Source organism: Hemiscyllium ocellatum, chromosome 44 (genome assembly GCF_020745735.1).
Source record: "Hemiscyllium ocellatum isolate sHemOce1 chromosome 44, sHemOce1.pat.X.cur, whole genome shotgun sequence".
Taxonomy (NCBI): Eukaryota; Metazoa; Chordata; class Chondrichthyes; order Orectolobiformes; family Hemiscylliidae; genus Hemiscyllium; species Hemiscyllium ocellatum.
In genome coordinates, this window is record NC_083444.1 from 9,799,880 (window position 1) to 9,856,670 (window position 56,791).

A 56,791-nucleotide genomic window follows, 5' to 3' on the forward strand; every position below is an offset into this window, starting at 1 on the left:
GGCGGGTCGGTGTGGACTTGTTGGGCCGAAGGGCCTGTTTCCACACTGTAATGTAATCTAATCTAATCAAAAAAAATCTAAAAAGTGACTCGGTGTCGGTTTGGGATCTTCCTGTGTAGTGATTTGGTGAGGCGTCACCACGGTAATGGCAGCCCAGGTCCTCCAGCCAATTCCCAGCATTATGTCTCTGTCAGACCTTCCCAACCAGGGCCTGGGGGCTATCCCACACAGGCCATCCTGTCGATAGCCTCTGCCTGTGGGGAAGGCCCAGGTGGATTTTGGGCCTCCCTCTGTCTCTCCAGGGAGCGAGCTCCTGGTTTGGAGCCAGTCCACTACTTTTTTCTTCTCCCTTCACACCCTCACCCCAGCCTTTCAGAATCCTTCCTTTTTCTTTCTCTTTCCTTTTCTCTGTCCGTCCGTCCATCCACCGTGCCACCACTTGGGTGTCATCTGCAAATCACCCTCAGCATTCACCTCCAGATCCTTGTGGCACACTGCTGGTCACAAGCCTCCAGGCTGAAAAGCAACCCTCCAGCACCACCCTCTGTCTCCTTCCTTTGAGCCGAGTTTAAACCCCTCCTGAGCATAACCCTTTGTACCCCACACCAGCCAGACTGCTACTCTAAGCAGTTACGTGTCAGCTTCAGAGATAAATGTTTGAGGTTGTCAGAGTCCATCTCAAATGTTGAGTGGACCTAAGACCTCCCCCTGTATTTTGTTTTGATTTTTTTTTGCCAATGCTGAGGATTCCAGACAATCCTTCTCAATCCTAGATCTCCTTAAAAAAAAACGCTTCTTTTTTATTCAAGGGAGATGCTCCATTACCCCTCTCTCTTTTCTTTTCCCAGCCAAGTTGGTGATTTTTGTAAATTATTTTTGCTATATATTTTTGGGTTCCCTATATCCTTATAGTTTATCATCGTCATTTTATGTGAAAATGGATACACCGTATTTGCTTAATGAGTCTTTATCTGTCTGTTTTCATTTACATACCCCCTCTGTTGCTTTTCTGAGCTTTCCCTGTTTTGCTGAGTTTCCAAGTTATTTTGGCTAAATGACCTCTTTTTTTTCTTTCAGGTTTTCTGGTCTATCATGATTGCATTCTGCCGGGTGCATTATTTGATCGTGCTATACACCAAAGTAGACTTCTCCAATTTCAAATTAAAAGTCTGTCTACTTTCCATAATTTCTTGCCCATCAGCCAACCCGTGGGATCGAGAGTGGTGCTGGAAAAGCACAGCAGGCCAGGCAGCATCTGAGGAGCAGGAGAATCGACGTTTTGGGCAAAACGCCTTGTTTTGGGCAAAGGCCCTTCGTTGATTCTCCTGCTCCTTTGGCTGCTGCTGCCTGACCTGCTGTGCTTTTCCAGCACCACTCTCTCTCGACTGAGCTGTGGTCCTCACTTTCACCTCACCCCGTAGAGCATCGGAGGCTGAGGGGTGACTTTTTTTTTTAAAGAGGCTCACAAAATCATGAGGGGCATGGATAGGATGAATAGACAGTCTTTTCCCTGAGGTGGGGGGAGTCCAGAACTAGAGGGCATAGGTTTAGGGTGAGAGGGGCAAGTGTGAGACCTAAAGGACAACTTTTTCATGCAGGGGGTGGTGCGTGTATGGAATGAGCTGCCAGAGGAAGTGGCGGAGGCTGGTACAATTGGACCATTTAAGAGGCATTTGGATGGGTATATGAATAGGGAGGGTTTGGAGGGATATGGGCCGGGTGCTGGCAGGTGGGACTAGATTGGGTTCAGATATCTGGTTGGCATGGACCGAAGGGTCTGTTTCTGTGCTGTACATCTCTGACAGATCTGATCACTGTTATACCAAAGAAACTTAATGGTGATATGTTTTTGTACCAGAAGTAATATGTGGGTATCTAAACATGGACTGGTTGGGTAGAAGGGTCTGTGCTATATGGCCCTATGCTGTAAGGGCTGTCTGTTGCCTCACTCAGACAGTCTTGCTGGTTTGAAGTGAATGTTCTGTTGTACACTTTGTAGCTTTTCTCCTTTATCACTCGTGGTACAGATTGTAAGAGAAGGGAGGCCATGTCTGAGATGCTCAGCCTTGCAAATGGAGTCACAGGTAGATAGGATAGTGAAGGAGGTGTTTGGTATGCTTTCCTCTTGTTGGTCTGAGTACAGGAGTGGGGCAGTCATGTTGCAGCTGTACAGGACATTGGTTAGGCCACTGTTGGAATATTGTGTGCAATTCTAGTCTCCTTCCTATTGGAAAGATGTTCTGAAACTTGAAAGGGTTCAGAAAAGATTTACAAGGATGTTGCCAGGGTTGGAGGATCTGAGCTACAGGCAGAGGCTGAACAGGCTGGGGCTGTTTTCCCTGGAGCGTCCGAGGCTGAGGGGTGACCTTTATAGAAGTTTACAAAATTTGAGGGGCATGGATAGGATAAATAGTCTTTTCCCTGAGGTGGGGGAGTCCAGAACCAGAGGGCATAGGTTTCGGGTGAGAGAGGAAAGGTTTATAAAGAAAAGACTAAGGGGTAACACTTTCACACAGAGGGTGGTACGTGTATGGAATGAGCTGCCAGAGGAAGTGGTGGAGGCTGGTATAATTGCAACATTTAAGAGGCATCCGGATGGCTATATGAATAGGAAGGGTTTGGAGGGATATGGGCCGAGTGCTGGCAGGTGGGACTAGATTGGGTTGGGCCGAAGGGTTTGTTTCCATGCTGTACATCTGTGACGGAGGCCAAAGCTGGAGTACTGTGCACACTTCTGCACCCCTACCCTACAGGAAGGATGGGATTGCACTGGGTAGGGGGGTGCAGAGTAGATCAGCCGGGGACAGGGTGTTTCAGCGACTGAGCGAGGCTGGGTAAGCTCAGGTTGTTTTCTTCAGAGCAGGGAAGGCCGAGGTGGATAGGAAATGGTTCCCTGCACTCGAGAGGTCGCTGTTTAAAGTGAGGGGACAGGAGAGTTAGGTGAGGAAATCTGTATTCACCCAGAGGTTAGAAAGCTCTGCCTACCAGGCTAATACAGATAGGGAACCTTCTTGGGGAGGGGGAAATAAAGTACTTGGATGAGCATTTAATGTCAACTGTGGGCCCAGTGGAAATGGGCTAGCACAGACTCTGTGGGTCAAAGGGCCTTTTTATGCATACTCTATGTGCAGGTTAGGATGGATTGGCCACACTAAATAGCCACATAGGCATGCGCAAGCTAGGTGGTTAGGCCATGGGGAGGGGTTATTAGGATAGGGGTGGGGGTTGGTGGGTGGGATGCCCTTCAGAGGGACAGTTGGCCTGCTTTCACCCTCTAGCAGTTCTGTATCCCCTGACAAATTGCCCTTTTTTTTCCCTCAGTGCAGCACCCCCCCCTTGTTGGAAACACTGCCATCTCCCCATGAGCCAGGGTTTGGTCTGTCCAAGTTTACCCACTTACTGGTGTTTCCAAAAGCAGCCTCTTCCCCCTGAGCTCCTAATATCCACTGGACTGACCACCAGTTTCCCAGTGGGAGCTTGCTGTGTGCATTTCCCAATTTCAAAGAGGGGGCATCTCTACTTAACTCACAATGTTGAGGGGCAGGTGAATGTTTTATTTTTGTGGCAGGTGCTATATAAATGCCCCATCTCTCATTCTTTCTCTCCAAATTTGGAGGTGCTTGCTGTTCGGTCTGTGTGCCAGCAGATGGCACCCATTCCTCTCTGTGCCACCTGACAACCACCACAACAACAACTTTGTATATTTAGATAGTATTGTTAACTTGGCAAGTTAACGAAATGAATGATCCTGGTTAAGGTCTAAGGAGCCTTTTGATCTGAGGGGCTAAGGGAAGGAATTCCACAGCTGCACCCCAGCTATAAGATGCCCCCAGTGGTATGGTGCTGAGAATGCACTGAGCTCTTTTGGAGGTGTTAGGTGAGTCAGTGGTTAGCACTGCTGCCTCACGGCACCAGGGATCCAGGTTCGATTCTAACCTCTGGCGACTGTCTGCCTGTGTGGAGTTCTCCCTGTGTCTGTGTGAGTTTCCTCTGGGTGCTCCGGTTTCCTCCCACAGTCCAAAAAAGGTGCAGGTTCATAGGGACTAGCCATGGGAAGCGCAGGCTTGGAGGGCTAGGGTGGTAGAGTGGGATGCTGTTTGGAGGGTCAGTGTGGACTCAACGGGCTGAATGCCCTGCTTTTACGCTATAGAGATTCTGCCATTGCAGAGAGGTTTTCAAATCGCAGTGAGCACTTAAAAGCAGCTCCCAATCAAGCAATGCCTTTTATTAAAAAAGAATCAATCCACTCTGGCCAATGCTGAGTCAAGACGCCAGCAGTAGGGTTTTGAACCAACTAGAGTTGGCAAGAGGAGTGCGGACGCAGGAAATATGTTTGCAGTAGTCAGGAGCAACCGTTTGCGAAGGCATTGCTACAGGCAGACTCTCTTCCTCCTCTTTACTGTCAAGCAAGAGGCCATTGTGGTCAATAACAGCAGAGGGTGGAGGTTTGGGGGGGAGGGGAAGCTCCCAACGAGATTTGAGAGTTGGGAGTAATGTTTGTGAGGTGTTTATACAGGCAGAGAGTAGAGGGATACGGGCCAATTGCAGGCAGATGGTTTCGGACATGGTGGTTAGCACAGACACACTGGGCCGAAGGGCCTGCTCCTGTGTTGTACTGTCCAAGTGCAACGTGGGTATTTGTTGAAGACAGGCAGAGCAGAAGGTAAAAACAGTCTGTAACCCAATCTAGTAGCACCCCCCCAGTTAAGGTCAGGCTTAGAAGCTAGGTTGGCCATTCAACCCCTTTAGTCTGTACTGCTCCTTCGAGGTGGTACCTGATGCCCCACTGTGCATTCAGCAGCACATGTAGAACTGAGACTCCTTTCTTAAAATGAAACTGGTGTGCTTTAAGTTTGTTCCTCTCTGTTGCTTTCCCTGCCACCATGTTTCCCCCCACAAACCAGGCAGGTACAATTCTACAGAGTGCAGGAAGGTGGGCAGTGTGGGGGCCTTTGTGCTTCAGTACTTTAAACAAAGCAGAACAGGTTTCAAAAGTGGGTTAATTATGAGGATTTTTTTTACCCTGTTAATAGGCACAGAGTATTCAGAAAGGTGGTGGTTTCTAATTTATATGCAATAGTGGTTTAACCACAGACTGATTGCGTCGATCCATGAGCCACACGTTTTTAAGGGGAAACAGACTAGTTCCACATGCAAGCAACTTGTGTAAAGAGAGATCAGCAAAGAGAGAGATTCTCTGCCCAGACGAGAGAGCCCAGGAGTAGGAGGTTTTTGGTAAATGCGGAGTTCATTTGCCTAATGCACCATAACAAGATAAGGAGGGAACCTCCTTGCTCTGTGAGGCAGCGGTGCTAACCACTGAGCCACCATACCACCCCACAATGCGAGGGGGGAAACCAGGTATTATTATCGCAAAGTTACAGGGAGACCGGCACCAGGTGAATTGCTCAGGGCGAGTGCTAGTACACAGCATGGGCTGAACGGTCTGTTTCTGCACTGCATCCTTTCGGAGATGCTGTAAGGTTCCAGGAAGGAGGGACTGCAGGTGCGGGAGGAGCAGAGTCGAGAGTGTGGCGCTGGAAAAGCGCAGCCGGTCAGGCAGCATCCGAGTCAATGTTTCGGGAATTCCTGATGAAGGGCTTATGCCTGAAACCTCGCTTCTCTTGCTCCTCGGATGCTGCCTGACCGGCTGTGCTTTTCCAGCAACACACTCTCTACTAGATTGTAGGAAGGCCCTAACTTCTCTGTATACAGACGTGTGTGTGTATGTATATAGGGATGGGGGTCACATAGCATCTGTACTGTTGCTGTGCAGAGGCTATTCTGCCTATCTGTGTCTGTGCTGGATCTCCGAAAGCTTTTCACCACTTCTGCTTACCTCCCCCCTCTCTCTGTCTCTCCTCCCTGCTGTACAGGCAGAGGGGACCAGTACATGGGCACTGAAACCACCTCTAAGCCTGGAGCAGTGATGTACCTTTTTCCTTCGCCTCTCCTCCAAAACCTGAGCACTGTTCACTACTGCTTGCCAAGTGTCCCATTCCTCTCAGAGAGTGTTCCTTCACCTCGTACTGTTGGGGTAGAGTTGGTATGACCTGACCACCATCAGGAGGTGGTTGGCAACGGTCACAGACACACCCTTCCCCCACCCCAGGGCAACCGAGGATGGCCACTAAAATGCCCTTCCAACAACAACCCTACATTGGACAAGCTGTTTTTATCAGCTCGATGCTATTGGAGCTGGTAACGGGGTATCCTCCTCCCCAGTCCCTTGTTATCCCCTCCCCCCTGCTCTCGAACAAGATCATCATGCCGCCCCTGAGCAATCTGCTAGGCCTGGGGTACAGCAAGATCCCACATTGCGATGCCAAGTCAATAGCAATGAAGTTGGGGGGGGGGGGCAAAACGCAGAAGTTGCAACAGAGGGTGTTTTGTGCATCTTGGACAGATGGCTCAGTGGTTAGCACTGCTGCCTCACAGCGCCAGGAGCCCAGGTTCAATTCCAGCCTCAGGCGACAGGCTGTGTGCATGTTCTCCCCATGTCTGCGTGTGTTTCCTCCAGGTTTCCTCCCACAGTCCAAAGCTGTGTCGGTCAGGCTGGATTGGTCATGGGATATTGTCCCATAGTGTCCAGGGATGGGCAGGTTAGGGTGGATTGGCCGTGCTAAACTGTCCCATAGTGGCCAGGGATAGGATGGGTAATTTAGCACGGCCAATCCACCCTTAGTGCTCAGGGATGGGCAGGTTAGGGTGGATTGGCTACACTAAGTTGTTCCATAGCCACAGCAGATGCAGGGTTACAAGGATAGGATGGATTCCACAGTGCCAGGATTTTGCAGTCTATCTTTAGATAAAAGAGATTCTTCTTTCTGCCCATGATGACAACCAGATGGGGTGGAGCTTAACACCATCTACAGCATTAACCCTTTCAGGTTCCTGCTGGAAGGATGTTGTGTAGGTTAGGGTCGATTGATCATGGGAAATGCAGGGTTTGAGGGATAGGGATAGGCGGGACGCTCTGTGGACCTGATGGGCCGAATGGCCTGCTTCCAACCTATCAGGATTCTAATAACAGGTGCAAGAGACAACAGAAGACAAAGAGAAGCTCCTCAGGTAAGTAAGGTGGTACTGCCCTCCCACCGCTCCTTCCTCTGCCATCCATGGGCAATCCATAACGGGGCACTCTCCAACAGTCTCCCTCTCATGCCCCATTGAGCACCACCCCAAATCGCACCCCCTCCCTGCTGACCAAACCTCACCCCCAGCGCCTGCAAAACAGGCCTACCCTGAACCAAAGCAGGTTTTCCGATGCCAGCAAGAACCCTACAATCTTGGTCTCTTCCCTCCTTTTCCCCCCCTCCCCCAACTTCCCGCACTCTTCTCTCTTCCACTCCTCTCCTGAAAAATGGGCCCAAGTCTCCTTTCCCCTCGCTCCCCCTCCCACATCGTTGGGGAATGGCGTTTGAGTCACTTGGTGTGTGTGTTGGTGGGGGGCGGGGGGGAACTGGTTGGCAGGTTACTTTCACCAACCCCTGCCCACCTTGCCAACCACACTCATGCTCTCTTGACCCAAGCTATATGTACACGGCCCACCCAGGTCCAACATCCAAGAGTGATGGTGGGCATGAGGAGAATAGGGACCCACTCCCAACAGGGGCAGTTGTTCCCATTCCCCCGTTAGAGGGATTCTGATGGACTATCAAAGTACTCACACCCCCCACAACCCCCGTCCTTCCATCCCCAAAACAAAAGGTGAAAGGAGTGAGGAACTACCACCGCGTCCTTGTTAGGAGAGCTGAAACCTCTGGAAGATCAGAGACTGAGCGGATAACATGAGGCCTGCCGTGCTGACAGTCTCCTCCCACCCACAGCTTGAGACTGGGGTTGGAAAACCGGCCTAGTAGTTGTAGGCTTTTGCAACGCCTCACCACCACCAGCTCCACTTCGCCTACCAACTCCTCCCCCCCCCCCCCCACTTCCTAGGGGGGTGTTTGGCTTTCAGTCAAAGGTCTTGCCCATCACCAGGGCCCTCATATGACTGTGGCAGGAAAGGTGACCCCTCCCCCAAGCGGGGGGGAACTGCTCAGCTTAGTCAGTCAGTCAGAGTGTATTTGCTGTCTAATGCTTTTCTTTACAATAAAAATACATAAAACATGAGAGAGCGTGAACACCACAGGGAGCCGTGACACACACACACGCACACACACTCACAGACGCAGAAATCCTAACACGAGGCATTCCAAGAGAGTATGATTCCATGCTTTCCCCTCCCCCCCAACACCATTGACTGCGCTGTCCCCTCAGCTCCGAGAGAAATCCTTCAGTTCCAATCTGTTCCCCATCCACATCTTCCACCGCTTCCAACATGGCTGGCGCCATGACCGACTCCTCACACCAAGCACCACCACCAACGGTCACAGGATCTTGTTCTCTGGAAATCGAGGCTTCGGGCCTACCTGGAAAATGGTGCTAAGAACACGGGGTTGCAGAGCTTTCCTCTGGGGTTGGCACCCGAACAAAAAAAGTTGGCATTCATCTCCTTGCCAGGGTTGAGCTACAAGGTTAAAGGTCACCAGTAGGGCATCACCAGAAGTGGCAGAATGGTTTGCATGGAGCCAAGAACAAATTGAGGTAAATTCACGCATAGTGTTTGTCCCTTTTTCTTCTCCCCTTCTCATCCCCAAACGAAAGCAGTCCAGATAAAAGCAGCACCGTCCGATTTCCTGGTTGCCATGGTTATGCTCTGTGTTTTGAAGCCTGCCAACAGGCCTCTGCTTAGGCCAGACTGAGCAATGTCACTGATGTGTAGGCGCCTGCCCTACTTTAGCCCCGTCCCGGCCTTTCAGAGGGAGGTGTTCACCTTGTTGGTACCCGCCCCGTCCTGGACCTGATGCTGCGCTGCCTGTAGGAGGCGGTACCGCTCCCTCAGGTTACGCCTACGCACGTGCTCGTTGGTGATCTCCTGCACGTTTGCACTCGGAAACCAGCCCTTCTGCCCGGTTGACAGCTTGCAGCCTTCGTACCAACCTGGGGACAGAGAGAAAAAAAAAAGGGGGGGGGGCGCAGAATAGTGAAGCAGGCCATAGGTTGCAACGATAGCCCACTGCTGAAACAAACTGCCTCACTCCCTCTCGGCTCTACCTCTGCCCCTCACCACTTTGTCTACAATCCTCTCCCGATAATTATCGCATTCCCTTTTTTAAAAAAGGGCAATTGACAAATTAAAAAAAGGTTTCCCACGCTCCCTCTGGTTGTATCTGACCCTCGTGTCTCTCAATTTAAGAACTGGCACCTTCTAGAACCTTCTGCTATACCAGTCAAATATTAGAAACTCTTTAGGGCGAGGCGGTTTGTGTTTCTTTTATATATTAAAAAACAAATCCCTGACAGGGCCCTCATTAAATATTTGAGTTAGACTCTGATAAAAGGTTTCGGCCTAAGATATCAGGCTACTGGGACATCAGAAGCTGGAAATAAAAGAATTATTTTTGTTTGCAGTTCCAAAAATGGAGCAATCCCAAATAATCCCACAAGATTTACCCCGAGGTTTAAGGAGGTTATTCTGATCTACTTCTGCACTGGCTTTTACAGTTCACTCTGTACCAACAGGGCACCCTGGTCACAGGATCATCTCACCAAAACAATACTGTCGCTCACTACCCACTGAGCAGTGATTGCATTAAAGCTAGTTCCGTCTGTAGGATCCTGACAACACCCATATGTCTTCCATACCTCACCCCCTCACCTTACTCAAACTTTGCATCTTACAAAGCAGATATTTCAGATTTATGACGAGTGTGCCAGTCTTTACAAGGTGGGGGGTCCCCGAGGGGAGGGGGGAAGTTTGTGAGTATTTACGGGGTGGGGTCCCGGGGGGGAGTGTGTCAGTATTTACAGGGGGGGGTCCTTGAGGGAAGGGGGGAGTGTTAGTATTTACAGGGGGGGTCCTTGAGGGGAAGGGGGAGTGTGTCAGTATTTACTGGGGGGGAGGGGGGGGTGGGAAGTGCATCAGTATTTACAGGGGATCCCAGGGGCAGGGGGGTGTGTGCCAGTATTTACGGGGTGGGGGGAGAGGGGAGTGTGTCAGTATTTACAGGGAGATCCCCGAGGGGAGGGGAGGGGGGGGAAGTGTGTCAGTATTTACTGGGGGTGGGGGGGGGGGGGTGGGGGAAGTGCATCAGTATTTACAGGGGATCCCAGGGGCAGGGGGGTGTGTGCCAGTATTTACGCTCCCCTCTCCCCCCACCCCGTGTCAGTATTTACAGGGAGATCCCCGAGGGGAGGGGCGAGTGTGTCAGTATTTACAGGAGGGGGTCCTTGAGGGGAAGGGGGGTGTGTGCCAGTATTTACGGGGTGGGGGGAGAGGGGAGCGTGTCAGTATTTACAGGGAGATCCCCGAGGGGAAGGCGGAGTGTGTGTCAGTATTTTCAGGAGGGTCAGGATGGTGAATATTTTCCACGAAGGGGGCGGGGGGAGGGGCGGCATGTGGGTACGTGGCTAACCGCTTGGTCATAGTGAAGCTGCCTCACCCTCTGGCGATTTCCTGGTGATGTTGATAACGTCAGCCGGCTCCAAGCTGAGTTCATCTGTCTGCTGGGCCGTGTAGGCAACCAGGCACTGGACCTGGGGACAGTCTGTATCCGAGAGAGGGAGACACACACACACACACACACACACACACACACACACAACAGGGACACAGGGACAGACAGAGGGACACACACAGAAGGGGACGCACATTAACACACAGGGACACATTGAGGGACACACGAGAAGGGGACAGACAGAGAGGGACAGACATTAACACACAGGGACACATTGAGGGACACACAGAGAAGGGGACAGACAGAGAGGGACAGACATTAACACACAGGGACACATTGAGGGACACACAGAGAAGGGGACAGACAGAGAGGGACAGACATTAACACACAGGGACACAGTGAGGGACAGACACACCGAGGGACACACAGAGACACACACAAACAGAGACACACAGAGTGAGCGACTGACAATTCCTAACAGTCCACAACTCCCGACACTAACTCCCGATTACAACACACCTCGGCTCCCAGCCCTTTCCCGCTCGCTCCCTGACCCGAGTCCTGAGCCCTTCCCTCCCCAGTAGGTTCGGAGTTGTAGCGTCGCTGGAGACAGAGCGTTTGGAGACAACGTGACCCAGTGCACAGTACGCTCTCCCAGCGGATTACCAGAAACCAGAGCAGGAGCGGACTGTTTGGCCCATCGAGCCAGCTCCGCCATTCCATACTAGCACAGAATGGTCGAGGTGTCCGATCTCGGTCTTCAACACCTGCCTGCTCCCCCATAAGATCAAACATCGATCGATTCCAGTCTCCGTGACAGAGGGTCTGAGAGTGTGTGTGTGTGTGTGTGTGTGTGTGTGTGTGTGTGTGTGTGTGTGTGTGTGTGTGTGTGTGTGTGTGTGTGTGTGTGGGGCAGAGGGGAGGGGGAGGCAGGAGAATTCCAGAGATACGCCAGCCTCCCAATTTTCTCCTCGTCGCAGTCTGGAAATAGTCAACACCTTATCCTGAGATATTCCAGCCAGTGGAGACCACCCCACCCCAGAGCCCACAATCCAATTCGCCCCATGTGGGGTGCTACGTAAATGCAAGTCAGCTCCACCCCCCCCCACCCCCTCCCCAGGTTTCACTGGGCCAGCAGGAGAAGCGACGCTGTGCAGGGAACCACAAGCGTGATCTTACCCCAGCGTTCGTAGATTTTGTCGTCGTCGGAATCTTCCAGAAGGTTCCGTTTGCCGGACATTAAGGCATCCACCCAGCGGTGCAGGTCAGACCTGAGGGTGGAAACGGGAGTTGGGGTAGAATCAGATTGAAGAGTGAGGGAGGGGAGACGGAGACAGAGACTGGTGTGTGGGGGGGGGGGGGGGGGGGGGGGAGGAAATGGAGACGGGGTGGGGGGGGGTGAAGAGGGGACAGAGTCGGGGGGAGGGGGGAGGAGATGGAGACGGCGGGGGGGGGGGGGGAGAGGAGAGGGAGAGGAGACAGAGATGGGGGGGGGGGGGAAGAGGGAGAGGAGATGGAGACGGGGGGTGGGGACGGAGGGAGGGAGGGAGACAGAGAAGACGCAGACAGACATGGGGGAAAACAGGGGGGGTGTGGGTACTCACTCGGTCGCTGTCTTCACCAGGCGCTCATTCTGCCGGCCCTGGTGGTTCTCCAGCATCACCAGCCTGAAGCAGTTGGCGAACCCAGCTCCCAGGGAGTTGGCCGGGCATTCCTGTACCTCCACCAGCGAGCGATGGGCATGGTCCACCACCTGGTACCGCTCACTGCCGGGCAGAGAGGGCACAGCTACATTACAGCAGGCAATGGGAAACTGAACCGGATGGAGCGAGGGGAGAGGGAGGGTGGAGAGTGCACGAGAGAGGGCGAGAGCGTGAGAGAGGGCGAGGGCGAGAGCGAGAGCGAGAGAGGGAGCAGGCGAGAGAGGGAGATGGCAGGAGCAAGCGCGCGAGAGAGAACGCGAGAGCATGCATGCGGAGGGAGAAGGAGCGAGGATGTTAGGGTTAGCAAATAAAAAGGAGGAAGGGAGAGGGAGGGAGTGAATGAGGAGGAAGGAAGGATAGGAGGGTTAGAGAATGGAGGAAGGAGGAGGTAATAAAAGGGGCTACCTTGAGGGAGAACCAAGAATGGGGGAGGGATGGAGGGAGGCGACGGGTGGAAGGGATGGTGTGGAGGGGAGGTAGGGACCGAGGGTGTGAGGAGAATGGGTGTGCTCCCTGGGTCTGGGGAAAGCCTCAGAGCCAAGTGGCCCTTCCCAACTAGAGTTGGGTTTACAGGGACAGGATGTTGAAGACTCAGTCAGATGTCTCTACAGCTCTCCAAGTTATCTCCAGTTTCCCTCCTGGCCAGGGGCCGCTGGAGAGCATTTCGGAGTCACTTCCAGCACAGGAGGAGGCCACTCTGCCCATTGCGTTCAATGGCAGCCTACAGAAAGAGGATGGAGACGGGGTCCGGGTGAAAGAGCGGGTCACCGCAGAGGTACTGACCTTTTCTTTGTGGTGATGAGCAGGAGGTCGTTGAAGAGGAAGAGGTAGAGAGGAGAGAGCTTGGGTTTCATTGCAAACAGGTTCCCCCGCGAGCCAATCTCCCACAATTCCCCTTGCTTCTCAAGATGGCGTTGCTGAGAGATGATGGGGATAGCCTGAAAAAAAAAATCACGACAGGGATGGCAAGGGGGAGAAAGAGAGACAGGAGTCACTGGTACACCGGCAAAATGGAACCGACAACTGCAAACACCTGCCTTCAGGTAGCGCCCAGAATCTGCCGGCTTGCGGAACAGATGCAACAAAACTGGAGGCCATTCAGCCCCGGGCAAGGAGGACTCAGGCTGTCTTCGCTATGGCACCGTCGCTCAGTAGCAGCATGCGCTGCAGCAACTCGCCATGGATCCTCAAACAGCACCTTCCAAACCCACGGGCCACTTCCACCCAGAAGGCCAAGGGGCAGCAGATACACCAGCCCACCCCCTGCAGGTTCCCCTCCGAGCCCCTCACCATCCCGACGTGGAAATATATCGCTGTTCTTTCAGTCAACGGTATTGAACAATTGTTTAAATAGGGGGAAAATGCTAGAAGAATTGCTATCTGTAACAGAACTCAGGCTATCCAACTAAAGATACTTCATAGGGCCCATATAGCTCCGGCTCGACTGGCAAAATTTAAGGCAGGAGCATCTCCAATGTGTCCCAAATGCAAAATAGAGGTGGGTACTCTTGCACATTGTCTGTGGACTTGTCAGAAAACCCGCAGATACTGGACTAAAGTGGCAAATACCCTGACAGAAATTTTAGGAACGGAAATTAGGGTGGACCCTGTATCTCTCCTTTTGGGCTTTTCGAACCTCTCATCTCTGGATATGCACGGGAAGAGACTATTTTCTATTCTCTCTTTCTGTGCAAGGAAAAATATTTTGGTGAACTGGGTGGCTGAGGGCCCCCCTGGACTTTCAAATTGGCACAGATTAATTATGGAATATATCCCCCTTGACTTCCTCACAAATATGGTGCACCGAAAGACTGAATTATTTTATAAAATATGGCAGCCCTTTTTGAATTATATAAATGCAGATATTTCGGCCATCCTAACAAGGGCTTTTATTTAGTGAAGATTTCAGACCGGGCTGCTCCGGGGCCCCTTGGGAGAGGAATCCTGCGCGAATACGGGTTTTATTATATTTGATGTTTATACATTCCGAGCATGTAAGAGACTTAGGTATACACTCTGGTTAGTTATAGGTTAGATTAGTAGAAAGTTGAGGTTTTTTTTTTCTTTCTTTTTTCGTTTCTTTTTTTCTTTTCTTTCTTTCTCTTTTCTTTGTTAAATTATGACTATTGTATATATGATTTAATTGTACATCAATGTTTGTATTTGAGAGTTTCGTTTATTTTTGTAAATTTGCAAAAATGTTAAATTTCAATAAAAATATCTACAAATAAAAAAGGGGGAAAAAAAATTGCAGCACGCTGCAGTGCAGAAGGATCTGGGAGTCCTGACGCATGAATTGTATGAAGTTGGTTTGCAGATGCAGCAAGTAATGAAGAAGGCAAATGGAATATTGTCCTCCATTGCTAAAGGGGATGGAGTTTAAAAGCAGGGAGGTTATGCTACTGCTGTAGAGGGTGTTAGTGAGGCCACACCTGGAGTACTGTGCGCAGTTTTGGTCTCCTTACTTGGGAAAGGACAGACTAGCTCTGGAGGAGGTGCAGAGTGGGTTCACTCGGTTAATTCTGGAGTTGAGGGGGTTGCCTTATGAGGAGGGATTGAGTAGATTGGAACTATATTCATTGGAATTTAGAAGAATCTTGCCGAAACATATAAAATTAGGAAGGGAGGGAGGATGTTTCCATTGGTGGGTGAAACTAGAACTAGGGGCATAGCCTCAAAGTAAGGGGGGAGCAGATTTAGGACAGAATTGAGGAGGAATTCCCTTCACCCGATAAAGGTTGTGAATGTGGAACTCCCCGCCCAGTCGAGCTCATTCGTTGAACGTTGATGGATTTTGAAATGGGAAAGGAGTTAAGGGTCAGTGTGAGCGGGCGGGTAAGGGGAGCCGGGTCCTACTGAATGACAGGGCAGGCTCGAGGGGCCAAATGGCCTATTCCTGCTCCTAACGTTCCAAATCCAGGCAGTGCCCAGGAACAACGTGGGGCTCTGATGGGACGGTGGGATAGGAAGAGTCAAGGCTTTGCTTTTTCGGAAGAGAGCAATCTTTGCGAATGTCAGGGGCTGTTCAAACACCAGCCGGCGGGCGTATGGTCTCAGAACCTTGGCCTTTAGTTACTGCACCTTCAGCTTGTCAAATTCCAACTTCTTTCCGATGTGGATCATTTCCTCCATTTGCTTCATTATCCCGACTTCTCGGTTGCATTCTTCAATTATCTGGAAAGAGACGGAAGTTGTAACCGGAAAAACACAGGGATCGGGACAGAGCTGGCCTCTGCCTGGGAGGTAGGGAGCAGAGTCCACACAGCCAGAGGGCCGGAGGAGCCCAGTCACCAGGAAAATACACACACAGCAACTCCATTACAGTCAGGGGGTATCAGGAAGATGATACCTGATTTGGGGGGGGGGGGGGTCAGGGTAGAGGGAGCTTTACTCTGTACCTAAATCCGTGCTATCCCTGTCCTGGGAGTGTTTGATGGGGGGGGAGACAGTGTAGAGGTAGCTTTACTCTATATCTAATCCTGTGCTGTTGTTGTCCTGGGAGTTTTTTTGATGGGGACATAGCGTAAAGGGAGCTTTACTCTGTACTTAACTCGTTGCTGTCCCGGTCCCTGGAAGGGTTTGATGGGAGAGGGAGTGTAGAGGGAGCTTTACTCTGTATCTAACCCCATGCTCTCCCTGTCCTGGGAGTGTTTTATGGAGGACAGTGTAGAGGGAGCTTTACTCTGTATCTAACCCTGTGCTGTCCCTAATATGATGACCATGTTTGACAGTAACTGCTGACTGTGGGCAGTGCTTTAATGGACAGGCCTTACCTTGGAAACGAGGCCTAGAGCCTTTGAGGCTGTTTCCTCATTGACAGACCCGACTTCCGATCGCTGGAGTATGTTCTGAAGGAGACAAGAGCATCTTTAGAGCCTGGATCAACACTAAAAGCAACATGGGAGCCTACATTTTGATAGCGCCAAGGCTGTGCGCTTCATGAGCTATAATCTCAGGGAACCAATCTGTGCACAGAAAAATCCTACAAACCGCAGCATGAAATAACAACAAGCTGAATCTACCCCTTTTGTTTTTTTTTCTAAAAAATATTCTTTCAGGGACGTGGGGGTCATGGGGTGAGGCAGGTCTTTGTTGACCGTTTCCAAATTATGTCCCTCCCCAATCAAAGCAGTTTGGTCAGCCATGACAGACCACTCTCCACACCCTACACCCAACCTCCACATTTCAGGGCAGCTCAGTGGTAAGGACTGCTGCCTCACAGCGCCAGGGACCCAGGCGACTGCCTGTGTGGAGTGTGCACATTCTCCCCGTGTCCGGGTGCTCCGGTTTCCTCCCACAGTCCAGGAGATGTGCAGGTTAGGGTGGATTGGCCATGAGGCCTGTGGGGTTATGGTGATAGGATGGGCCTGGGTGGGATGCTCTTCAGGCAGACTCCATGGGCTGAATGGCCAGGGTGTTGTCCTCGACTCTGGGTGGGTTACACAACCCATTAGGATCAATTTCAGCAATTCCTTGTAAGGCACACTCTTCTCCCAGCTTCCCGACCCCCACCCTTGAAGGGCCCTCTTTCTCTCTCTAACCCCCCACCCCCCTCATCCTCTGTGGTCTCTCTCTCTGTGCCCCCCTCCTCTGTTGGGGCCTCTCGCTCTCTCCCCTCCCACTCCCCACCAACCCTCTGTGGGCCCTCTCTCCCTCTCCATCCCTCCCACTGTGGGCCCTCTCCCTGCCCTCCTCCCCTCACCCATTGTGAGTCCTCTCTCCCTCTCCCCCCCCACATCCCCCATGATCTCTCTCTCTCTCTCTCTCTTCTTCCCCCTCCCCATTGTGGCCTCTCTCTTTCTCCCCCTCTCCCCCAACCCACTGTGGGCACGCTCTCTCCCCCTCTCTCTCTCTCTCTCTCCACCCCCCCCCTTCTCTCCCCACCCCTCACCAAGGCCCTCTCTCTCCCCCCCCCTCTGGGCCATTCCCCCCTCCACTGCTGATGTCCCTCCCAGTCAGAGCGCCCCTCCCCCAAGGCCCCAGGCCTACCTCGATCAGCATCTTGATGCGTGTGATTCGCTGGAAAGGGAGCAGCAGGAAGGACATGAGGGGGAGCCTCTGGCACTTGGGCTGCTCCTGAAGACGGACAACAACGGCTGCAAATTGGGAATTCTCCTCCCTGTGGGGTGAGAGAGAGGGTCACGGCAAGGGTCACAGTCAGGGACAGGGCCTATCCCCCTCACTCTCCATGGGTCTCTCTCTCTCTCTCTCTCTCTCTCAACCAACACTGTGGACCTCCTTCTCTGAGGGACAGTACAGGGCCTCCCTCCCTCACTCTCCATGGGCTCTCTCTCTCTCTCTCTCTCTCCCCTCAACCACCACCGTGGGCCCTCTCTCTCTCTCTCTCTCTCTCTCCCTCAGAGAAGGAGGTCCACAGTGTTGGTTGAGAGAGAGATGAGAGAGACAGTACAGGGCCTCCCCCCCTCACTCTCCATGGGCGCTCTCTCTCTCTCTCTCTCTTCCCCCCCGCCCCCCCCCCCTCACTCAACCACCACCGTGGGCCCTCTCTCTCTCTCTCTCGGAGGGACAGTGACAGTGACAGGGTGAGGGTTAGGGTCACGGTGAAAGTGAGGCCATCAGCCCATCGTCTCCAGCACCCCTCCAACACACACATACACACACAATCCCACCCCTCACAGACCTCTCACCTCCCCTCCCCCCCCCCCCCCCCCCCATACACACACTGACCCATTACCCTCCTACACCAACAATCCCTACGCCCCTCCCCAACTCCTCCAGGGAGAGGGAGCGCCATCGCATTCAGAACCTGCCCCTCTATCACCAACAACAACCACCAACTGCCTTCAGATGGCGACTTCGACATGGGTTTCCCCACAAGCAAACATCACCATCAGAGGAAACGAGGTGGACCAATGAGGGTGGCGATGAGGAGCCATTTCCTCACCCACAGAGCGGCGAGCCTGTGGAATTCATTACCACAGGGAAGATCCGACGCAAAAAACATCGATTGTATTCGAGAGGTGGCTGGATATAGCCCTTGGGGTGAATGGGACCAAAGCAGGATTAGGATACGGAGTTGGACGATCAGCCATGATCGTCACGAATGGCAGGGCAGGCTCAATGGGCCGAGCGGTCTGCTCCTATCCTGAGAGACAGTGATGGCCAGAGAGCTCTGTTGAAGCTGGGGGTTACAGAGAGAGAGAACTGGGACTAATTTCGGGCCTGGTGTTATTGGAGGTGATCCGAACCCACCTTGTCGTGTTAACAACAATTTAAGATGGAGGCCCACTATCACCTTTGCGAGAGGCAATAATCCCATGATTAAGAGGAGAGAGAAAAACAAACTTAGCTGAAACACAGTGAATCTCAGGGATAACAACCTGCGTAGTCAGAGACCAGAACGATATCTTACATCAGTTGGCTGTACTTCTGTTCCTGGTAGAGCTGGTTACGTACATAGTCAACATACACCTGGAAATTGTGCTGGGCGTGGAAATAAATTATGTCGCAGACGTCGTTTATCATGATACTCTCATCCATCCGCTCTTCAAGATCCTTCAGGAAACTGTTTTTAAAAAGACACAGGCAAAAATGATCTTCCTCGCAGGTTAATATTGACCTCGCCAGGTATCTGCCAGTTCAGAGGTTTCCCGCAGTTGGCTTGGGCCTACTGATCGCCATGGCGACGGGGCCTAGATTTGAGGCCTCGCTTAAGGGAGGACGGTGAGTGACAATGCTGCCCAGCACTTCCAGTTTTTTTTTAAAAATAAAAACCCATAAAAGACTGAAGCAGTCTCCAGGAAATCTTTCATGGTACCAGTTAGGCTGGTGCCGGTGGTAATGGCTTCACAGAGGGCAAGCTGCTGAGCCATCTCTCCTTGATTCGGCAAGGAAACAGGCAAGTGTTAAAGAATCACAGAACGGTTACACCATGGAGGACGGCTCTCAAGTCCTTACTTTCCTCTCTGCAAGATTAATTTACCCCGATCCCACTCTCCTTGGCTCTTTCCCTAGAACACTGCGAACATTTCCCTGACATTTAGCCAATTCCCTTTCGGAAACCCGGACTGACCCTGACCTCGCCCCTATCTGCGTGTGAGGTTTCTCCTCGCGCTCCGATGTTGGATACCCCTGGGTGAGGCCTGTGGTGACTGGGTCCACCTTAGTCGTCTGTGCCGTACCTTTCACTGACTTCTTTCACCCTGGTGATGCAGGAAAAGAGGGTCTTTTTGTCTCGTAAGATAATGGTGTCGTTCAGGTCCCTGTTGTTCATGAAGTGCTCAATGAGGACGTTCAGGCTGCGGAGGTAGGAGGCCTCGGACGTCAGCACCTCGAACATACTCTGCAACAAAGCACAGGCCACTGAGTCACTCCCTCCGAGACCGATCTAATCACCGCCCACACCTTCAGATCGGGAAGGCCAACAGCTCCGATGGGATCGTGGCTATCCTCAACTTCCTATCTCCCCCACCCCTGCAAACCTAGATTCCCTTCCCCATTAAAAACCTGCCTCAATCTTCAAACATATTTACTAACTGAGCCTCTGTGGTAAGTAATTCCATAAATTCACTGTCATTAGAAGTAGGAGCAGGAGGAGACCCATCAAGCCTGTCCTACATTCAGTAAGATCACGGCCTATTTTTTTTGTGGACTCAGCTCCACTCACCCTCACCTTTAGTTCCTTTGCTGTTCCAAAAGCTATTTATCAACATTCAACGGAGGTAGCCACAACTGGGTAGGGAATTCCACAGATTCACAACCCTTTGGGTGAAGATGTTCCTCCTCAATTCAGTCCGAAATCTGCTCCCCACCCCCCCTGTTATTTAGAGACTATGCCTCCTAGTTTTAACCACCAGTGGAAACAGCCTCGCTACTTCCATCTTATCTATTCCCTTCATGATTTTATACATTTCTATAAGATCCTCCCTCATTCTTTTAAATTCCAAATGAATATAACCCCAGTTGAAGAGAAAGTGAGGACTGCAGATGCTGGAGATCAGAGCTGAAAAATGTGTTGCTGGAAAAGCGCAGCAGGTCAGGCAGCATCCAAGGAGCAGGAGAGTCGACATTTCGGGTATGAGCCCTTCTTCAGGAGTGAGGAAAGTGCGTCCAGCAGGCTAAGATCTCCGCCCCCCCACCCCCACTCCGGCCTATCACCCTCACCTTGACCTCCTTCCACCTATCGCATTTCCAACGCCCCTCCCTCAAGTCCTTCCTCCCTACCTTTTATCTTAGCAAGCTGGACACACTCTCCTCATTCCTGAAGAAGGGCTTATGCCCGAAACGTCGAATCTCCTGCTCCTTGGATGCTGCCTGACCTGCTGCGCTTTTCCAGCAACACATTTTCAGCATATAATCCCAGTCGACTCCATCTCTCTTCATAAACCAACCACCTTAACTGTGGAATAAACCCAGTGAAACACCTCCTGCAGTGCCAGTTTCTCAAGTAAGGAGACAAAAACTGTACATAGCACTCCACTGCCGCATGACCTCCCTGCTTTTCAAATCCATCCCTTTAGCAACGAAGACCCTCAAAATAAATTCCCCCTCATCTCTGTCTTAAAAGTTTGCATCAGAAGACACCAGATAATAGTCCAACAGGTTTATATGAAATCACAAGCGCTGCTCCTGCGTTGAGATCACATCTGGTCTGACCAAGGGGAAAACAACCTTTCTAGAACAACTGTGTCAAATCCTCTAGGAATCCAAATGTTAGTCTGAACCCCAATGAGTACAGTTTGAAAATAGTTGCCTCCATTACTGTTTGGACACAGAGTAAACCCCCTCTGCTAATTTAAACCAACAACACAGAAAAGATTCATCCTGTGTAGTAATCTGTTAAAATTCGGGAAGAAAAGAATTAGCCCAAAAGTCACTATTTAAAGTAAAAATTAACACCTTTATTCTTTAAGTCTAACAGAGAATATTAACTAACAACGATTTCCAACTCCTTTAACTTAAGCCTGTCTTTTATCTCTCGCTCCCCAGAATTATTTTTTGATTTACGAGAAAAGAAAATCACGTTTCAAAACTGGTCAGCTTTGCCAAATCTCCTTCAGAGATTCTCTCCAGGTTGGTTGCAATGTTCTGTCACGCAGACTTCCTCTCGGAGAGCTCTTAAACTAGCAGACTACATCTTTTGGTAGTTCTCCCTCAACTGTTCAAAAACGTACCCCATTTCATTGGTTTTAACATTATGAAAATACTAAATTCAAACTTGATTGGAGTTTGGTATCTCGGGGCATAATTTAAACGGATTGGCTAAATTTGAATTTGTTTTTGTCGCATGGCAACCCGGCTACTGCTAGCTGTTCGACCGCAATGTTACCTTGAGAAGGGCTCATGCCCAAACGTCGACTCTCCTGCTCCTTGGATGCTGCCTGACCTGTTGCACTTTTCCAGCAACACATTTTCTACACTGTTACCTTGTTCAGAACACTTTGTGCTTTGTCAGGCAGCCCTTGCTAGCTTTTCAACTCTCTTAAAGATACAGTACACCTCTACACCTTCGTAACAACTACCTAGGAACAGTCAACACTGAAAGCACATAAATAATGGTGAATGACAAGTTTGGTTCAAGAGTGTTGGCTTTAAGAAACATCTCAAAAGAATTGGAATTAGGTTTATCAAGTGACACCACAACATGAGTACGGTGTACAACGTCTCCAACACATGCCACATTCTCAGGTACAAAGTACCTCGGTAAAAAATCTTTGTGTATGAAAGAAAAAGAGAAAATAAAGAAAAAAGTTACACTGCATTACAGATACACTTAGTATAAGTCAGGCAAGTAAGGAATAAAGCTGATGAGGTAGAAATTACAGCCCTTTCTATAAAAAGGGGAGAGACAGAGGGGTTTAAGGAGAGATTTCCAGAGGGTGGGGCCTCAGTCAATGAGAGAATAATTCAAATCGACAAGTGATGGAGAGACCAGATACCGAAATACTGCCATCCCCTTTTTTACCCCTCGTCGGTTCTGGTACCCCCGATTATTTTTATACTGGAAATGTTTCATGTAAACAGGTCACGTTGTTACCGCACCCACTCGCCAGCAGAGGCGCTGCTGCACTACTGGTGAGAAAACTGACGAGTACGGAGATTTGAGGGCTGTTGGATGAGAGGAGGCGACATAATGAGGGAGCATGGGGTGTGATGAGAATTTTTAAATCAAGGCACTGATTTAAATGGAGGCAAATACAATAGGGGCATTTAAGGGTCTTTCAGATAAGCACACAAATATGCAAGATTTAGCAGGATACGGAGCAAGGACAGGTAGAAAGGATTAGTTTAAATTTGGCGTCAGGTTCAGCACAGCATGGTGGGCTGAAGGGCCTGTTCCTGTGCTACAAAGCTAGGGGGTCAGCAGTGCAGAGTTGACCAATAAAATGCAGTCTCTATTTTAAAAGGTCAATATCTGGGCCCCTTCAGCCCATCTACCTGAACCACCTCCATCTCACCTTCCCCATGTCCCACCATAACCCCACAGCGAATGCCTCTCGCCCCCCCCCCCCAGCCATGAAGTAAATACGCCGCGCCGCCATTTTCTCACTGGTAGCACAGCAGCGCCTCTGTTGGCGAGGGGGCGCAGTTACAGCGTGACCTGTTTATATGGAACACTTCCAGTATAAAAATAACTTGAAAAAGGGATGGCAATATTTCAGATAATGAATAGAACGATAAAAATCTGCAGAAGGCAGTGTGGGAGATGAGAGACACGGGATTTTTCACATGAATGGCATCTTTTAAGGACGGTCTCAGAAACTCTAGTTTCAATTCGGCCCTCTTTAATCCCAAAATGCTTAACCTTCACTAACAAAGTAGTCATTCATCAGAATGTCACGCAAGGCCCAATAAACTGTGGATGACAGTAAATCCTTGTTGAAGAGAAATGGGTCTTCATCGCTGACCTTCAAACCTTAATCCCTGCCAATAAGCGCTGCTGTGTCCAAAAGATCTTTGATCAAATTCCCATCGTTATTAAGATCACTGACTTAAATAAAAACAAGCTTCAACAAGACGGTCGAAGGCAAGATCTTGCCTTGATATAGTGCCACCCGAGACCGTCCCGCTGAAGCACCCATCATTCCTGTGATGGAGGAAAACTGGGTGGGCCATTTTTGCACAGCCATTACCAACTCTCTCCCTTTCAGGCCCGAAAAGGGAAAATGACAAACAAATAATTGTCACGTTGCTCAGGGGCTAACTGTTGGCCCAGGGGTGGGGTGCAGGGCCGGGGGGTGGGTGGCACAGGAGAGCTTCCCAGCTCCCCCTTCGCAAAATAACGGCCATGGGATCTTACCCATCCGTCTCACCAACTGGCCCAGCTCTCGGTTTAGGCTCATCTCCGACCCCCTAACACAGGGTCAGGGAAGGGGAGCTAGACATTGTAGACGGTACAAACGATCTCAAAAGGAAATCCTGGGTGAGCTAAGGGATTAATCCAGCTATTGCTTGAAGGTTTGCTCTGTCTCAAATTAAACCGCCGGAGAAATGCTCACGAGAGGTTTGCTCAACATGGAGTACATCCTTCTGTCTCCTCAGTACTCCTGCCCTGTCTACCCTTCCTAGACCGGGAATTCCTAAGTCGGACACAGGGATATTTCCCACTTGGGATCTCCTACAGAGTTGGCATCAAGGCCTGGCAGAGGGAGGGAAATGCACCAAAGGGCTCACTCATGACGATGGCTGCCCAATTCAGTCTGGCCTCCTGGCGACAGTAGGCCCGCAGCCCTGACCCTTGGCGGCAGGAGACCTGGAGCCTGGCCTCTTGGCGAAAGTAGGCCCGCAGCCCTGACCCTTGGCGGCAGGAGACCTGGAGCCTGGCCTCCTGGCGACAGTAGGCCCGCAGCTCCGATGCTGCCACGGTAACGGAACCAGGGTCTCCTGGGGCAACTCCATCTTCATTGCTGTTCTTGGGGCAGGACCCCCTTGAGGCCAACAACACCTTACGGAAGCCCTGAAGCCGAGTTTGAACCGAAGGTAATCACTTACTTGAGTCACTTCTTTTTATTCTTAGAAGTGCCACAAAATATCTTTAAGATATATAGCGACAATCAATAACTAGATACGCATGTATTTAGACACAAATAGAAACTCGGGCACGGCCACAGAGTATTGCCGCGAGGAATCCTGTAGTCCAATAGCCAGCTAACCTCTGGTTAACCCTCACGGATTTGTGCCCGACACACTTCCCTCGGAGTGTAGGGATGTAGGCAAAGGGAGAAATTGAGGGGGAATCGGGAGGGGTAGGTAGGGAATTGGACAGGGCGGCACAATCAGATCAGCTCTTAGGATAGCAGAGAAACGGAATGGAGGTGACAAGGGGCTGAATGGTCCCCATTCCAACTCCCGTCTGTTGAATCCTGCCTTCACAGGGCTCCTAAGCTATCTCTACCCGCCCCAGAGTTGGTAGCTCAGGGTCATACGAAGGTGAGAACACAAGAACCAGGAGCAGGCCGTTCGGCCCTTCGAGCCTGCTCCGCCATTCAATAAGATGGCGGCTGATCGTTTCGTGGCCTCAGCTCCACCTGTCCCCTCGCTCTAACCCTTAATTCCTCTGTTGGTCAAAAAATATCCAACATAGCTTTAAAAGCATTTACTGAAGTAGCGGTCAACGACTTCCCTGGGAATTGCATAGATTCCCAACCCTCTGGATGAAGAAATTCCATCTCAATTCCGTCCTAAATCCGCTCCCCCTAATTTTGAGGATATGCCCTCTTTTCCCAGTTCCACCCACCAGTAGGAAACGTCCTCTCTTTTCGAACTTATCTATTCCCTTCATAATTTTATACGTTTCTATAAAGATCCTCCTCTCATTTTTCCTAAATTCCAAAGATTGGAGTCCCAGTCTCCTCGCCCATAAATCCCCTCAACTCCCGGCGTTCGAGCGAGAAGTTTTCCCCCACCTCCTCCCCAATACCCCGTGTCCCTCCCCCACTCTCGCCATCCCTCCTCACCTCCTGGAGCCTGCATTCCCGCTGGCTCAGGTCGTTCAGAATCCCGCTCTGCCGGACCGCGTTCAGGTTCTGCCACAGGGAACCCACCAGGGCCTGCAGCCTCGGAGCCTGGAGGGAGGCCGAGTCGCCGTCGGGGACCAGGGGGATGCTCTCGTAGGCGTAATCCTCGCTGGTCTTGCTGGAGTCTCGCATCAGGGTCTGCCGCTTAATCTCCTTCTTGATCACCGTCTCCCTGTACGTTTGGTACAAAGGTTCTAGAACCAAGGGGGTGGGGGGTTGGGGAATAGGAAAGTCAGGTCAAACACAGCCATAGTGGATCGTCTCAAATACCACAGCAACACGACCTTTCACCCTCCACCCTCGGGTGCGTACTGGGCGGGAAGGCCAGCGCCTGGCCCAGGCAGCACAGACTGCGCTGGCTAGGCCGTGCCCAATGCATGGAGATAGGCCGCATCCCAAAGGATATCCGCAGTGGAGGGCTCGCAGCCGGGAACAGACCCACCGGGTGTCCCCATCTGCACAAGGGACACGAAGGCGTTCGATATCGTTACGGAGCCCTGGGAAAGGCTTGCAGCTGACTGCACGAGATGGAGAAGCACCCTGAGCCGACACCTCAAAACAGGGGGAAGGAGGCCGGTGAGCACTGCAGCAGACAAGTGGGCACACAGGAAGGAGTGCAGCAGCTCTGGCAGATATAGAGTCAGAGAGATGTACAGCATGGAAACAGACCCTTCGGTCCAACCCGTCCATGCCAACCAGAAATCCCGACCCAATCTAGTCCCACCTACCAGCACCCGGCCCATATCCCTCCAAACCCTTCCTATTCCTATACCCATCCAAATGCCTTTTAAATGTTGCAATTGTACCAGCCTCCACCACTTCCTCTGGCAGCTCATTCCATACACGTACCACCCTCTGGGTGAAAAGTTGCCCCTTAGGTCTCTTTTATATCTTTCTCCCCTCACCCTAAACATATCCCCTCTAGTTCTGGACTCCCCCACCCCAGGGAAAAGACTTTGCCTAATCCATGCCCCCCTCATGATTTTATAAACCTCTATAAGGCCACCCCTCAGCCTCCGACGCTCCAGGGAAAACAGCCCCAGCCTGTTCAGCCTCTCAAACAAGATCAATGACCACATACAGATGTGACCCTTGTGACCAGGAATGTCACTCCAGTGTTGGTCCCTTCAGGGAAGCAGGAAGCTAGAGAAACACCGATATAACCCATAGTCAGCCATGACCGAGGGGGGCTTTGGATCAGTGGTGCTGGAAGAGCACAGCAGTTCAGGCAGCATCCAAGGAGCAGCAAAGTCGACGTTTCGGGCAAAAGCCCTTCATCAGGAATAAAGACAGAGAGCCTGAGGCGTGGAGAGATAAGCTAGAGGAGGGTGGGGGTGGGGAGAAAGTAGCATGGAGTACAATGGGTGAGTGGGGGAGGGGATGAAGGTGATAGGTCTGGGGGAGGGTGGAGTGGATAGGTGGAAAATGAGATAGGCAGGTCGGACAGGTCATGGGGACAGTGCTGAGCTGGAAGTTTGGAACTAGGGTGAGGTGGGGGAAGGGGAAATGAGGAAACTGGTGAAGTCCACATTGATGCCCTGGGGTTGAAGTGTTCCGAGGCGGAAGATGAGGCGTTCTTCCTCCAGGCGTCTGGTGGTGAGGGAGCGGCGGTGAAGGAGGGGCCCCACCCACCCTCGGAATCAGTGTGCCCACCCAATGTACCTCCTGCCACACATGCCCTTTGCCTTCTACCACCCCCATAAGAAAGGGGTAGACAATTTAACCCTTCGGGTTTGGTCCATGATGCTGTCAGAATATCCCTGAGGCAACTATGGCCTCAATTCCCCGTGATACTCCCCGCCCCCCTTCTCAATGACAAATCCCTCTACCTCAGTCCTGGAACATATTCAAAGCCAACCACCCCTCCTTCTCCCCACCGGGAGGGAAAACTACCGAACCTTCAAAGCCGTCCAAGAGAGAAAGATAAACATCTTCCTCAACTCCAGTGTAAAGCCTTTAGTTTGAAAGCATGTCCCCTCGTTCTTAGACTCCCCTCCCACTCACCCTCACCAGGGGCAACATCCTTCAGTCATCTACTCTGCGCTCCCCCTCACTCCCCGCCAAACCCCATCAAATTCTTAATGCTTCAATAGGATCATCTTGCGTTCTTCCAAGCTCCCACTACCCATTCTCTCACAGAGGCCTACAGCACAGAAACAGACCCTTCATACATGCTGACCAGATATCTTAAATTAATATCGTTCCATTTGCCTGCATCTGGCCCATTATCCTCCTAAACCCTTCCTATTCATCTACCCATCCACATGCCTTTTAAGTATTATAATTGTACTAGCCTCCACCATTTCCTGTGGCAGCTCATTCCATACACACACCACCCTCTGCATGAAAAAGTTGCTCGTTAGGTTCCTTTTAAACGTTTTCCCTCTCACCTATGCCCTCTAGTTCTTAACTCCCCTACTCTGGGGGAAAAAGACTTTCCCTATTTACCCTATCCATGCCTCTCATAATTTTGTAACCTCTATAAGGTCATCTCTCAGCCTCCGACGCACCAGGGAAAACAGCCCCAGCCTGTTCACCCTCTCCCTGTAGCTCAGATCCTCCAACCCTGGCAACATCCTTGTAAATCTTTTCTGAACCCTCTCAAGTTTAACAACATCCTTCTAATAGGAAGGAGACCAGAATTGCACACAATATTCCAACAGAGGCCTAACCAATGTCCTGTACAGCCACAACATGACCTCCCAACTACTGTACTCAATACTCTGACCAATAAAGGAAAGCATACCAAACACCTTCTTCACTATCCTATCTACCTGCGACTCCACTTTCAAGGAACTATGAACCTGGACTCCAAGGTCTCTTTGTTCAGCAACACTCCCTAGGACCTTACCATTAAGTGTATAAGTCCTGGCCTGATTTGTCTTTCCAAAATGCAGCACCTCGCATTTATCTGAATTAAACTCCATCTGCCACTCCTCAGCCCATTGGCCCATCTGGTCCAGATCCTGTTGTAATCTGAGGTAACCCTCTTCGCTGTCCACTACACCTCCAATTTTGGTGTCATCTGCAAACTTACTAACTGTACCTCTTATGCTCGCATCCAACTCATTTATGTAAATGACCAAAAGTAGAGGGCCCAGCACCGATCCTTGTGGCACTCCACTGGTCACAGGCCTCCAGTCTGAAAAACAACCCTCCACCACCACCCTCGGTCTTCTACCTTCGAGCCAGTTCTGCACTGAAAATGGCTGGAAAAGCTCAGCAACCGCTCTTGGAGAAAGCGCGGAGTTCATGTTTCAGGGTCCGGCGACCTTTCCTCAGACCCGATGGTGACTGCAAAATAGTTCAGTTTTATGCAGAAGGCCGGGAGGCAGGGAGGAGGGGGGAGGGGAGGCATAAGGAGTAAACAATAAGTGGTGATAAAGCCCAAAGACTGGGAAAAGAACAGTTGGACACACAAAGAAGTGGATAACACTCCTTGGAGAATAAATAGCTGCTAATGAGGACTATCAGGAGTTAACAATGGGCTGTGTGCAATAGCAGACTCTGTGATAACAAGGCCTGGCGTGGGGCAGTTGGGTAAGGATGTGGGAGATAGTGCCTCACATTACTGAACTCAATACCGAGTCTGGAACCTCCCTGGAGTACTGCCTACAGTTTTGGTCTCCCTGCCTGAGAAAGGATGTACATAGCACTGGAGGGGGTGCAGAGGAAGATCACTAGGAGTTGAGAGGGTTGGCTTATGAGGAGAGACTGGGGCTATATTCATTGAAATTTAGAAGTCAGAGTATTGAGTACAGGAGTTGGGAGGTCATGTTGCGGCTGTACAGGACATTGGTTAGGCCACTGTTGGAATATTGCGTGCAATTCTGGTCTCCTTCCTATCGGAAGGATGTTGTGAAAGCGTTCAGAAAAGATTTACAAGGATGTTGCCAGGGTTGGAGGATTTGAGCTATAGAGAGAGGCTGAACAGGCTGGGGCTGTTTTCCCTGGAGCGTCGGAGGCTGAGGGGTGACCTTACAAAATCATGAGGGACATGGATAGGATAAATAGGCAAAATGTTTTCCCTGGGGTCGAGGAGTCCAGAACTAGAGGGCATAGGTTTAGGGTGAGAGGGGAAAGGTATAAAAGAGACCTAAGGGGCAACTTTTTCACACAGAGGGTGGTATGTGTATGGAATGAGCTGCCAGAGGAAGTGGTGGAGGCTGGTACAATTGCAACATTTAAGAGGCATTTGGATGGGCATATGAATAGGAAGGGTTTGGAGGGATATGGGCTGGGTGCTGGCAGGTGGGACTAGATTGGGTTGGGATATCTGGTCGGCATGGACGGGTTGGACCAAAGGGTCTGTTTCTGTGTTGTACATCTCTATGACTAAGTATGGGGGTGAGGGGGGAAAGAAATCTTACAGAAATGTATTAAGTAATGAAGGGAATAGATAAGCTGGAAGCAGGGCAGTTGTTTCTGCTGGAGTGTGAAACTAGACCGAGAGGGCACAGTCTCAAAATAAGGGGGGAGTGGGGGAGCAGATTTGGGACAGAGTTGAGGAGCAACTTCCTTCACCCAAAGGGTTGAGAGTCTGTGGAATTCCCTGCCCAGGGAAGCAGTTGAGGCTACCTCGTTGAATGTTGATGTAGAGATTTTTTGAACATTAAAGGAATCAAGGGTGAGCGGGGTAAGTGGAGCTGTGTCCATTTAAAAGGTCAGCCATGACTTTATTGATGGGCTCCATGCACCAGACGGCCTACTCCAGCTCCTATTCTCACGACAGGCCGGGTATAGGAGGAAAAACTGGATTGGTTGGGATTATATGCGCTGGAGTATAGATGAACAAGGGGGTGGGGAATTCACCCAGAGCAGCCTGTGAAATTCTGTACCACGGAAAGCCATTGACAGCCCAACTACTGAATATTTCTAAAGGAGTTAGATACAGTTGTTTGGGGGGGGGGGTTGGAGGGGTTGTGGGCGGCACGGTGGCACAGTGGTTAGCACTGCTGCCTCACAGCGCCTGAGACCCGGGTTCAATTCCCGACTGAGGCGACTGACTGTGTGGAGTTTGCACGTTCTCCCCATGTCTGGATGGGTTTCCTCCAGGTGCTCCGGTTTCCTCCCACAGTCCAAAGATGTGCCGGTCAGGGTGAATTGGCCACGCTAAATTGCCCGTAGTGTTAGGTAAGGGGTAAATGTAGGGGTATGGGTGGGTTGCGCTTCGGCGGGTCGGTGTGGACTTGTTGGGCCGAAGGGCCTGTTTCCACACTGTAAGTCTAATCTAATCAAAGGGTGTGGGGGCAGGGCAGAGGGAGAAAGCAGGATGGGATGATCAGCCATGATCACACGGAACAGCAGCAGACCGCGCAGGCCGAATGGCCCACTGCTGCTCCTGTTCCTTTCGCGTCAGCGTGAGGGGTGACGGAGACAGATTCAACAGGGAGGCTCAAAATGGGAGCAGTACTGGAACACTGCAACGGCCCAACAGCGAGTGAGCTAGTCCCAGCACAACGGGCCAAATGGCCTGTCATTTATAAAGCCAGGAGCCGCCAGCAGTTAGATAGATATTCAATAAAATAGGGTAAAGGACAAGATAGCGAGATGTGGGGGTGGGGAGAGAGAGAGGGGGCTGACGCAGTACAATCAGGTTCAGAATGAACTCTGCGGCTGGCAGATAAATTCCAATCTTTATTAACAATTTAATAAAGATCTGTAAAATATTTTTAATCATGAAGCCTTGGTCTGGTTGACACAGGCTGGAGAAATGAGCCTCCCCATGGTGAGAGACCGTGTTACTCGGGTACAAAGGAAAGCGTGGGCAGGGGACAATTAGAAGGGAGGTGCAGACAGACACACGATCCAGAACCTTCCGTTAAAGTTCACCTTTGTTCTGTTTCTGTTTGCGGAGTCCCCTTTCAGCATCAGAGAGTTTCCAAAATGCACTCGGAGCGTCTCCCCGTCAGCACAAAGTCCTCTCTCACATCCTTCACTTTCTCAAAACAAAAAAATCATAGGATCCCGACAGTGTGGAAGCAGGCCATTCAGCCCGTTGAGTCCACACCGACCCTCTGAAGACACGCCTTAAACGTTGCCAACGTTACCTCCTTCCATCACCTCCACTGGCAGTGAGTTCCAGGCACCCACCACCCTCCGTGTGAAAACTGTCCCCCCATTTCTCCCCTAAACTTTCCCCCTCTCACCTTGAACCTGTATTCGATTGTAGTTGAGCTCTCCACCCTGGGGAAAAAGCCTCTGACTATCCATCCTATCCATACCTCTGGTTAAAAATACCCCCCACACCAGGTTATAATTCAACAGTTTTATTCGGAAGCACTAGCTTTCGGAGTGACGCTCACAACCACCTGATGAAGGAGCGTCGCTCCGAAAGCTAGTGCTTCCAATTAAACTTGTTGGACTATAACCTGGTGTTGTGTGAATTTTAACTTTGTACACCCCAGTCCAACACTGGCATCTCCAAATCATGTCTAATGTTGGAGATTATTTTATAGATCTCGATCAGGTTGCTCCTCAGCCTCTACCTTTCCAGTGAAAATAATCTGAGTTTAGCCAACCTCTCCTCATAACTAATGTCCTCCAATTCTGGTAAACCTTCTCTGTGACACAGGATCTAGAGTCATAGAGATGTACAGCATGGAAACAGACCCTTCGGTCCAACCTGTCCACGCCGACCAGATATCCCATCCCAATCTAGTCCCACCTGCCAGCACCCGGCCCATTTCCCTCCAAACCCTTCCTACTCACATACCCATCCAAATGCTTCTTAAAATGTCACAATTGTACCAGCCTCCACCACATCCTCTGGCAGCTCATTCCATACACATACCATCCTCTGCCTGAAAAAGTTGCCCCTTAGGTCTCTTTCAGTGGGCGGCACGGTGGCACAGTGGTTAGCACTGCTGCCTCACAGCGCCAGAGACCCGCGTTCAATTCCCGCCTCAGGCGACTGTGTGTGGAGTTTGCACATCCTCCCCCTGTCTGCGTGGGTTTCCTCCCACAGTCCAAAAAATGTGCAGGTCAGGGTGAATTGGCCGTGCTAAATTACCTGTAGTGTTAGCTGAAGGGGTAAATGTAGGGGAATGGGTCTGGGTGGGTTGCGCTTCAGTGGGTCGGTGTGGACTTGGGCTGAAGATTACACTAAGTAATCTAATCTAAAAAAACTAAAACTAGGAAATCTGACATGTTCTCAAAATTCCACCACCCCCGCCATCTCAGATTCTTCAGTTAATTACCTTCCTACCAGACCCCCTTGATTACTGAACTTCCCGCCAACGGAAGCGGTCTCTCCCTAACCACGGCTTGGGATTTAAAACATCCCGATTAAGTCAGGTACGTAGCTCATAGGAAGTGGAGTCACAGGTAGACGGGGGAGGAGGGAGGGGGTTAAAGGTGACGTTTGAGATGTTCGCCTCCATTGCTGGGCCCACTGGGTAGAGGGAGTTGAGATGTCACGTCACGGTGGTAGGTAGGTTTTGGAGGAATACAGGCCAGGAGCAGGCAGCTGGGACTAGTTTAGGTAAAAACAATGACTGCAGATGCTGGAAACCAGATTCTGGAGTCAAGTGGTGCTGGAAAAGCACAGCAGTTCAGGCAGCATCTGAGGAGTGTGAAGGGCTTTTGCCCGAAACGTCGATTTTCCTGCTCCTCGGATGCTGCCTGAACTGCTGTGCTTTTCCAGCACCACTCTACTCCAGAATCTGGGACTAGTTTAGTTTGGGATTATGGTCGGGATAGGCTGGTTGGGCCGAAGAGCCTGCTTCTGTGCTGAATGGCTCTACAAGTCTCCCTGTGGCTCTCTATGCTCCGCGGAGAGATATCCCAGCTTCCCCATGCTCTCTTCATGTCCCTGGTAACCCTTCGATGGACCAGATTTCACATCCTTTTCTCAAGTAGAGGTGGTCATACTTCTCCAAGCAGGGCTTCTCACAATGAGGACTGTCATTCCACAGCCACCCTGTACTGTACTGTCAGCATCTATCAACCCAAGTTCCTCAGATATCCCACACCACAATCGTTACTCAATACTTACCGCTCTCAAATTGGGATGCCCAGTTGGTTGAGTTCCAAATGCCAGTCTTTACATCACTACGATAAAAAGGAGAGACGAAACAGTCGTCATTAGCGGTCCAATCCATCTGAATTATTACACAACTCCAACGCACACCATGGTTAAAGGGAAGGCCTTCATTCACAAACTGTTGTTGACACATCACAACAGCAGATAGACAGAGTCACAGAGTCATACAGCACGGAAACAGACCCTTCAATGCCATGCCAACCAGATTTCCAAAATTAATCCTGTCCCATTTCCCAGCATTTGGCCCATATCCCTCTAAGTCCTTCCTATCCAGATATCTTTTAAATGCTATAATTGTACCAGCCTCCACCATTTCCTCCGGCAGCTCATTTCATACACACACCACCCTCTGCGTGAAAAAAGATACCTCTCAAGTCCCTTATAAGTCTTTCCCCTCCCACCTTAAACCTATGCCCTCTGGCTTTGGACTCCCCCTACCCTGGGGAAAAGGCCTTGTCTATTCATCCTATCCATGCTCCTTATGATTTTATAAACCTTTATAAGACCATAAGACATAGGAGTTGAAGTAAGGCCATTCGGCCCATCGAGTCCACTCCGCCATTCAATCATGGCTGATGGGCATTTCAGCGCCACTTACCTGCACCCTCCCCGTATCCCTTAATTCCTTGCGAGATTAAGAATTTATCAATCTCTGCCTCGAAGACATTTAACATCCCGGCCTCCCCTGCACTCTGTGACAATGAATTCCACAGGCCCACCACTCTCTGGCTGAAGAAATGTCTCATTTCTGTTCTAAATTGACCCGCTCTAATTGTAAGGCTATGCCCATGGGTCCTAGTCTCCCCACCTAACAGAGACAACTTCCCAGCATCCACCCTTTCTAAGCCATGAATTATCTTGTATGTTTTTATTACATCTCCCCTCAACCTTCTAAACTCAATCCCAGGATCCTCAGTTGTTCATCGTATGTTAGGCCTACCATTCCGTGTGAATCTCCGCTGGACACGCTCCAGTGCCAGTATGTCCCTCCTGGAGGTGTGGGGCCCAAAATTAGACAATATTCCAAATGGGGCCTAACCAAAGCTTTATAAAGTTTCAGTAGCACATCTCTGCTTTTACATTCCAACCCTCTATAAGGTCACCCGTCAGCCTCCAACACTCTAGGGAAAACAGCCCCAGCCTATTCAGCCTCTCCCTATAGCTCAAACCCTCCAACCCTGGCAACATCCTTGTAAATCTTTTTCATGCAGAGGGTGGTACGTGTATGGAATGAGCTGCCAGAGGAAGTGGTGGAGGCTGGTACAATTACAACATTTAAAAAGCATCTGGATGGGTGTATGAATAGGAAGGGTTTGGAGGGACATGGGCCGGGTGGTGGCAAAATGGGATTAGATTAATTTAGGATATCAGGTCGGCATGGACGGGTTGGACCGAAGGGTCTGTTTCTGTGTTGTATGACTCCAAGATACTGAAAGAGTTGTGCCCAGTACAGCTGGAGTCAGGGCCCAGTGTGGACTGGAGGCTAGATGCTGGGATGGAAAGGTTGTAATTCCGAACTTCTCATTTCACTGTTTTCTAATTATTTGGGATTGCTGGAGTTTCCATTCCTTTATTTTTCTAATATTTATTTCCTCCCCCCCTCCAGTTGAAGAATCTGTACCCAGGGAGCCTGGATCCAAGATGGTGGCCGTACGTAGCGAGTTGTAAACTTTTCGCTGCACCTGATTGGAGGGCATGCATGTAACAATAAAGCTCATTCCATTCAGTGACATCAACGCCAGAAAAGTCCGGGAATTTCGCCCGTGAAGGACAGTAGAATGGAGAGATCGCTTTGCGGCCCTGGGAGGAGAGTTGGACAGGAAGTGATCTCACCTGTGCTCTACAATCTCCAGATGGGCCTCATAATCGTCATGTCTTGAACCATCATCAAGAGCTGCCAAGAACAATAACATGTTGAAGCAACACGGCACAATATTGACAGATTCTGACCGTTAACCCTTTCTCTCCCTCAGAGATTAAACGTCTAAGACGAAGGAGCGGGTGTTTAAGGTGAGACGGGGGGCAGGTTCCAAAGGAGATGCGAGGCGCAAGTTCTATTTTTGACACAAAGTCTGAAACGTGCTGCTAGGAGCGATGGTGGAGGTAGATATGATAGGGTCTTTTAGATAAGCAGATGCGTATGCAAGGAATGGGGGGTTATGGAGCAAGGGCAGGCAGAAGGGATTCATTTTGGAAGGTCAAATCTGAATGCAGAATACAGGGTTAAAGGCAGTAGTCTTGGCACTGTGGAGGGACAGAGGGATCTTGAGGTCCATGTCCATAGATCTCTCAAAGTTGCCACCCAGATTGGTAGGGTTGTTAAGAAGGCGTATGGTGTGCTCGCTTTCATTAGCAGGGGGGATTGAGTTTAAGAGCCATGAGGTTATGTTGCAGCTCTATAGAGCCGTGGTTAGACCAAGGAACAGGAAATTCGACGTTTCGGGCATAAGCCCTTCATCAGGAATGAAGGGTTTATGCCCGAAACGTCGAATTTCCTGCTCCTTGGATGCTGCCTGACCTGCTGCGCTTTTCCAGCAACACATTTTCAGCTCTGATCTCCAGCAACTGCAGACCTCACTTTCTCCTCCCTGGTTAGATCACACTTGGAATACTGTGTTCAGTTCTGGTCACCTCATTTGTGGGCGGCACGGTGGCACAGTGGTTAGCGCTGCTGCCTCACAGCGCCAGGGTCCCATGTTCGATTCCCGCCTCAGGCGACTGTCTGTGTGGAGTTTGCACATTCTCCCCGTGTCTGCGTGGGTTTCCTCCGGGTGCTCCAGTTTCCTCCCACAGTCAAAGATGTGCGGGTCAGGTGAATTGGCCATGCTAAATTGCCCGTAGTGTTAGGTAAGAGGTATATGTGGGGGTATGGGTGGGTTGCGCTTCGGCGGGTCGGTGTGGACTTGTTGGGCTGAAGGGCCTGTTTCCACACTGCAAGTAATCTAATCTAATCTAATCTAAAAAGAGAGGAGATTTACCAGGATGCTGCCTGGACTGGAGGGCATGTCTTATGAAGAAAGATTAGATTACCCTACAGTGTGGAAACAGGCCCTTTGGCCCAAGCAGTCCACACCGACCCTCCGAAGAGTAACCCACCCAGACCCATTTCCCTAATGCACCCAACACCACGGGCAATTTTCCATGGCTAATTCACTTTACCTGCACATCTTTGGACTGTGGGAGGAAACCGGAGCACCCGGAGGAAACCCACACAGACACGGGGAGAATGTGCAAACTCCACACAGACAGTCGCCTGAGGCGGGAATCGAACATGGGACCCTGGCGCTGTGAGGCAGCAGTGCTAACCACTGAGCCACCGTGGTTGAGGGAGTGAGGGCTTTCCTCATTGGAGCAAAGAAGGATGAGAGGTGACTTGATAGAGGTGTACAGGACGATGAGAGGAAAGCCAGAGACATTTCCCAGGGCAGAAATGTCAATCACGAGAGGATATAATTTTAAAAGATAATTGGAGGAAGGTTTAGGGGTAGGATCTTTACAGAGTGGCAGGTACATGGAACACACTGACGGCAGTGTTGTAGAGTCAGAGACATTCGGGACATTTAAGCGACTCTTGGATAGGCACATGCAAGATAGTAAAATGAAGGAGATGTAGGCTAGTCTGATCTTCGAATTGGATAAAAGGCCGGCATAACATAGAGGGCCGAAGGGCCTGTATTGTGCTGTTCTGTTCTAGAAGGAATTACTTGCTTTTGGCGTCAGGAACAGCACAACATGGTGGGCCGAACAGCCTGTTCCTGTGTTGTACTGTTTGATGAATGTATGTCCAGACTGGGAGATCGATCCTCCATTTGCTGTCCTGGTCTGGACCCTGAGCCAGTGTTCCAACTCCCGATCACCAGCCCACAACGTGCGTGAGGGAGACAAACAGGTCTCAGCTGTTGAGTCTGTTTTAGCAACATCCCTAGCCTAGGTTTACTTTAAAAAAAATCCCTCGCAGTTAAATCAGAGCTAAATCCAGGCCTTCAAGCTCAAGGGTTGGAGGGGGGGGGGGCTTAGCTTCAGACAAAACAATAAAAACACACAAATGCTGGAATCCAAAGCAGACGAGCAGCAGGCTGGAAGGAAACAGACGCAGACACAGGGAGAACAAATGTGTGGAGTTTGCGCATTCTCCCAGAGTCTGCGTGGGTTTCCTCCAACGGTCCAAAGATGTGCAGGTTAGGGTGACTTGGCCATAGAAAATTCTCCCATAGTGCCCAAGGATGTGCCGGTTAGGGTGGATTGGCCGTGCTAAATTACCTATAGTGCCCAGGGATGTGCAGGTTAGGGTGGATTGGCCGTGCTAAATTACCCATGTTTGCCCACCCACTCAACTAGTCCAAACGGGCCTTGGGGGAGAATGTAAAGACTCAGGATATGGAGGCAGGTGATCACACTGAACGGAGGAGTGGATTCGAGGGGCTGAATGCCTACGCCTGCTGTGGTGAGACGGTGGTAGAGAGGCTTTCGGACACTGAACCGGGTGGGGGGGGGGGGGGGGGGGGGGGGGGGGGGGGGGGGGGGGGGGGGGGAGGTGTAGTCCTCCCAGCGAGAAGAGAAGGTTCCAGAAGCAGTCCGTACCCAGGTCGTACACTGCGTCGTAGATCCCCGGCTGGTGCTTGTCTTTGGGGCTAGGCGGTGCCGAGCGCGTCACCTTGGGGCTGGGGGGTTCCTGTAGGCCGCAGGCTGCTACGGGCCGACGAGAGGCCATCTCCTCCGCCGCGGGGGGGCGCTGCTCGCCGGCTGTGGGCAGCTGCCGCTTCTGGATGTGGAGGTTCAGCTCGCCCACGCACTTGGAGATCTTGTCCAGGTCGGAGGCCGTGTACCGCTGCCTGAGGAGAGCGAGCCTCTGCTGAGGTAAGTGCGGTGCATCCGCCACGGGGGCTACCGGTCTGTTCCGTCGTAGGGGTTTGGGCACCGTGTGGGGGGGCCTGGCCGGCGGCTGGGGCCGGAGCCCGTCCTCCTTAGGGACGACCTCTGACCCGGGCGGGAGGGGGAGGGCGCCGTTTCTGCCATTGGCACCGTCTCTCAAAATGGCCGCCTCCTCCACCTCCTCCGGGAGCGTGACGCCTTCCTTCTCCTCTGTCCCGGAGAGATCCGCGTCGGTGACGTGCAGGATGAAACGGAAATGCCCGGTCCCCGAGGAATCCGAGCCGGAGTGATCGGAACCGTCTGTCTCGTCCTGGCCTTCGGGCAGCGCTTTCCAGACTAGCACCATCCCGGGCCTTTGGAGGTGACACATGCACGGACAGCCGGACGGACAGTGCCACACTTCAGCCGTCTCTCCGGCCGCTGGCAACTCCATCGCGAGTCCTGCGGGAAAGAGAAAAAGGGGGGAGGGTGCGCGGAAATCAGGCTTTCAAAGAAATAAATCAACCAACCATCGCCTGACAAACTCACCCCTGGCGTCAAAACTTAGAAACTAGGCTGTTCAGCTCTTTGTACCTCACCCACCATTCGTAGAAACCAGCAGGAGGCAAGCCCTCCGAGGCACTCTGCTGTTCAAACAGGATCATAGCCGACTGTCCAACTCACTCTCCCGTTCCTGCTTGCAGCCCCAAGAACAATATCTAACTCCGTTAAAAAAAAATGTCAATATTTTGGTCTCAATCGCTTTCCATGGCAGTAAATTCCACAGGCTCCCCACTCTCTGGGTGAGAGAGAGAGAATGTCTCTGGGTGAAGACATTCCTCACTGTCTCAGCCCTAAATGGCCCACCTGGTATCCTTGAACTATGACCCCTGGGTTCAGGAGTCACTGATCATTGGGAACAACGTTCCTGCGTATAACCCTCTCCAGTCCTATTAGAATCTGATCTGTTTCTGAGAGATCCATCCATTTACAATCAAAGACCCTTCCTACATTGAACGAGATTATAAACAATGTCTTCTGTCGTATAGGAGATACAAAAACATGTATCGACAGGTTCAAGACAAGCCTTTTCCCCATTGTTGCTAGACTCCAGAATGGACCTCTTAAATTTAACAATGACCTTGCCCTTTGTGCACCCTCTCTGCAGTTGTAACATTCTATTCCTCGCTCTTTTCCCTCACCCGAATACACTCCGTATGGTGTGACCTGCCTGTGCTGCACACAAAACAAAACTTTTCACTGTACCGAGGTACATGGGACAATAATCAATCGAATCAAAATTTATCTAGTGCTGGTGTGGCAGAACGGGACAACACTCCACCCTCTCCTGGAATCTTCGGGAGCTGAGGTTTGGGGAGTAATTTTCAAAAAAAAAAAGGGGGTGGATGGAAAGGAAGAGAGAGAAAGGGAGAGGCAGGAAGAGAGGGAAGGAAGGAAGAAAGGGGGAGAGAGAGGGGCACGAGGGGGAGAGGGAGAGAAAGGGGGAGTGCGAGAAACGCATACACAGAGGGAGAAAGAGAGACACGGGGGGGATAAGAGAGAGAGAGAGAGAGAGAGACAGACAGAGACAGAGAGAGAGACAGAGACAGAGACAGAGAGACAGAGAGAGAGACAGAGACAGAGAGACAGAGACAGAGAGAGGAAAAAGGATGAGAGAGAAAGAGAGCGTGAGGTGGGAGGATGTTGTGAAAGGGAGAGAGGAGGAAGGATAGAAAAGCGAGAGGAAGAGGGAGAGAGAGAGGACAATGTTTTGTGTACCTTTCGAAGTTTCCTGGCTGGGATGTACTTCCAAAGGGAGCCGCTTGGGCACTGGGGGACCACCCTCACCATGTATCACTGGGTCATCGGTCAGGTCCGCTGACCTCGCCAGGGGCTTTTTCCGGGCCTTGGGCACGGGCCTGGCCCCGTTGGGAATGTCCAGCGCTGGTTCTGACCGGACGAGACCTCGAGCCGGTCGCTCCTTGGCTACTGGCTCCTCGCCCTCGGCTAGGCCCGAAGCCTTGTCGAACAACTCCCGCATCTTCCGGACGTTCCCGGAACTGGAGAGGGTGTCTCCAGCCATTGCCTCATCCGAGGTCTTCCGTTTGGCAGGGACCGGAGGGCCATTCGTCTCGGCGGAAGGTTCTAGAACGGCGGCGGCAGCGTGAGCTCTGTCCTGCTTCCCGGCCCCGTGGGCCAGCACGGGGGGCTTGGGTTTCAAGGGTGGCTTGGGCTGCAGTTTTGAGGCCCCTTTCAGTGTCGCCGTCTCCAATGGTTCCTTGGCCACCGACTCCATCTTAGAAACGGGTTGCTCGTCAACACCCCAAGACGCTTCTGAGAAACGCAACAGACAAAAAAGGGCTCAGACTTATCAACTCCACCTCGGGATCTGATCAGGATCAGGTCAATTGGAATGAACATCTCCTGAATAAATCCAACAGACTCATTTTCACAGGAGCAAGGGAGCTCCTACCAACCCCCATATCCCTGGGTCAAAGTTCACCCCTTAACTTACGTCATGACAAAATCAAAACAGATCTCCCGGTCATGTCGCATCTTATTGGGATCCTGCTGTGCAGAGATCATACAGTAGAACACGGAAACAGACCTTTAGGTCCACATCATCCAGGCCGACCAGATATCTGAAATAGAGTAATAGTCCCACATGCCAGCATTTGGCTTATATCCCTCTAAACCTTTCCAATTCCTCCACCACTTCCTGTGGGAGCTCATTCCATACACGTACCACCCTCTAAGCGAAAAAGTTTCCCCTTAAATCCCTTTTAAATCTTTCCCCTCTCTCACCCTAAACCTATGCCCGTCTAGTTCTGGACTCCCCCACCCCAGGGAAAAGACCTTGTCTATTCACCCTATCCATGCCCCTCATGATTTTATAATCCTCTATAAAAGTCACCCCTCAGCCTCCAACGCTCCAGGGAAAACAGCCCCAGCCTGTTCAGCCTCTCCCTGTAGCTCAAACCCTCCAACCCTGGCAACATCCTTGTAAATCTTTTCTGAACCCTTTCAAATTTCACAACATCCTTCCTATAGCAGGGTGACCAAAATTGCACACAATATTCCAAAAGTGCCCTAACCAATGTCCTGTACAGCCACAACATGACCTCCCAACTCCTGTACTCAATACTCTGATCAATAAAGGAAAGCATACCAAATGCCTTCTTCACTATCCTATTTACCTGCGACTCCACTTTCAAGGAGCTATGAACTTGCACTCCCAAGGTCTCTTTGTTCAGCAACACTCCCTAGGACCTTACCATTAAGTGTATAAGTCCTGCCCTGATTTGCCTTTCCAAAATGCAGCACCTCGCATTTATCTAAATTAAACTCCATCTGCCACTTCTCAGCCCATTGGCCCATCTGGTCCAGATCCCGTTGTAATCTGAGGTAACCTTCTTCGCTGTCCAGTATGCCTCCAGTTTTGGTGTCATCTGCAAACTTACTAACTATACCTCCTATGTTCACATCCAAATCATTTACATAAATGACAAAAAGCAGTGGACCCAGCATCGATCCTTGTGGCACTCCACTGGTCACAGGCCTCCAGTCTGAAAAGCATCCTTCCACCACCACCCTGTCTTCTACCTTTTGAGCCAGTTCTGTACCCAAATGGCTAGATCTCCCTGTATCCCATGAGATCTAACCTTGCTAACCAGTCTACCCTAAGGTAGATGGTGGGCAGATGTGACCTCTCAGAGGAATCTAGAATCATAGGTCACAGCTTAAAAACAGAGACGAGGAGGAATCGTTTTCCTCAGATTGTCAACGTCTGGAATTCTCTCTGCCCACCCCAGACTGCTGTGGTGACTGGGTCACCGAGTACATCAACGGCCAACTTAGACAGAAATTCTTGATAGATGAGGGTGTCAAAGGTTAACTGAAGGAGGGTCATACTGAACTTGAAATATTAACTCAGCTTCTCTCTCTCTCCACAGATACTGCTGCGTTTCTCCAGCTGTTTCACAATATTCTGAGGGAGCCAAGGCTTTTCTCATCAGAGTGAAGGAGGCCAAGAGGTGACCTGTTAGAGGTGTACAAGATGATGAAAGGCTGGATGGCCCAAAGACTTTTTCCCCAGGGGGAAATGGCTATCATGAGGGGACATAATTGTAAAGTGATTGGAGGAAGGTCTAGGGGAGATGTCAGAGGTAGGTTCTTTACATAGAGAGTGGTGGGTGTTTGGAATGCATTGCCAGCAGTGGTAGTAGAGTCAGAGAAATTGGGGACATTTAAGCGACTCTTGGATAGGCACAAGATAAGGTTTTTCTTGCATCACCATAGTCTTACCAGAACATAGGGGCTCCTCTCTGAGACAGAGAGAGACAGAGAGAGAGAGAGACAGAGACAGAGAGAGACAGAGACAGAGAGAGACAGAGACAGAGAGAGACAGAGACAGAGAGAGAGAGACAGAGACGCAACTGGTGGTGCTTTAAACAAAGGGTCACCAGAGAGTGAGGAGGAGGGTCCTTCATGATAACTTCAAACCGGTGATGGGAATTGAACCCACAATGTTGGTATCACACGGAGCTAAACTGATTCCCACATGAAAGTTAGTACAATAAAGGGTATGTAGGTTAGTCTGACTTTAGAGTAGGATAAAAGATCGGCACAACTTTGAGGGCCAAAGGGCCTGTTCTATGTTCCATTTTGCCTTTATTCAAAGGTGCAGGAATCTAGGAAGGGATTTGGAGTAGATCAGACAGGGTCATGTTTAACAGTGGACTGTCTCTGGTATTGCTGCTTTTCCAGGTTCCTTGATTTCCCAGTCTGGGACCTCAGTCCCTCAACATTCGCCCCCTCCCGCCTCTACATCGCCTCACATTCCCATGGCAACACCTCTCAACATTCCAAACTTCCAGGGTTCCAGGCCTGGGTCTGATCCTGAGAGAGGGAGTGAGTGAGTAGACATCACCAAAACTTGGGGCCCATTTCTACATAGCTCCTACAGAAGGTGGGGGTGAGTTGCCTTCTTGACCCACCACAGTCCCGTGGGGTGTAGGGAAACTCACACAGGAATCCCGATGAAGAGCTTATGCTCGAAACGTTGACTCTCCTGCTCCACAGATGCTGCCTGACCAGCTGGGCTTTTCCAGCACCATACTTTTTGATATTGATCTCCAGCATCTGCAGTCCTCACTTTCTCTCACTACACTGTTCCCACATCAAATGCTCCCAGGACAGGGACAGCATGAGGTTAGATACAGAGTAAAGCTTCTTCTACACTGTCCCCATCAAACACTCCCAGGACAGGGACAGCACGGGGTTATTATTGAATAGAGCCAGGATACCTCAGTGAAATGGAGCCGGAGGTCAGGAATTCTCTATTGTTTAACTCTATTGCTTCCTCTGCGTGCGCTTAAAAGAAAATTGAGGAATTGGTTTTAAAAAAGCATATTTATAAAAGAGGAACAAAGCTGGCGGTACATTTGACAGGAAACCAATTTCCTCTCAAATTGGAAAGTGCCTCGTCAGTGACCCCAGGTCAGCTGTGCTGATCCCCTGTGAAATAGCTCATAGGAACAGGCCATTCAGCCCCTCTGCCTGACATTAGGTCGATCCCGTACCTTAACTCCCTCAGTTTGCCCTTACCCCATAACCCACCTAACCTGCACATCCCTGGACACAATGGGCAATTTAGCATGGCCAATCCACCCTAACTTGCACATCCCTGGACACTATGGGCAATTTAGCATGGCCAATCCACCCTAACCTGCACATCACGGGACACTATGGGCAATTTAGCACGGCCAATCCACCTTAACCTGCACATCACGGGACACTATGGGCAATTTAGCACGGCCAATCCACCTTAACCTGCACATCACGGGACAATTTCCCACGACCAATTCACCCTAACCTGCACATCTCGGAGTGTGGGAGGAAACCGGAGCGCCCAGAGGAAACCCACGGGGAGAATGTGTAAACTCCACACGGACAGTCGCCTGAGGTTGGAATCAAACCGGGGACCCTGGCACTGTGAGGCACCGTGCTGTACCCACTGAGCCACCGTGCCATCTCAGTGAGCACTCAACTTTTTCTCTCTTGCTTTGTAAGTCCTCTCACACTTTTCAAGATCAAGTTTAAATTCAAAACGTAAAATCAATTCAATACTAGTTTAGTTTGGGATTATGGTCAACATGGACTGATTGGGGCCGAAGGGTCTGTTTCTGTCCTGTATGACTATGGATTCCACTTGCCACTGTGTAGCCTGTCTGACCACACGGTCCATATCATCCTGTTGTCTAAGGCGTTCTGTCACACTCCACCAATGTTCGTGTCATCTGCAAACCTTCTGTCACATTCCTGTCTCGGTCTTTAAACGTTCACAACAAACAGCAGAAGACCCAATGTCACACTCTGTGGTACATCACTGGACACGATCCCAAAAACATCCTTTCAGCAACATCCCCTGCCGTTTCCTTTTTTTTCCCCCCAATAATAAATCTTTTATTTCTATATTTGATAGAAGAGAAGCAAAATTGGATTAGAGAACAGGGGTTCCAGAATCTCACTCAGCTCAGCGTGGGCCCGTCAAACAGATACTCTCCCATTCTCAGGGGCTCCCAGTCTCTTCAGGTTGGTGATGTGACCTGTTGCTTCCTGAGCCAATTTTGGATCCAAATTGCTTTGGATCCCACGAGCTCATTCACCAGCCTGCCACACCGTTTAATTCAATGTTAAAACTATCCCCCACAGCAACCCCTTAACCAATCAAGTGTTTACAAACCCCGATTGGTTCACTAGAGTCTTAAAGTCATACCGCACAGAAACTGACCCTTTGCTCCAATCAATTAATCCCAAACTAATCTAGTCCCACCCTGCCTGCTTCCTGGCCCACATCCCTTCAAACCTTTCCCAATCATGTCCTTATCCAAATGTCTTTTAAATGTTGTAACTGTAGTTCATTCCAAGTTCAAACCACCCTCATGTCTTTCTCAAATCTTTCTCCTCTCACTTAAAAATTGGCCCTCTAGTCTCGAAATCCTCCCCCCCTCACCCTAGGGAAAAGACACCTGCCATTCACCTTACCCATGCCCCTCATGATTTTATAAACCTCTATAAAAGGGTCACCCCTCAACCTCCTACGCTCCAGGGTAAAACGTCCCAGCCTAACCAGCCTATCCTTATAACTCCAACCCTAATGTCCCTTTCAGAAAGGGAGTCTACCTCATCTTTTTATCGTGGACTGGTTTAAAACCCAACTCCAGGAGGAAGAAGGCCTCATCTTCCGCCTTGGAACCCTCCAACCACACGGGATCAACGTAGGTTTCACCAGTTTCCTCATCTCCCCTCCCCCAACCTCATCCCAAATCCAACCCTCCAACTACTCTCTTGAGCTGTCCTATCTGTCCATCTTCCTTCCCACCTATCTGCTCCACCCTCCGCTCCGGCCTGTCACAATCACCCCACCACCTACCCCATTCCCAGTTATCTTCCCCCACCCCTCCCGCTCCTATTTATCTCTCAACCCCCTTGGGCCCTGCCACACATTCCTGATGAAACGTCGACTCTCCTGCTCCTCGGATGCTGCCTGACTGGCTGTGCTTTTCCAGCACCACACTCTTCGAGTCTGACGCAACTCCAGACCCACAGCTGTGTGGTCGACTCAACTGCCTCCCCCCGGGCAATAAATGCTGGCCCAGCCAGTGACTCCCCACATTCAGGGGGCAAATAATGAAATACAATTGACTGCTGGGTGTTCCCCCCCATTAGAAAAGATTTCTCTCATTTTATAAAAGCTGCAAATTATTTTGGGATGACCCATTAGGAAAGGGACTTTTTTTTAAAAAAAAGAGGAATAAATTGAATAAATGTCTTCAGCGAGGGATTGGAGTGGAGGTTTAAATCAGGGAATGACGCACACAGGAAGAAATACATTGCTCAGGCCATCGAGTCCTGGAGTTGGAACGTCATGTTGAGGCTGTACAGGACACTGGTGAGGTGGGGTACTGTGTCCAGTTCTGGTTGTCTTGTTATAGGAAGGATATTATTAAACTGGAGAGGATTCAGAAGAGATTTACCAGGATGTCGCTGGGAACGGAGGGTTTGAGGTATAAGGAGAGGCTGGGTTCTTTTTCCCTGGAGCGTTGGAGGCTGAGGGGGTGACCTTATAGAGGTTTATCAAATCATGAGGGGCACAGATAGGGTGAAAAGCTAAGATCTGTTCTCCACGGTAGGGGAGTCCAAACACAGGGGAGAGGGGGTGGGGGTGGGGGTCATATTTTTAAGGTGAGAGGAGAAAGATTTTAGAAGGGACCTGAGGGGCAAGCTTTTTGTACAGAGGGTGGTGCGTATGTGGAATGAGCTGCCAGAGGAAGTGGTGGAGGCTGGTACAAGATGTTTGGACAGGTACATGAACGGGAAAGGTTTGGAGGGTTACCAGCCAGGAGCAGGCAGGCAGGACTAGTTTAGTTTGGTCGGACAAGCTGGGCCGAAGGGTCTGTTTCCATGCTGTATGGCCCCGTGACTCTAAATGTCGGACAATTAGAATCCCCACCTTATATGAGCAGGCCATTCAACCCATCGAGTCCACTCTGAAGAGCATCCCAACCACACCCACGTTATCCCTGTAACCCTGTGTTGCCCATGGCTAACCCACCTAGCCTGCACATCCTTGGGCACTATGGGCAATTTCCCCATGGCCAATCCACCCTAACCTTTTGGATTGCGGGAGGAAACCGGAGCACTCGGAGGAAACCCATGCTAACACAGAAATTCCACACAGATACAGTCGCCCCGAGGGTGGAATTGAACCCAGGTCCCTGGAGCTGCGAGGCAGCAGTGCTAACCACTGAGCCGATGAGCTTTGCACATGCCGAGAACTTTGTTATCACCACTTCCTCATTGCTACTGAGCGGTCTTAAAGGGACAGGCCTGGCTAACAACTACGCAGTATAACCAGCACCTTACACAGCGCCCTTACACGGATCGCTACTGAAACAAAGTCTGATGCAGAGGTGCCTTGGGGGGATATTGGGATGGGGGGGGCGGTAAATGGGGAGTGGGGGTGGAGCAGGGACCAAACGCCTCAAGGAGATATGAGGAGAACGATGAAACCCCAGTGAGGTTTAGGGAGGGAATTCCCGAGGTTGGAGAGGTGATGGCCGAGTGGTATTACGGCTGGACTGTCAATTGAGAGAGCCAGGTAACTTTCTGGGGACCCGGGTTCAAATCCCGCCATGGCAGATGGTGGAATTTGAATTCAATGAAAATCTGGAATTAAGAGTCTAATGATGACTGCGAATCCCTGGTCAGAAAAAAACCCATCTGGTTTACCGATGTCCTCCAGGGAGAGAAACTGCCATCCTTACCTGGTCTGGCCTACACGTGACTCCAGACCCAAAGCAACATGGTTGACTCTTTACCACCCTCTGGGCAATTAGGGATGCAGAATAAATGCTGGTCCCAGCCTGTGATGCCCTTGAGTGAATTATAAAGAGATATCTTTCAGACCAGGCCTCATCACTCTCCCTACCTCCAGACAGCAACGTGCTGCTAAAGACTGACGTTGCCGTGACGACCCAGCCGCCCAGGGGCCAGCTAGACATCGTGGACCAGACAGACATCCCCCCTCGCTCAGGCTGGGAGACGGTGGGGGCAGATGTATTCTCCACCCGCCCATGGAGGAAGGGGGCTAAGGATTCCCACTATGGGAGGGGGAAGCTGGTATTGCCTATCGTTGGCACAGCCTCTGTGATTCTGCTCAACAGGGGTGGGGGAGGGGGAGGTGAATGTTCAACCTGCTATCGTCCCCCACCCCCCCTCTCTCCCCCACACACTGGCTGATCAGCCATGAGAGCCCTCGCTTTTGTTTTGGTGATTTCAGGAGGATACTGAGGCTGCACCTTTGCTTCTGGCATTCACTGAAGCTTCTAACCAAAATGCCGTCTGCTGACAAATCTCCTAAAGGCAGTCTTTAAACAAAAGGAGCCTGCTGAATACAAGACGATTGTTACAACTTGTCCTGTGGTGGCAGAGCTGAATGGAATAACACAGTGAACGTCCGTGTTTGCCTGTGTGTGCATGTGTCTCTGTATTTGCCTGTGTGTGTGTGTGTGTGTGTGTGTGTGTGTGCGCGTGTGCGCGCGCGCCTGTGTCTGTCTGTGTTTGCCTGTGTTTGCCTGTGTGCATACATGTCTGTCTGTGTTTGCCTGTGTGCGCACATGTATCTGTCTGTGTTTGCCTGTGTGCGCGCACGTGTCTGTCTGTGTTTGCCTGTGTGCGCGCACGTGTCTCTGACTATGTTTGCCTGTGTGCATGTGTCTGTCTGTGTTTGCCTGCGTGTGTGTACATGTGCCTGACTGTGTTTGCCTGTGTGCGCATGCACATGTGTCTGACTGTGTTTGCCTGTGGGTGTGAATGCCTCTGTCAGTGTGTGTGTTTACGCACGGATTCTCCTGTCTACACAGATCCTTTCCAGATGTGCCTTGTGAACCCCAGCGTCTGAGCAGTGATGACCCTCGGGTTAAACCCAGCGCTGGTCGTCGTCTCATTCTGACCACTGTCCGGGAACGGGGGCAGCCTGCACTGTGGACTCAAAGCAGGAATGATTTGCGTGGGCCATTCAGGGGTGAGCGGGGTGTACGGCCTCCTCCTGATCCTAGCGAGTGGACAGTGCAGGGTGAAAGGTGCACCGTGGACCATGACAAAGCACCTGATAAAAGGGCTTGGCATTGTTCGACGAGATTCCCGTTTGTGCAGTTGGCAAACATGTTGATGCCTGAGCTACAGTCTGGAAGCCTCGACATTGGGAGTGGTTCGAGGTTGAAACCATCTCCCAAATTCCTGTCAGTGCTCAGGGAGGAGTCACCACCGAGCTCGTTCATGCACGGCTTGAAGGTGCAACAGCGCTGCATCACTGCCTGACTCAGCAACAACGCATCCCCAATTACCAACCGTGAAACTGCCAGCACCTGGGCCCTGAACTCGGAAACAAGTTCTCCGCCCGTCTCTCTCTCTCTCTCTCACTAACTCCTTCGTATGACCATCTGACCCATCATCTCCTCACGTCTGTCAGTCGTCAAACTCTGCTTGATAACCACTCCTTTGGGACACTAGGCGTCACAGAAATGCAAGTCATTGAGGTCATTTTAAAAAAACATCCCGGCTCTTTTCCTTTGAGAAGGTGGCGAGGGGAAGGGCACAGGGGTTTGGGTGGAGGGTGCAAATGGACACGTATCAAAAATTCAGGACAATCACAGCGCACAGGAGAGACAAATTAGCCCACCCTGTCTTCCACTGGCTCCCTGAATGCACCTCGCGACTCTCCTTGTGCCTCGTCTCTGGGACCCTGCACGTTCCTCATCCTCCTCCTCCTCCTCAGAAAGTCTGCCTATTTCCTTCGAGTCCCTCAGCTCAACCTGACCTGGCTTTCAACGCCTCGATCAAATCTCCTCCCCCAATTTCTCCAAAGAAAGTTCTAGAAAAGAAATCCAACATGGACAATAGGTGCCAGAGTAGGCCATTCTGCCCTTCGAGCCTGCACCACCATTCAATATGATCATGGCTGATCATCCATAATCAGTATCCTGTTCCTGCCTTATCTCCATAACCCTTGATTCCATTATCCTTGAGAGCTCTATCCAACTATTCCTTAAATGAATCCAGAGACTGGGCCTCCACTGCCCTCTGGGGCAGAGCGTTCCACACACCCACCACTCTCTGGGTGAAGAAGTTTCTCCTCAGCTCTGTTCTAAGTGGCCTCCCCCTTATTTTTAAACTGTGTCCTCTGGTTCGGAGGACAGGAAAGGTTTCTGGCTGTAATAGCGGCTCATCTTTTTTTGAGGTATTTTAGGTGCAGGAGATGATTTCCTCAAATTCCAGGAGCAGCAATTACTGTTTTGCATGCTGCTGCGTTGTTTTGGAACTTTGGGGGGAAAAAAAAGTCAAAACAACAGCAGTTTTAAAAAGGGAAAAGAACAGAAAAAGGAAGTACAAGGTGAGGACAGTGTAGGGGGGAGGGAGGGGGAGAAAACCTGCACAGTTACAGCCATTGCTGTTTTGAATTCATATATCGCTGGACATTGGTGTGCGTCTGGGAAAATTAACAAACAGTGAAATTCAGGTACGGGTATGGAATGAGCTGCCAGAGGATGTGGTGGAGGCTGGTACAATTGCAACATTTCAGAGGCATCTGGATGGGTATATGAATAGGAAGGGTTTGGAGGGATAGGGGCCGGGTGCTGGCAGGTGGGACTAGATTGGGCTGGGATATCTGGTCGGCTTGGTGGGTCGGGCCGAAGGGTCTGTTTTCCACGCTGTACATCTCTATGACACAAACAAACATTAAACCGGAGAGGATTCAGAGGAGATTTACCATGATGTCACTGGCAATGGAAGGCTTGAGTCAGAAGGAGGGGCTGGGACTTTGTCTCACTGCAGTGCCGAGGGGGTGACCTTATAGAGGCTTATAAAACCATGAGAGGTCTCGATAAGGTGAATGACAAGGGCCTTTTCCCTAAGGTGGGCGATTTCAAGAAGAGGAGGCATATTTTTAAGGTCAGAAGAGAAAAATGTTTTTGCACAGGGAGTAGTTTGCGTGTGGAATTAACTTCCCCAGAGGAAGGGGTAGGTGGGGGGTGCAGTTACAACGTTTAAGCGACATTTGGATAAGTACATGAATTGGAATGGTTTGGAGGGATAGGAGCCAGGAGCAGGCAGATGGGACTGGTTTAGTTTGGGAACATGGTCAGTATGGACTGAAAGATCTGTATGACTCTATAGTGTCTATTTTTCAATGATAAAGCATTGTGTGTGTGTGTGTGTGTGTGTGTGTGTGTGTTCTGGTTAAGTTTGTGATTATGGTCGGTATGGACTAGTTAAGCCAAAGGGTCTGTTTCCGTGCTGTATGACCATAACTTATACAATCTGTCAGGTTACCTAAGTCCCTCATCCCGAGTGCCATCTTCCTGTATTCACTCTGAAACCTTCTCACCCTAAGGACACAGGACTCTAGCTAAGGTAGACATTTATACTGAAGTTTAACAATCACCTCTTCGTTCTTATACTTCGTGCCCCTATTAATGGAAGAGGAGTTTGTCGTCTTTTTAATAAAGTTATGATACCCACCTTGAACTGGGACCTTCAGACCCAAGGGTAGGGACACTACTGGTGCAACACTGCTTTCTCAGATAGAAACGACAGACTTAACAACCAAGTTTAATCTGATTGAGAAGCAAGAGTCCTCATGGTAACCTCAGCATAAGACATAAGCCATCAGAGCAGAAATTAGGCCATTCAGCCCATAGAGTCTGCTCTGTCGTTCAATCATGGCTGATAGGTTCTTGAGGATTAAGAGTTACTGGGAGAAATCGGGAGAATGGAGATGAGAAACCTATCTATCTCAGTCTTGAGTATACTCAAATGACCTGGCCTCCACATCCTCCTGTGGCAATGAATTCCACAGATTCACCACTCTCTGGCTGAAGAAGTGTCTCCATATCTCTGTTCTAAAAAGCTCTTCCCTTTACACTAAGGCTGTGCCCTCGGGTCCTAGTCTTTCCTGTCAATGGAAACATCTTCCCAACATCCACTCTGACCAGGCCACTCGGTATTCTACCCGGGAATCGAACCCACACCGTTGGGGTCCCTCTGCACCGCAAGCCAGCCCTCCAGCCAACTGAGCTAACGGATTCCTCTTCCCCCTCCCCACCTCCACCGTTGTGCCAAAAAAGCCATTAGAGGGGTAGCGTATGTTCGGCACGCCGTCCTCTCTCAATCTGCCCTGCATCCACAACAATTAGTGCAAGGACAGCTCCCTCTGCAGAACTCACCAGCACCAATGCGTTCCTCCGGTTTAATATACTAGTCCTTAATTGATTTTAAGAAAAAGATTTAACAGACCTTTGTAACAGCATTAAAAAAGCAGAGCTTTCTCATCCTGAAACCCCATGGGCAGAGTCATACAGCACAGAAACAAACCCTTTGGTCCAATCAGTCCCCGAACTGAACTAGTCCCACCCGCACTTGGGCATGTCCCTCCAAACCTTTCCTCCACATCTACTTAAACAAATGTCTTTTAAACGTTGTAACTGTACCCGCATCCACCACTTCCTCTGGCAGTTCATTCCACACACACGAACCGCCTGTATAAAGAGATAAAAATCACACAACACCAGGTTATAGTCCAACAGGTTTATTTGGAAGCACTAGCTTTCGGAGCACTACTACAACCACCTGATGAAGGAGCAGTGTTCTGAAAGCTAGTGCTTCCCAAGTTGGACTATAACCTGGTGTTGTGTGATTTTTAAACTTTGTACACCCCAGTCCATATCTAAAGTTTAAAAATCACACAACACCAGGTTATAGTCCAACTTGGGAAGCACTAGCTTTCAAAACACTGCTCCTTCAAAGTTGGACTATAACCTGGTGTTGTGTGTTTTTTAACTTTGTACACCCCAGTCCATATCTAAAGTTAAAAAACACACAACACCAGGTTATAGTCCAACTTTGAAGGAGCAGTGTTCTGAAAGCTAGTGCTTCCAAGTTGGACTATAACCTGGTGTTGTGTGATTTTTAACTTTAGATATGGACTGGGGTGTACAAAGTTTAAAAATCACACAACACCAGGTTATAGTCCAACTTGGGAAGCACTAGCTTTCAGAACACTGCTCCTTCATCAGGTGGTTGTAGCAGTGCTCCGAAAGCTAGTGCTTCCAAATAAACCTGTTGGACTATAACCTGGTGTTGTGTGATTTTTAAACTTTGTACACCCCAGTCCATATCTAAATTATAAAAAAAGTTGACCCTCACCTCCTTTTTAAATCTTTCTCCCCCCAGCTTAAAACTATGCCCCTCTAATTCTGAACTCCTGCACCCTAAGAAAAAGATCTTTGTCGTTCACCTCATCTATGCGCCCCATGATCTTATAAACCTCTATAAAGGTCACCCCTCAACCTCCAGTGAAAATGGTCGCAACCTATCCAGATTTTATATCTCAAACCCTTCCATACCCGGCACCATCCTGGTAAATCTATTCTGAGCCCTGTCCAGTTGGATCATATCCTTCCTGTCACGGGGCAACCAGAACTGGACACAGTACTCCAGAACAGGCCTCACCACCATCCTGTACAATGGCAACGTGACATCCCAACTCCTATACTCAAAAGGTTTGAGCAAGAAAGGCAGGCGTGCTGAATACCTTCTTAACCAGCCTGTGACGCAAACTTTAAAAGAATTGTGTACCCGAATCCCTAGGTCTCTCTGTTCTACAACACTACCTGGGAGGAGGTGGGTACTGCAGATGCTGGAGATTAGATTCAAGACTAGAGTGGAAAAGCACAGCAGGTCAGGCAGCATCCAAGGAGCAGGATAATTGACGTTTCAGGCTAGAACCCTTCATCAGGAATTATGCCCGAACCGTCCATTCACCTGCTCCTCGGATGCTGCCTGACCTGCTGTGCTTTACCAGCACGACTCTAATCTTAACACTACCCGGGACTCTACTGTTAACTGAATCCTGCACTCGCTTGTTTTACCAAAATGCAATACCTCACATTTATCCAAATCAAACTCCGTCTGCCTCAGCCCATTGACCCAAGTGATCAAGATCTCTTTGTATAGATCACTTGGCAAAAATCAGGCAACTAGAATAGTTTGGATTGTTCAGATCTTGACAGTATAAGGTTACTAGGACTACAATAACATGCCGTAGACTGGACTCTCCTGATATACAAGCTTGACAGCATGACAGCTCATATTTCTAACGACAGCTTCATGAAAGAGCAAACCCAAACAAGATTAGACCTTTGAGAAAATATCAGGACAGCTGATCAAAACCGTAACCAAAGAGGCTCCCCGTTTAAATTAGCCTTCTAAAGGAAGAAGGAGAGGCAGGGAGATTGCGAGGGGACTTCATTCCAGGCACTCAGGGTTCTGGGTGCATTTAAAAGGCATCTGGATGGGTATATGGATAGGAAGGGTTCAGAGGATTATGGGCCAAGTGCTAGAAAACGGGATTTCATTAGGTTGGGACATATCGATTACTGGCATGGACGAATTGGGCCGAAGGGTCTGTTTCCTTGCTGTATGACCTGCACATCATTTACACAAACCCAACTTAGCTCCACAGTTCATCGCACACAGCAAAACTCTCCTCACAGCAGTCTGGAAGGTGTCAGCCATTCTCCCAGAACCAGGTGAACCTCCGATGGGGAAAAAAAAGATATTTCTTCCGAACCAAGAATGAAACCCCCGGTTACTGTACAGGAGTGTGGTGGACAGGCCCATTCCAGACCCAGCACCTTGGGGAACCCCCTGTAAATACTGACACACTCCCCCATACCCCTGGGGAGCCCCTCCCCCACTGTAAATACTGACACACTGCCCCCTCAGCTCGGGGACCCCCCGCCCCCTCTAAATACTGACACACTCCCCCCTCCCCTCGGGGACCAACCCCTGTAAATACTGACACACTCCCCCCTCCCCACGGGGAACCCCCCCCCAATAAATACTGACACACTGCCCCCTCCCCTCGGGGACCCCCTGTAAATACTGACACACTCCCCTCTCCCCTCGGGGACCACCCCCCTGTAAATACTGACACACTCCCCTCGGGGACCACCCCCCCTGTAAATACTGACACACTCCCCTCCCTCACGGACCCCTCCCCTGTAAATACTGACACACTCCCCCCCCCCCCCTCCCCTGGGGGACCCCCCCCGTAAATACTGACACACTCCACCCCCCTCCCCTCGGGGACCCCCCCCGTAAATACTGACACACTCCACCCCCCTCCCCTCGGGGACCCCCCCCCCTGTAAACACTGACACACTCCACCCCCCTCCCCTCGGGGACCCCCCCCCCTGTAAACACTGACACACTCCACCCCCCTCCCCTCGGGGACCCCCCCCCCTGTAAACACTGACACACTCCACCCCCCTCCCCTCGGGGACCCCCCCTGTAAATACTGACACACTTCCCCCCCCTTCCCCCCTGTAAATACTGACACACCCCCCTCCCTCACGGACCCCTCCCCTGTAAATACTGACACACTCCTCCCCCCTCCCCTCAGGGACCCCCCTGTAAATACTGACACACTCTCACCCCCCCCCCCCCACGGGGACCCCCTGTAAATACTGACACACTCTCACCCCCCCCCCCCCACGGGGACCCCCTGTAAATACTGACACACTTCCCCCCCCCCTTCCCCCCTGTAAATACTGACACACTTTCCCCCCCCTGTAAATACTGACACACTTCCCCCCCCCTTCCCCCCGTAAATACTGACACACTCCTCCCCCCTCCCCTCAGGGACCCCCCTGTAAATACTGACACCCTCCTAGTTGGGAAGTTCCTCCCTCCCACCTCAGATTCATTCATGTTGCAACTTGGGCCAGTCGTCACTCTGTGGAGTCTCATTGCCAGGAATCTGGGGAAGTGCAGGAGCGGATATTGGATCATTGAGTCAGTCCTGAAGGCGCCTCACCCTCTTGCTGTGCAAGATACTGACCTGCCCACAATACTTTGGCAAAGATTTTTGCCTTTATGGGGGGGGAAGGAAGGAAGAGAAATAATGGAACAAAACACATTGACTGGGCTACCCTGCAGCAGTTCTTCCCAGTGTGGGCTGCTTCCCTCCCCAGTCCACAGTGAAGTGGGTGGCTAGCTATTCCACCTGGGGAGGCCACACACCGTGGCAATGTCTTCCCACATCTGGCCTCAGTTCGAAGACAAAACTCCCTGCTTTTTTGGAGTAAAATATATAAGAAAAAGGAGGTGGGTCTCGCTCCTTCTGAAAACACTAACACACGCCACAAACCCATAACTCTGTGAAATTCCCTGAAATCTTGACCTTTGCCTGCACAAAACCTGATCAAAGGTACATCGACTCTTAATAACACACACACCAAATGTATTTCCCCTCCCCAAGTTTGTTTAACTCTCCTGATCTTACAACTCCTGTTGCAGAGTCAGGAATAGTTCTTTTTTTTGACAGTGTCAATTGCTTACCTCCTGCTCATTATCCAGTCAGCTGCCCAAGCCACCATTCCGATCAAAGTTGGGGCGGGAGGGATATAAAAAGAATCATTTCAGACAGATGAGGTTGCGAGTTCAATTGTGCTTCCTGCTCACATTGTTTGAAAGTGAGGAGAAATCCCGAAAGCTGGAGCTCTTCTGAGGAGGGTGTTTATCTGTCTGCCTTTCTCTGATTTGAACAATAAGAGCAGGATCCCTGAAGACTCAAAAGTTTACAGCGAGGCAGCGTGGAATACCTCTGCCAAGTCTTCCACTCCCCCCTTCCTAAGAGGTGTGTTTAGGAAACGATACGGGATGTATTTTGAGCATGTGACTCACTTAACCAAATATGCATTGTCTGAGAGTCGAAGGAAATGCGTGGAAAATATAAGAGCAACCCACGGGGTTTTTATTTTGATCAGACCAAGGGGGAAGGGCTAGCTGGGGATTTGCAAAAAAAAACACTAGTAAGGAAGGGTGATGTGGGGTGTTGGACTGGGATGGACAAAGTTACAAAAAAAATCACACAACAGCCAGTTTAGAGTTCAACAGGTTTATTTGGAAGCACTAGCTTTTTTGGGAGGTGCACCTCTATCAGTGGATATCAGAACTGAGTCTCACCTTTTTCAATGTCTTCAGAAAGAACTGTTGAGGGAATTGTTAGAAGCCTTGGTCACCTTATAGACTGGCACTGGAGGAAGGTCAGGAGTGGCTCAGTGCCAGCGTCAGGGACTTGGGTTT

General features: G+C 50.6%; 1 protein-coding gene across 2 annotated transcripts; it reads right to left on the bottom strand.

The window, feature by feature from the left end:
- Nucleotides 1-8,046: 8,046 nt before the first annotated feature.
- LOC132835253 (ephexin-1-like) lies at nucleotides 8,047-56,326 on the bottom strand. 2 transcript variants are annotated; one of them, XM_060854639.1, is made up of 17 exons: nucleotides 56,045-56,326; nucleotides 40,593-40,719; nucleotides 39,857-40,411; nucleotides 37,808-38,539; nucleotides 35,060-35,120; nucleotides 33,179-33,234; nucleotides 25,123-25,376; nucleotides 19,348-19,508; nucleotides 18,579-18,731; nucleotides 17,195-17,324; nucleotides 15,979-16,053; nucleotides 15,287-15,379; nucleotides 12,989-13,143; nucleotides 12,107-12,268; nucleotides 11,682-11,773; nucleotides 10,488-10,592; nucleotides 8,047-8,985 (listed from the first exon to the last, which is right to left on the bottom strand). In XM_060854639.1, exons 3-17 carry the CDS (start codon nucleotides 40,371-40,373, stop codon nucleotides 8,801-8,803), a joined length of 2,931 nt encoding a protein of 976 aa, XP_060710622.1. In that variant the 5' UTR covers nucleotides 40,374-40,411; nucleotides 40,593-40,719; nucleotides 56,045-56,326; the 3' UTR covers nucleotides 8,047-8,800. The 2 variants fall into 2 exon arrangements, with proteins under 2 accessions (XP_060710622.1, XP_060710621.1); XM_060854638.1 differs by lacking the exon at nucleotides 40,593-40,719.
- Nucleotides 56,327-56,791: the final 465 nt, after the last annotated feature.

Excerpts from the sequence above, each read along its gene's own strand:
- LOC132835253 (XM_060854638.1), bottom strand. The coding sequence starts at position 40,373 with ATGGAGTCGGTGGCCAAGGAACCATTGGAGACGGCGACACTGAAAGGG. Across the intron at positions 13,144-15,286 it reads TGGAATTTGACAAGCTGAAG|GCTATCCCCATCATCTCTCA; the intron begins GTGCAGTAACTA and ends TTTTTTTTTCAG. Across the intron at positions 12,269-12,988 it reads CTCATCACCACAAAGAAAAG|TGAGCGGTACCAGGTGGTGG; the intron begins GTCAGTACCTCT and ends TCTGCCCGGCAG.